The sequence below is a fragment of the Periplaneta americana genome, chromosome 4, assembly GCF_040183065.1.
Source record: "Periplaneta americana isolate PAMFEO1 chromosome 4, P.americana_PAMFEO1_priV1, whole genome shotgun sequence".
NCBI lineage: Eukaryota > Metazoa > Arthropoda > Insecta > Blattodea > Blattidae > Periplaneta > Periplaneta americana.
Window position 1 is genome coordinate 38,329,373 of NC_091120.1, and position 72,089 is coordinate 38,401,461.

Sequence of the window (72,089 nt, forward strand, 5' to 3'; positions counted from 1 at the left end):
AAATTTATTCTTTTGATCTGAAAATAGGAATAAAGTGCCAATTTGCAGGATGAAAAATTGCATAAGCGCCAAAAACCATATTGCAAAAGCGCCAATTACCGTATTAAAAAGCGCTAACATCAGCATACTTAAAATATCACAGTGAAACACTTGGAAAATATATAGAACTGTAAATTTGACAACACAATTGCGGAAATAAGCTAATTCTATTTATACATTGACGAGTATGATAAATGTGATCTGAAATGAAAACGATTGTACTCACACAGACTGGATATTACTATAGATGTATCATCTACTAAAATATCGATTTGCTCATTGGATGAAAATTGTAAATTAGTTAGAGTTGTTAACATAATGACTTCACTATCAATATTAACATACAGAAATTGCTCGCTTTTATTAGTCAGAACTCAGGCTATATGTTTTTCAATAGTAATAACTTCTAATTTCTGGGAGCAACAGAAAGTGATTTCCTTCTTTTTCTGTATATAGTCAGTCATTCGAACTTTTAAATGGCTATCGAATTCACCGGAGTTTTTTCTATAGCACTTAACTTCTCTCGTATTATCTTGCTAAGTTTCTCGCTTAATTGATCCTCTGCTTTACGCTTAAAACTATTTCGTAAGACATGGCTGTCCAGTACCTGAACGCTCAATCCTTCGTGCCCACCGCTGTGGAGTAACAACACGTCTGACCGTGAAACGATCGGACTCTGGTTCAGATCCTGGTCGGGAGAACTTACCTTGTTGGGTTTTTTTTACCAAGGTTTTCCTTCAACTAATTGAAGCAGAATTGCTGGGTAACCTTCGGCGTTGGACCTCGAATTCATTTCGGCACCATAATTACACTTCTCATTCATCATCATCATCATCATCATTATCATCATCATCATCATCATCATCATCATCATCAGCAGCAGCAGCAGCAGCAGCAGCAGCATCATCTCCTATGTAAAATCGGGTACGGGCCGCCGTACAACTTGGACCCCGTGGATAAGTGGTCATTCGTCGTTGGTGGTAGCGCTAGGCACCATGGGGTCTCAACTGGGATCATAGTAACGCGTGGCACGGCGGTTAAGGATCGCGGTGAGGCATACGCGGAAAGGTAAAGGGATTATTTAGGCTACAGGGAAGTTCGGAGGTGGCGCGCAGCGGAATCTGTAATGCGGGGAGCCTTAGAGCATACACACCATTCCATCCTAGGTAGTACAATGGGCCTACTCGAGCGGCCTGCGTGCGAGGACAGTCCCAGTCCGTGCCCTACCCTAAAAGGAGAATAATAGGTAGGTAGGTAAGTAAGTAGGTAGATGTGCATGGTTTCCAGACTCGCTTAAAATATAGCTATGATTTTATCGTTAACTAAAATTTTACTTGAACAAGCTTTATACATTTAAGTACATCTGTATACTATTTAACCACAGTCCATTATAGGCCTACATATTTTTCGGTAATTGTAACTATAAGACAAAGTATATGATTATGTCTCGTGACGAGAATATTGTACGAAATGGAAATATAAAAATTGGAAATTTATCTTTTGAAGAAGTTGAGAAGTTCAAATATCTTGGAGCAACAGTAACAAATATAAATGATACTCGGGAGGAAATTAAACACAGAATAAATATGGGAAATGTCTGTTATTATTCGGTTGAGAAGCTTTTATCATCCAGTCTGCTGTCAAAAAATCTGAAAGTTAGAATTTATAAAACAGTTTTATTACCGGTTGTTCTTAATTGTTGTGAAACTTGGACTCTCACTTTGAGAGAGGAACATAGGTTAAGGGTGTTTGAGAATAAGGTTCTTAGGAAAATATTTGGGGCTAAGAGGGATGAAGTTACAGGAGAATGGAGGAAGTTACACAACGCAGAACTGCACGCATTGTATTCTTCACCTGACATGATTAGGAACATTAAATCCAGACGTTTGAGATGGGCAGGGCATGTAGCACGTATGGGCGAATCCAGAAATGCATATAGAGTGTTAGTTGGGAGGCCGGAGGGAAAAAGACCTTTAGGGAGGCCGAGACGTAGATGGGAAGATAATATTAAAATGGATTTGAGGGAGGTGGGATATGATGATAGAGAATGGATTAATCTTGCTCAGGATAGTGACCAATGGCGGGCTTATGTGAGAGCTGCAATGAACCTCCGGGTTCCTTAAAAGCCAGTAAGTAAGTAAATTGTAACTATCTCGCATTAGGCCTATGCACAGCACAATAAAATTTTGTTTGCAGTGGTGTTGACAGATTTTAGGGGTGATTTCATTTATGTTTATGTTTATGTTGGCGCTTTAGTTATGTCGTCATTGGAGCTTATGACAGCCCTTATAAACAAATGGTTAGCGCAAACGTAATATACTGAAAAATAAGGTTGAAATGAATGCACCAAATCACGAAATAGAATGGTAAATATTATACTCATGTTAGGATTTCACTCGTGTGTTTTTATATTCGGAGTAAGAATGGATAAACTGGAGAAAGTATATAGGCATCGATTATAACGCGATAATAACGTCGCGGTATAACCGAGGTATTCGTATTGTAGCGATAATGTGATTACGGGACGGCATTTTAAAATTATCTATAAATATTCGTCTGTCAATATGCTTCGAGCAAAAAGCTGCGAAAAGCCTATAGTAATTTACAGTCAACAGTAGAGCCTGGACCTCTGCGGTTTTCCTTGCATTCTGTGGACTCTATTCTTCCTTGTTGTGGGTGACAGCGGCCGCGAAAAGGGCGAAGAAGAAGCCGGCCATTCCCGTGCTGCCCGCGAGAAGAACCAGGGCCGCTATGAGCAGGGGGATCAGGGCCATGAACTTGAGCTTGTAGGCCAGAAGAAGCGGCAGCAACATCTTCTTGAAGAACTTCTTCTTCTTCCTCTTCCTTTCTTCCGTGTCGTCATCTGCAACAGGTCACGATTTATTCAGTCACTCTTGTTAGACACGCTCGGGGTATTGAAGAGCAGTTCGTGTATCGTGCAACATTCGTCTGTCCATATAAATCAAAGCTTTCCCACAAATACTGTGGAAGATGCGAATCGGGAAACGATTCAAAGTGCTTTTACCAATTTTATGAGCTTTATGATTAAAAACTATTCATAGAAACCTCACCGGCAGAACCTATGCTGCCTCATGAAACATTAATACAAACCAAATATAGTATGTTTTCGATGAGATATTTTTTATTTTAATAGGTTATTTTACGACGCTTTGTCAACATATTAGGTTATTTAGCGTCTGAATGAGATAATGCCGGTGAAATGAGTCCGGGGTCCAGCACCGAAAGTTACCCAGCATTTGCTCATATTGGGTCGAGAGAAAACCCCGGGAAAACCTCAACCAGGTAACTTGCCCCGACCGGGAATCGAACCCGGGCCACCTGGTTTCGCGGCCAGACGCGCTAACCGTTACTCCAGAGTGTGGACTCGGTGAGATATCCTAAAATATATTACTTCATATCGTCGTGTGAATGCAAGAACTAGGTAACTCGAAATTTGCGTTTTTTAGTTACCTCTTTTAACGCATAGCAAAAATCGCACAAAATGTAATGCAAGAACTTGGTATCTGATCGAACGATACCAGCGACATCTATTTTCCAATATAACAAATAGGTGAATGAAAACGAGACATATTCCTTAGTGCAATAAATAAGTAAATAGACAATGTCACAAAATATGAAAAATCAAGTTACCTAGTTCTTACATTCACACGACGATATATTCGCAATATGCCTATATTTTGTATTAAGACACGAGGAATGAATTAGACATGTAGCCTAAGGAATATAAAGATTCATTCTCCTGGACTAATATTAGCTCTTTTTTGTACACTAATGACCAGTCCATCAATTCATTTTAGGTTAAGTTATTTTTTAGTAAAATATTTGGAAGATCGTCACCCTTTCAACACATTAGACAGTTAAATCTTTTATTTTCATTCTTCAGAATATTAGCGAAAATACCCGTTTTTTGTTTCAATTTTTTAATACGGTTCTAAAAGCTCCTTCATATTTATTCAGCGTTTTTTGCGTACTTTTACATCAGGTATATTCTTTAGAACAGACAGAATTTATACAAAAATAGTCTATTACATTTGTTAGAAAATAATATTACTGTAAACTTATCGTCGATATTGCTTTCTTTTTTGTCATTTCAACATTTATCTATTGTTACGCACGACATAAATTACAATTTTAACAGAAATTTAATCACTTTCGGAGTAGAAAGAATATCAGTCTTCTTTAGCATAGGACAACTACCTACAAATTAATGCTTTAGTATTAAATTTAGTAATTGATAATAATTATGTGTATACTTTACATTTAAATAAACATCTGTAAGTAAGTATGAATTAATTTTATTTTATCTGTAGTTGATCATAATTTCCCGTATTGTTTAGCCTTGCATGATATTAATTTAAATTAGATTTCCGTTTATAAGTCATAACTTCTAATTTTTAAAAATAATTAAATTTATTCATTTTCGTAATATTCCAAACAAAAGTGAAAATATTTTAAACATTAGTATTAACTAACATCAAATGTGTCAGTCACATTCAACTAAATAGCTTGGCCTAATATTTGACGAACTTTTGAATTAGAAATTACATTGTTCACACCTAATTCAGAAAATGAATGTTATCTGTTACTAAATTAGAAATTTGAGATCCTGACTTTGTCATACAACCATTCAGTCCTTCTGTTATGTCGAAGTATAATCGAGATTATCATATTGAATATGCTTCAGGGGTCAAGTCAGAAGATGAGTGATATTTTTATTGCTCAGAAGCATGTTGTGAGATGCATCGTAGGTGTTGATAATCGTACATCATGTAGGGAATATTTTAAGATATATTTTTAAGCTTATGAAATTAATACATTCTAGTAAGAACCATTTTGATCGAAATAGTGATTTTCATTATTACAACACTCGTTCCGAGGATTATTTTAATATTCCAGCACATCATTTAACAAGTTTCAACGAAGCGTAATGTAGTCTATGGCTTTAAAATATATAATGGTTTGCCTGATTAAATGAAAAATATGAATGATTTAAGGTATTTTAAAAGACATGTTAAAAGAATTTTAACAAGCCTCTGTTCCTACAGTTTAAATGGAATACGTGTAAGTTTACATTATTGCTAATTTATTGTAATTTTATCTATTTTAATTATTGTTTTGTTGTCTAATTATTGCTCTTCCTTCCTTTCTTTCTTTGACAAGTCCCATGGTTTTTAACTTTTTATGAACAAATAAATAAATAATTAAATTATCGATTAGATACTTACACAATTCAATTTCGGTTTTATTTGATATTTATGACACTTTTGTATCATTGTATGTTAAATTCTTGGGATACATTTTAAGATTTGAAGAACATTGAAATGACTAATTCATATATCACGATAACCAGGTGGTACATATAGCCTAAGTCTATTATTTATATTTCGTTTTAAAAATTAAATATGGTGTTATTATTTTTGGCCTTGTCAATATCGGAACATCATCATCATCATCATCATCATCATCATCATCATCATCATCATAATCATCTATTTCAACCAACTTTATAAGTACATTTATCTTTCAACTCATGTTAATAATCATAAACATTTCAACAGACAGCAATAATTTGTTCACTAATAGGACTACCTACTTTAGCACTATGTCATTACTCTAATAAAATTATTAAGATATAATATTCTAAATTTTCACTTTTATCTTAATCAACTAAAATCTGAAATGTTTCAGTTATTAGAAATAATTACGATTATACAAATATTAGCTTACCTTTTACATCCAGTGCTTCTGATAATGCGGCATCTATGTCAGAGAAATCTTCTTCGAATTCGTCATACTCCGACGTAAATCTCGCAGTCTCCGAGTCGTTGTGTTTCGAAGTATTTTCATGCTCGTCTTCAACCTTAATTTCTAAACCAACATGACCTGGACCGTTTTTATTCACACCACCTCCTATATCCGCCGAAACGCTACTCCGTCGTATGCCACTAACATTCCTGCGACCTCCCGATTTGTCCACAACTATTTCCCACAAAAGCGAAGTACTTCTATCACGACCTTTAGAGAAATTCTCGCCTCCCCCTTCGTCCTTGTGTTCTTGAACCGCACTAATAGCTTCTTGATGTCTTGGAGTGGACGTAATGGGTGCACGCAATGTTGTGTTGTATTGCACTTTCCAATCTGGATTCCTGTTTTCTGTTTTGAACCAATGGTCACTTCCATATTGTCTGTAGTTACTAATTCTTGTAGCCTGTGTCCGAAATGTACATAGAATTAAAGTAAATAAACAAACAATTATAATTTGTTTGCGCGTGTATTGTAATCGTTTGTAAGTAGAGCAAATGTCTAAGCACATAGTGACTTCTTTCAAAAATAGGCTACGACCTCAAATACGATTCATATTGTCAAACGAGTAGAACTTCAAAATACAACAAGAAATAATAAAATGCTAATGAAGAAATAATTGTCTCGAGCAGCACTTAAGTGTCCTAATCTCTTCAGAGCACACGCATTTGTTCTCTAGGCGATTCGCGGTGGATTCTGTTGAGTTTTGGTAATGCTGTAGATGTATAAGTACGCTTGAGTTGTCCCCACCTCACTGTTTGATCAACTGTGTTGATAATTACCCTTCTTGCTTAACAAAAGAATCTACTCGAAGGTTTGGTTAGTTGTTGCAAACACTCCAGAAGGTAGAGCAGCAGTGACAGAAATCTAGTCGCTTGGATTCGCTCTTAATTTCGCCGGTTTTTTCTTATCCTCATTTGAGTGTGTTGCTGAAAACAAAAAGTAATATTTTCTACTTCAATTCATTTTACAGTGTGAAGCCAACCGCCCGTTATTACACGCTTCTATGACTTTTCCTTCTTTTCTTATTTCGATTACGGTTCCACATCCTCATCATCTCATGTTATTTTACGCACGTAGACCACAGTGGTGAGACAACCGCCATTTAGGACAGATACCGAAATATCTGTACATTCAAAGCAGAAAATTATTGTCTCAGTTCGGCTGACTTAAATCTTTTCTGAGAACGTGATCGTAGAATGAATCACGATATTCCAGGTTTATGAGTGAATTTTATGGTTGCACTGAATCTTTACAAGATTGCTGAGATGACATTTTGATAGTCGTAAAATATAGCGTTCTAGATCCTACATAAGTTGTAAGCCATTTGCTATCAGATGGTAGACAGTTTGTAATATAGAGTATATATTTCTTTTAAATTTGTTGTTTAACGTGGTATCAAGATGTTAGTCTCATAACCTTTCGCCTATATAGAGTACCAATAGTATTACAACGGCTTCCTTACTTCCGTAAAACCCCCTAATAAAAGATGTAGGTCATCCCATATTATTTGCAGATGACACAAGTATATTAATTACAGCCAATAACTCCAAAAAGAGTAATTAGAATAATAATAGGTGCCAAATCTAGGAAATCTGTAAGACTATTTAAAAAAAACTACAAATAAAGCCCATGGTTTGTCAGTATATTTTTTTATTAATAATCTTCCTTGTATGTAATCGTGAACACTTTGTAACTAATTCTACAGTTCTTAGCATAAATACGCGTCGAAAAACGACTTTCATATTCCATCGGCAAGTCTATCGTGCTATCAAAAAGGAGTACGTTATATGGCAGTAAAAATGTTTAATAGCCTCCCTATCGATATAAAATATGAAACTCAAAACATAACATTATTTAGGGCCAAATTAAAGAAGTACCTAATTTCTCACGCCTTCTATTTTGTAGGTGAATTCATGACATTTAACAACGCTTCATGAAATTGACAATAAAACTTTGTGTTTACTAGTAGACTACATTGTTAACCTCTTCTTTATATATTTGAACTAGACTGTGACTATAAATATAGAGTGCTATTCATAGACATTTCACTAGCCCGCGCTACGAGCGTGCTAAAGTAGCCCCGGCTATCGACTGGTTACTCGTACAGGATTCGTATCATATATCATATCATATCATATCATATCATATCATATCATATCATATCATATCATATCATATCATAACATATCATATCATATCATATCATACCATACCATACCATACCATACCATACCATACCATATCATATCATATCATATCATATCATATCATATCATATCATATCATATCATATCATATCATATCATATCATATCATATCATATCATATCATATCATATCATATCATATCATATCATATATCTAACACTGGTTTATGAATACGAAAAACATTAGTTCGCTGATCATCCACCGGAATTCCGCGCTAAGAATATCTAAGAATACGGCCCTAGACTTTATAGTAGTATTAAGTTTTTTTATTTATTCCATATTCTAGCTGTGAAGCAATGTATGAATACGATGGAATTTTAAAAAATACAATATAATACAACCAGAAAATGCCTGTGTACATGGTAGGCCTAATTAAATTTATTAAAAGTTCTATACGAACTTATAGCTGTCGAAAATCAAATGTTTATTGAAACATGGTGTTATAGTGTTATATTCGATTTCCACAGGATGGTAATTCTCTTTATGAACAACGGAAGAACACTGTACAATTTTACTTGAGTTCGTACTAATATAGATAATGTCTCTTATCACTTATCAGTCTCATGTTTCATTTACTTATATTATACAGAGGGCAGCAGATGTGACTGAAAGATGCTTCGGTTTATAGTAAAACACAAGTAAAGTATCTAAAAAAAACTAATTATGACCTTTTTCTATCAACAAATTAGTTCAACTTGCCCACATAAGTAATTATATTTTTATGTTATATTATAAAGAAGCATTTAATCATGTTACAAAGAGCAAACTGTGGAAAATAATGAGAAACAAGAGTAGACCTACCCCAGTTACCTAAAATATGTCATAAACTCCATGTATAAGGAAACAAAAATAGTAGTAAGCAATAGAGATAGTGGAGACAGGAAAGGCGACACCAAAGAACTAATAAATCAAGATGTTAAACAGAGGTGTACCATCTCCTCTACTTTGTTGTATTTCCCCCTTGGTGCTATTCGACAGGAGTAGGCTACGTGCCGGCATATTTTAATTTAAACATTTTATAATATAATTACAAATAACCTGATTAATACAATAATTAAATGAACAATTGTTATGAAGGAGTGTCATTTTCTTTAGATACAATGGATATGGAATTAGAAGATGAAGATGTATATGTGGACGTACGGTTTCGCACTTTATTTAGTACAATGGATTCATGCTCATCTATTTACGGGGAAACAGTTGACGACATTGATTAAACAAAAGAATGGCCATGCGATAAATTGATTGTGATAAATCGAGCTGCAAAAATTATCTGGATGTGTGACTGTGATTGGTTGAAATCCAAAATTTCATTACACTTCATTGGCCGAAAATTAAATGACGTTATATAAACGGAACGAAATAGTCTTTACAATTTCTGTAATACTCTAGTCTACGTTCTTCTTGCTCCTTAGTGGCAGCGGGCAATGCAACCCGCAACATTTCATTATTCAAAAACTAAATGAAGTTGTATACCCATGTATTACATTCAAGATAATACTAATGGCTTGAGCAGCGAATGGTGTAGGCCTATTCATTTTTTGCACTGGTTGCGATATTCATTAAAAGTTCAAGTATTTTGTTTTATGATTATGCTAAGAAGCAAACGTTCTGATGGAGGCAGATAAAAAAGTTTTTTTTCTTCCACCATGTTAATAATGTCAAAAGAACTGCTTATACAAATTTTGGGCACTCGACCGCAATTACGAGGGCTGTAAAAAATAAGTTCGCCAGGGGACGCTAACAGAAAAAAAACACAATTTCATTGGAAAAATTTATTGAAACGGACACAGCAATTGTTGAGCTATTTTTCAACATATTTTCCATCGGAACTGAGACATTTCTCATATCATGGGATCGACAAAGAGAGGTGCAGACTCAGTCAAACGCTGGTTCCGATCTGAGGCGGCCGACTTCTACGACACAAAAATTGATCCTATTGCATGACAAATGTCTCAGTTCCAGTGGGGGATATGGTGACAGATAGCGCAACAATTTCTGTATCTGTTTCAATAAATATTTCTATGCAATTGTGTTTTTTTCTATAAACGGCCCCAGAGAAAATCACTTTCTGGACGGCCTCGTAATTCCGGTCGAGTGGCCAAAATTTGTATAAGCACTTCTTTTGACATTATTAAAATGGTGGAAGAAAAAAAATTAACTTTTTTATCTGTCCCCATCAGAACGTTTGCTTGTAAGATGATTGTCATCAAGTGATGACGTACGATTATTTGAAATCACACAGCCTGAAACTACTTCAAAATTTCACGCAATTATAGGGATCCTAAGAAAAGGTGTCCCGCCATCTTTTTTATTTAAAAATTATTATTTTAGATAATATCACTTTTAAGATGTATGAAATGAGAAACCTGCTCTGAAACTAGATTTTCTAAAAGAATTTTGCTTCATATTGGGTTATTTTCTTCAGAAGCTATACATTATTCTGTGTACTGCCAAATCTTGTATACATTTTGTGCATATTAACTTCTGGTTTAAAATTATGACTATAAGCATCAGATTAAATGTTGCACGAAATTGGTATTCACTCAAATAGCGTAGCTACCAAATAATTCAAATTGTATAGTTCTTATGACAACTAGACTATTTCTATAATACATTCTCTTTCTCTCTAGACTGTACTCTCACTCTGGAAGTATGTTTCTATTATAATTCCTTAATGTGCACTCAAGAGTACAAGAAATGCTGAGGAAAAATATTAATGACTTACATTTTCACCAGTATGTAGAAATCTTCTAAAATAACCGCAGCATGTCAGTGCATTTATAAATGGGAGCACGAGAATATAACAACCACGACTTTTCTTCGTGTCTGTACCAATTTTTTTTTCTAAAATGAAAAAAAAAAATGTCATGGTCACCAATTACGACCGCTTTGCACACGCGAACGACGAACTGCAATTTAATGCAGTTGTCTTCAACATAATAGGGAGGAGCTTGCTTTCCTATAGCAAGAACATTGGAAATGAAGTCATTAAACCGTAGCAAGTCTTCGTTTAGTTTGTTCGGTAGGTGATGAAATGCAGCTATTAAAATAAATTCACTTTTTTATGTTCCTGGTATGCTAGGGGAGCGTTCGTGACTCTTTATAATTTTTTTTTGTATAGAAGTAACTATCAGAATGACACATTTAAATGAACCAAGACGTCTTTCTTCTAAGTTATCAACATAGCATTGTGAACATAAATTTATAGGTTAATTATTCAGTAATAATTTCATAATAATAATAATAATAATAATAATAATAATCTTCATATGTAGTCAATTGAGTCTGGCGCTTTACTGTCTGAATACAGAGGGCTTTCATTACAAAATTTCCCAGTCTAAATAAATATTTGGAATATGTTAGCAGAAATCCACAAACGATTAGGGAAAACACGGGAATTTTACTTGAAGCAAGTAAAGCGATAGGTTTGGAAGTAAATCCCGAAAATACAAAGTATATGATTATGTCTCGTGGCCAGAATATTGTACGAAATGGAAAAATAAAAATTGGAGATTTATCCTTCGAAGAGGTGGAAAAATTCAGATATATTGGAGCAACTGTAACAAATATAAAATGACACTCGGGAGGAAATTAAACGCAGAATAAATATGGGAAATGCCTGTTATTATTCGGTTGAGAAGCTTTTGTCATCTATTCTGCTGTCAAAAAATCTGAACGTTAGAATTTATAAAACAGTTACATTACCGGTTGTTCTGTATGATTGTGAAACTTGGACTTTCACTTTGAGAGAGGAACAGAGATTAAGGGTGTTTGGAAATAAGGTTCTTAAGAAAATATATGGGGCTAAGAGGGATGAAGTTACAGGAGAAAGGAGAAAGTTACACAACGCAGAACTGCACGCATTTTATTCTTCACTTGACATAATTAGGAAAATTAAATCCAGACGTTTGAGATGGACAGTGCACGTAGCACGTATGGGCGAATCCAGAAATGCATATAGAGTGTTAGTTGGGAGACCGGAGAGAAAAAGACTTATGGGGAGGCCGAGACGTAGATGAGAGGATAATATTAAAATGGATGTGAGAGAGGTGGGATATGATGATAGAGAGTGGATTAATCTTGCATAGGATAGGGACCGATGACGGGCTTATGTGAGGACGGAAATGAACCTGCGGGTTCCTTAAAAGCCATTTGTAAGTAAGTAACTATTTGAATTAAATTCATTGTAGACACAATAAAAGTCAATTTAAATAGTGAGGGAAAGTTAAAAAAGCAAGTGTTAATTGCATTTTAGGTTTCACTCCCTCCCAACACTCTAGCAATTTTAAATGTCACCCGTATATTGTAATACTTAATTAATGAGATGTATAAACAATTAAATACTTTTTCAGATTAAGTATTATTATTTAGGGGTACCAATCGAAACTTCAAAGGGGGGAAAAGGGTGTTAGAAGTGAAACCAAAATGTTTAAATTTAATTTAATTGAAGCAAATCGTTATTTAGACTGAGAGGTTCAAGCAAATATAACATTCTCTTGTCCTTTACACGCGTACTAAAACCCCAGCCAGTCGCATTCTCATCCATACCGGTCGACTGTGCTAAGGAGCTCTGTGTATCCAGAATGCATACAGGCAACCCCCACGTCTCTGGCCTGGCGTTCTCCGCACTTCGCCGATCGGTGATTGGGGAAATGCCAATAATTATAATAATAATGGAATGAAGAGATTTTGACGGAATGGTGTCGATGCCTACATTAAGAACTCGGGAAAACCCCGAGGAAACACTAAACTGTCTTACCTGTATTCTCCTTGTGTACCTCTTGTTCTCCTTGTATTCGCTTTGTATTCCTTGTCTTTCCATTTTTTCTCTTTTCTTTCCATTGTTTTTCTTGTCTTCCCCTTATTTTTCACGTCTTCTCGTTATCCTTGTGTTCTCCTTGTTTTCCTTGTACTCTTCTTGTTTCATTCCCACACCACCCACACGTAGTTCTACGTAAAGATACGTGGCATAGTAAAACTATGCTACCCGTCGATTTTTTTAACACTTCAAACCCAATGTAATATTTTCGACAAAAATGCTTTGTTAAATTTTTGAACATTTTTTTGTTGTTAAGAATTAATTTTCCGTGGGCCTAATTCATGGCGAATTTGATTGTTATTAGAAATTTCTTGTTAGAATTATTATTATTATTATTATTATTATTATTATTATTATTATTATTATTATTATTATTTTAGTTTTATTATTAATAGGCCTATTATTATCATTATTATTATTAGGCCTATTATTATTTTAGTTTTATTATTAGGCCTATCATTATCATTATTATTATTACTACTATTATTATTAATAATATTATTAATATTATTATTATTATTATTATTATTATTATTATTATTATTATTATTATTATTATTATTATTATTATTATTAGGACTATTATTATACCTTCAAATGTGACTCAAGTAGTAGCTACTATTTCTCATTAAAGACTCAGCAGTTTCAGTTTCAATTCCCGACAGAAAGTAAAAATGTATGGTACCATCCTTCTATAGGGACGTAATTATGATGTATGACACGGCAGACAGTCGGGACCAGCAAGTAGCTCCTGATTGACTACCGCTTCCACCAACCAGAATGCGCCTGGCGGTCGGGACTAGGAACTAGCTCCTGATTGGCCCGCAGTGGGAAGTCCTACTATTGCACATATACCGGCTAGACATGGTCCCACATCACTTCATTCCCTGAAGAAGATGGCAGAGCTAGCCGTTGAAAGCTTGGAAGCAAATCTCCAACTCACCTGGCTGAGAACCCGAGAAGAGTTATTCTTCGTAATTATGATGGTTTATGTTTACCCTGTAATGGGTAGCCATGTTCCATGCTGACCACATGAACCAAGAAAACGCGATACTTTGCAAAGTCTACTGTTTCTTCATGATTCTCACAAGAATGAGAAAACTGGGGAACCTCAAGGAAAGTATAAATTGCGACTCGGTCCGTTTCAAATGTCACTATGGATATTCAATTTAAAAATCTCAGGTCAAACTAGGAAAAGAAGTCTGTGTATTTGAATTGAATTGAAGTTGTACTGAGTTAACGCTGGAACTGATCGCATTTCCAACTCACACCGGCTGACTACACTAAGGTTCGCTGAGTAGGCCTATCCAGGTTTCGAGCAGGCAACCCCACTTGTCCCTAGGTCAACCCCATCCGTGCGTCGCCAGTCGGTATTCAGGGAATGCTTGGAATGATGACGGAATTATGTGACTAATATGGGGAACGGGAGAATCCTGAGAAAAAACCCGACTACGACCTCGTCTGCCACAAGTGTCGCTGTGGATTTTTCACATGTCAATCCCAGGCCAGACCGGGATTCGAACCCGGACTGCCTGCGTGACAGGACAAAGGTTTGACATTTCAGATACCGCAGGGGTCTGCCTAAGTGTTAGCTAATAATTGACACAACGCATTCATCACAGCACAAAAACTGTATCCTCATTCACAGACGATTTTTGACGTAAAAGTCTGACTTTTAAGTACACATACGAGTACGCAGAGGGGTTACCTCGGAGCTCGCGATGTCATACTTTCGCTTTACCTGCGTTTGTTCACAGTGCTCCGGCGGGGAGTAGGCCTAGTGAGCTCGACCAGTGAACGATACATAGTTTGAAAGCTAATGAATATACGTAAAAAAATAATAGAAAAATAAAAAATCAAAATGGCGACCATGTCAAAATCACTTATGATTTTCACACTTTCACTATATAAAACAATAAAATTTTGTAAACCACTTAACATAAGCTTACACTATGGAACAACTGCTCTTCAGATACAGTCAACTCGGATATAGTGAACCTCTGCGGACTTGCATATTTCGTTCACTATATCCGAAGTGTCTCTCCCCTAACCTTAAATGACAGAAATGAATGAAATTGTGAACAAGAAAATAAAATATTTCATTTTCGTGGAATGGAATGGTACTCACAATTGAGTTACTTAAACTATGCTATCGATCCAAGTTCGCTTGCGAAAGACCACGTTCGATGTCACTTATAATATTCGTCTTATCTTCCAAAGAAAACACTTTACGCTTCGACATTTTTATACAGTACATTTACTGTTGGAACACTACATCAGGTAGAAATGACAAGCGCTGTTATAGTGTGATTGCGTACTCAGCCTTGGAATTTCCCGGGTCACTTAATGGAAACTGAGAGAGGATTGATGGAATTTGAAAGCCATCGGAATCTTACCTTCATTTATGCTCTAGACATAATGTCCGTCTCCTTTTAATAAAAGAAGGCAATTTCATTTTCCGTTGTTTCGATGCTATCCGTCATAATGGAAATGTTTCTGAGAACAAAAGGCAACCATTTGACAATGGAGGATTAGAAATAACAGTAGAGTAGTGTGCCTGATAACAGAGTGGAAACCCTTCGACGGTGGAGTGAGGCAAGGTCGTCACGCGTTGCCTATATTTACAGTGCAGCTCATTGTATAGGAATCATTAATCCTACCTTTGTGCTTTGACTAAAGGAGTAAGAAACTTGGAATGTTGTTCTCAATATATTCTTTCAGTTTTATATAAGAAGATCTGACTTCAAATAAGAATTTGTCAGGATACAAGATTCTCTATAACCGAAGCGAGGGTTCACTATAAACGGAAATATTAATGTACTTTTTAATGTATGTGGGTCGGGACAACGATTTAGGTTCACTATAGCCGAATGTTCACTATAACCGAGTTCACTATATCCAGAGTTGACTGTATCTCTAACGATGCCTAACAACACGTAAAAATTAAATTTGTTAATAAATAGAAAATCAAATGTAAAAAAAAAAATCATAGGCATTGTTTCTTTTTTTGGTTCTATATTAGATTTATTTTGACGAATAATACAAAAAATTAATCTTTTCTTAAACATATGTTTAAATAGTAGGATTATGGAAGGAGTTTTTGTTTAATAAAAGCACTTAATACATTTTAAATTCACAAATACATTGTATTTATTCCCATAATGTATAAAACTGTTACAACACAAAGATACTCTGCAGGTACTGTGAACATTTATAAAGTGTAACTTATGAAATGATTTAATATGTAAGATAATGTTAAATACTTTTTGGTAGAGTCTGCATGTGAGCCGAATATTACTCCTCTGTCTTTGGTAATAATGAGCGTCACGTCTGTTCTAGCACATTTACACGTCCCTGAACGAGTCCTGGGTGGTTTTTATGAGGTTACGTCAAATGTATAATATTACACTTCTTGATGTATTTACATAGTAAGCGTAACTATAACACTATTGCCTTATTTTTAATTGAAAATACTCTTAAATGGACAGATTCGCTAAATTTGTACAGTGTTTGCTTCTGTGTTTTCTGTTATCTTATACTATTGATACAAGTCCTAAGTGCAACGCCTAACGCAGTAGGAGTAAGATAAAATATTACTTTGCATTAATTGAGTATTGAATTCATTTATAAATTAATTTCGAAGCATATAAATGAAGTTATTAAGCTGCTATTATTAAACAGTTCGCAAATATTAGTAGACAAATAATCCAAGCGCAATACAGTGTAAGTATTTGGCTACGAGCAACCAGCATTAAGCTACTTTTAAATATTTTGTAAATTCAGTAATCCTTCCTATCCTATGTAAGATATAATATTCGATAAATATTTCAATAAATATTTTCACAGTATCTTTATTATGTTATCTGAATCACAGCCAAGTGCCAAGTACAGAACTGTCAATTATTTGTTGTGTTGCGATTTTAAAACGTACCGGTAATAGAAGTTGTCACAGGAAATATATTATAATTTTAATAATAGTTTTAAATGTGTTACTAAGCCCACTGTTTTTTCATGCGTCGTGTCAGGTAGTAAAGGTCATTTTTCTACAGTTTAGTGTAAATAGAATTCTCAAATCGTTTACAGTAGTTCATACTGAACAGTCATTTGTCAGATTCGTCTGTGGAGCAGTATAGTGGTTACAAATTACGTGATTATTGTTAGTCAGTTGTTATTAATAAAGACAGTTAATGTTTACAAATATTTCTCAGACATATTCAGATGAACTTACTAGAAAATATTATACTTCAGAAATAGTATATTATACAAGAGCCTATAATAGTAATAATTAAAACGCGAGTATGTTTATGAAACAAACGTAAGCGGGTTTCATAATTTTCATACGAACGTCTTAATTACCATTATAAGCAACATGTATACGGCTGTTTTTGTTCGACCATAATTACATGTCTCAATTTTGAGTTTTCACAAATATCTTACCTGAGTGTCTTTTCTGCGTGTTTCCGAGTAATACAACAGATGGCAGGCACGGAGCACTTTTGCGTGTACGTCGTATTTATTGATTTTTTTTTTCAGTACTTTGGTTTGACGATTTTAACCTCAAAACAACATACATTAAGACACAGGATATTAACTCAATTTATTAGAATATTAAAATTAACACGAATAGAATTTATTTTATTTTAAGCACATGTTGTTGATTGTGCAGTTTGTGCCTGCCATTTTGAATTGCTCCTTTCAAGGCTTGCGAGTTATGCGCGTACGATATTAATCAATATCGCATATGCTTAACTTGAAATCGATAGTTGGAGTAACATAATGAATAGCAGTACTTTAATGTATGTCATTAAGGTATAGTTAGTCACATGTAATGAGCGTATTATATGGTCGAGCAAAAAATAAATTAAGTCTTAATGGATAATTATTTAATTTAGTTTATGATTTTCCACAAATCTTAACAAACGTTAGTTTTAAATTAACTTCTTTATATTCTTTAAAAAACCGGTGTGAAATATATTATTTTATAAAAGTTCCCTTCTGAAGAGAGTTACTGAATTGTCAAAAAAGTATTAAAAATTATCAAAAGCAGATTAAAGTAACTAAAACCCTAGTCCATAACACCCCATAGAAAAAGATTACTTTATTAGCAGTAATACTTAAATACATTCTGGTATTCCGCCTTTTTTATGCCAAGAAAGCGTCCGTTTATAAAATTAAAAGGAAAGAGATGAAGATAAGTGTACAAACTTTAAAAAATGTTATTAATTCACTAATTACGAAATAAAAAAGATGTAGTAGAATAGCTCAGAGATAACTTATAAATTATTTACACGTTCATGGCAGTATAAATAAAAAAAGTCTATCACCAGTGTCAAGATGTTGCGTTTTATTCCAATCTGAAATATAATATTCCTTTATTTTTATAACACTATAAATTGTAAGATATATTGTTTTAAGTGGATAATAGTACTATAAGCTGTGTGAAGGATGATGAGATAGAAATAATCTCAATACACGTAATGAAATGTAGAATAAATTCCTGCGTATACAGGAACTTTTCTCTCCTAATTTTTTGTTCTAATGCTTTGGTTTGTCTTTGAAGTAGGTTGAAAATAAAAATGATCTACTCTGTTCGATTCACTTCATTACGAGAGCCATGTATTTCGTGATGGGTTTAGGAAAGAGAAAATTCTTTCTTTTTATCGTAAATTCACATATTACAAGCAACCATTTTTGTCTACTCTACCACTCAGTAATTGATGTAAGTGCTGAATTATATTTCATCGTCTACTGCAATTATTGTTTCTTCTTTATGTAATTTATAAATTCTATAAAGTAGCGATAATTGTATTAAATGATACTGGCAATGATTAATGTTACCTATTGCTAATATTAATTTGTTAATTTTTTAATATTCTATTTACAGTTACGCAACCAGTCGTTCCTTTATATTTAATTACCCAATTATTACAACTCAATACATCATGACGATTTTAGATAAGAAGATGTATTTCTTATCTGCCTTAAACTTTATGACGAAATGAATTTCAGAACTGGCTGAGTTGGAATTATGATACAGGGATTCTTAACCTCTTTCTAGTGCCAACCCCAATTGTTAAACTAATCTCTGTATTCCCAATTCTATTAAGTAACATAATATATTTCTAAAAAAAAATCCCAATATAAAATAACAATAAAAGAAAGGAAGAAAAGTTTCTACTTCCTCAGATTTCCTTCTAGCCATCTAAGAGCACCATCGATTTATGTTGCTAATCTCAGGTTAAGAACCTCCATTGTGAAAGACAGTTATCCAAGATTTAATTCACTGCTAGCAGCTAGAATGATTTTAAGTAATTTTTCTTCTTAGCTTTCTTTGTAAAATTTTATATTTCCTGACAGACTTTGATATGAAAGCGTGCTGTACTGATGAACAGAAATGTGAATTTTTGGCACGTGTTCAATCTCGCATAGGTTATTCCGACAGGAAAATTTCAGATGTAGTTACAAATATGTATCTAGTTCCCCTCTCCTCTACGTAATGTGATATTCTCCAAAGTGTTCTGTTTTTCTGCGGAATTTAGTATGAAATCGTACTATGCCGAGGTGTAATAATAAAAAAAATAGTCTACTTGTCTTAATCTCTTGCCTTTGGAAGGAAAATTTTTAACAGCTGAAAATATTTTACCTAATCATTTCTTCTATTATTTCATTTTGCTGCCAAAGATCCTGTTGTATCACGTAATTTATTATTCATTAATAATGCCGTATCAATGTATAAAAATAAGTCAAATGTGGCGCGTCTTCAATCTTAATTTCTTCTAAACAGAAAATCTGTGAGACAGCTGAGAATATTTTTTTTTGTAATCTTGTTTTTTAAATTTTCATCTCAAATACTGCAAGAAGTTGTCCCCCAAGAATTATAATATTAAATCATGCTAAATCCTTATGCAAAAATTGTCAGATTGAGCACACCTTAAATCTTATGCTTTCGGAAAGACAACTTTTTTTGAAACAATTAAAAATTTATAAAATTCTTTTTTCTAGTTTTACATTTTACGCAGTGTAAAAGAGTCTGTGCAGTCACATATCTTAAAACGAAATCGTGCTGTATACATGTGTAAAAATAAGGCCTAGGAAAGAAAAGCGACACACTTTCAGGCTTAGGCCTCTCTTCGGATAGCAAGTATTTATTATACACCTGAATTTTTAATATTACATATTAAAAAAAAAGATTTCTGTTTCCTCACGTAATTTAATATTAAATCATGCTGTCTCGATGTGTGACTATGTGAAATGTAGCACGTCGTCAACCTTATGTCTCCGGGAAAGAAAATTTTTGATACACCTAGAGCCTATTTCACGAAACTAAAAATTACGAATTTACAAATTTACAGGAAGTAGATCGTGCAGCTATAAACTACAGGTAAATTATGTTTCATAAAACATTAGAAAATAGACCTGTAATTGTAACAGTGATTTATAAAATGTAGACCATGAGTGACTTTGGTTTTACAAAAGCTGTGGTTGAAGTTATATCAATAACACAAGAAAATTAATAATCTTGTATGCAATACTGAATCGAATTCATATTAAAACACTACAACTAAATATGATGATACCTAGTAATAAGAATAGATGAAGATTATTTTTGTAAGTCACTGATAATCTCCTACCGTCTTAAAATCTACCAGTGTGTTAATATGTAATGTGAATTGATCTTTTTACCTTGTATAATCTTATGTATCTTAATACTTTGACATATCCTTCAACAGTATAATAACTGATCCACAGTATGAATAATAAATGCAAGACCTATATGATTTAGTATCAATTCAAGTTTCTCATGGCTGATTTTGAAACGCTGACTAAACTCCACTAAACTTTTATATTCAACATTAATTCTTCCTTGAAATGTTATTCTGTAATGATTATGTTGATAAATCTCAAGTTCTTCTTCACCAGAAGAAGAATAGGCTACATGTATATTAACCTGTAATTCAGCTGTTTACCCATATCAATAGTAGGGTAAGAATTTGTTACAATATTTGTAAATTATTTGTAGTACAAAATTTGCAAAATTGTAAACAAATGACAATTTAATGTTTAGGATCATGACCTGGAACCTGTTATTTTATACTTTACTTACAAATTTACAAGAGTATTTTTGTGAAAGAAAAAAATTTGTAAATTTGTAATTTTTTTCTCCTGTAAATTCTAATACATACTTTCGTGAAACCAGGCTCTGGAAATCTTTACCTAATTCTTTCTTCTAGGATTTAATCTTATGTTCTGCGAAAGATTGTTTCCTCGCATAAGTCATTACAAAACCGTGCTGTCTTTGAGTAATAAATCATTAAATCTGGCACGTATTCAATCTCACGTTCTGGCGTAAGTGAGTTTTAAATAAATATAATGCGACATTCACGCAAATAAATTATGTTAATAAATAGAGGCTGTCTGTTTGCGTCACTGCTGCGCGGGCGCCTGTGCTCTGTACGCCAGCTGATGTGCGGCGGTGCCGTCTTTCAGGGAGCGCCTGTCCCAGCCGCCGCCGCCGCCACCGCCGCTGGACTGCCATCCGTGGTGCATTTCGTGATGGCCGCCTCCGCTGTTCTTCTGGCTCAGCAGCTTTTTGAGCGCGATGATGAGGGACAGCACGAGAGCGATCTTGCTGATGATGAGCGCCTTGCCGGCCAGCAGGAACAGACCGCCGAGCGCGATCGGTACGATGGCGGCCGCCTTCATCGCCAGCCCCATCATCATCATGCCCATCATCTTCTTCATCTTGCCACGCCCTGAAACCACAACCGCAAGCCGCAATTAGGCCTTGTGCGAAAGTGGAGAAATGGTTTTGTTGCTTTCATTGTTCTCAATAAAGTCTAGTTGCGGGCCTATATTTTCGAGTATTTAACTGCGTGGCTATAAACAATAGCTGGAATTGCTGAAAGCGAAACGAGTTCGAGATTTTGCCATGGGATTGCCACATCTTACATTCTCAAAACTGTGTAGGGCCACCGATGTAGCTCAGTCGGCTGAGGCGTTTGCCTGCCGATCCGGAGTTGCGCTACGTCGTGGGTCCCGGGCTAGGTAATCTGTTAGCTTACTCTCATATAGATAGAATGGATTGGGGGAAGATGCCTGACTCTTTCATATTGAAATATCAAAGTCTAGAAGGTATTTTGAAACTATATTTTTGGTACGAAACAGAAAACATTAATTGCCTTGTTTATAGATACAGATTTTCTTCTTACCTACACTGTAGGCATCTTTCCCCGATAGTCGGGTAAGATGGCAAATGCAATTAACACATTTACTGATATAGGCTATGTATTTTACCTGAACTTGGTGTGATACATGCATTTAACAAAAAATGACTTAATAAAAAGCTCATGGGCACTTTCTCGCTCGTTTATCACTACTTTTTTTAAATAGGTTATTTTACGACGCTTTATCAATATCTTAGGTTATTTAGCGCCTGAATGATATGAAGGTGATAATGCCGGTGAAATGAGTCCGGCGTCCAGCACCGAAAGTTACCCAGCATTTGCTCATATTGGGTTGAGGGAAAACCCGGAAAAACCTCAACCAGGTAACTTGCCCCGACCGTGAATCGAACCCGGGCCACCTGGTTTTTCGGCCAGACGCGCTAACCGTTACTCCACAGGTGTGGACTTTATCACTTCTTAGCAACACAGTCAATGCACATATTTTATTGCCGTGTGCAAGACTCGTAAAACCACTTTTTGCATACAATGAATTCAATCTAGTACATTTTTTGTCATCATTCTTTTTAGGCGGCGCTTAAGAGTACGGTAAGGAATCCCATAAGCTTGCGATTCTCTAAAACACTTCATATCTCCCGTTCTAACTTGTTCCAACGCAAGTTGAAGACTGTCCTCAATTCACTGACTTCTATCAGAGGACCTTACGTAATGTTTACGCATTCCCTGCAATAAAACAAAAAATAAAACTCTTGCAACAAGTTGCCATCTTACCCCGAAAAGAAATGAGCATCTTCCCCAAGTATCGGGGTAAGATGCCTAGTGCTGTGACGCAACCTAAGATGACGGAACAAGGTCGTTAGTTGTTAACAATACAAACTGTAGAACCTTTACTACAATACCATTACAAAGGTTTGACAGTTATTACGAAATCAAGGATGTATTAAAATGTTAACCTTTGCAATTATTTTATAGCAGAAAAATGAGCTGTTTTCATTGCTTTCCTTCTTTTCACAACAAGAACACGTGGCAAAATGAGTTAGCTTCCACTCTATAGAGATTCAACTGTCTCAGTGATCATGAAGATATGCGCGTGGCGTGCACGTGTGTATAATGCGTGCGTCTGTGACATTTGCAGTATTCGTAAGTATGATCATGTTTCCCTGTCTTTCCAAAGTCTGTCTTGGCTAAGGCTAAGCGATCGACGAGCCCTGCATTCTCTTATTTCAAATTCTGCGCACCGCTACCGCAATCTATTTGACTTCTCGTTTTCAAAATTTATTCGAATATCATCAGCTAAGTACCAGGTCTCATCATAACAATTTACTCATTATACCTTACCACAAGACATATCTAGCAGGGGGCATTTGGCAACATACGATATATTAAATAACGCTAAATTCTGTGAGTGTGTGGGAAAATTTGTGGCAAAAGTTCGACAGCTGAGTGTGGGGGCCGAGGAAATAAGGGGAAGATTTATTTATTAGTGTTGTAATGAGTAATATTAACACTGAGCGAATAAAATAATTAGAGACTAATGTTCTTTTTTTATTTATTGTGTTTTGTTTGTTTCTATTTGTGTTTTTATTGCGTGTATATATATATATATGTATATATATATATATATATATATATATATATATATATGTGTGTGTGTGTGTGTGTGTGTGTGTGTGTGTGTTTCACTGTTTTTTTCCTTCATAACTACCATTTATTTTATTTTATTAGTTTTGTGAAAATTGGTATGAAGTTAGATTAGTTGTAATTGTGATAATTAATGATAACGGTAGAAATAGTAACAATTAGTGTTGTTTTATTATTTCATTACTAGTAGTATTATTTTTGTTTCTTTTGAAGATTCAAATTGTGCATAGTTACAGCACGAATGGCCGTACGGGCTCGTGCGAAGGATCTTGTGTACATGAGTTTGTATAATTTATTATGCATCGATAAATGCACTTCATTCATTCATCTTTATGTTCTTCATCCTACACAGTTTAAGTTGCTAGAAATTGGAACTCGCTTCCGAGTGATGTAAGGGGTTGTTGGACAATAACTTCATTTAGGTCAAAATTACATAAATTCTTACTTAACAGATTAATTACTGATTAATATTTGTTATTTATAATGAAGCTAATATCTGTCCATTTTTATTATTACCATTAATTTCTCTAAATAGAATATAAAACCTCTAATGTCAAATTTTCATTACATTAATATTCTCATTATATAAATATGTTTTTGACTAGCCGTACCCGTGCGCTCCGCTGCACCTGTTAGAAATGAATATAAAGTAATTTCATAATTAAAATAGGACGTTTGATCCAGGGAACATTCGTGTTTGATAGAAGGATAAATTGTTTAATATGTTAATTAATTTAAATTGTATTTAAATAATTAAAATGCGGTCATTTTAGTCCAGAGAGCAATCATTTGGTGCAATGACAATTCCTTTGACATGTTTCTTAATTGTTATTACATGTAACCATAGTTTAATGAAGATTGACATATCATTTAGTTTTAATGTGTATACTTTATATTACTTGCTATATGTTTCAGAAGTGACTGTAATAACATTGTAGAATTATGTCCATCTAGAGAAACCACACTTTCCAATGGTGAAATAACAATTAAACAATTAATTAGCTTCCGATATTACTTCATACAAACACAGAAACATTCTCTAAGGCTATGTTTAATAGCTTTCGATTGTTGTTGTCCAAGGCCACCTTATATACGAAGCCATTTGTTTTTATTTCAGTACAGCGCCTTAGATGGCGTTGTTATTGTAATTTTAAAACTCATTTATCTCATTAAATATCAGTCCTATCAAAATTTTGTCTAGAATAAAACTTAACGGAAATAAGGTTTAAAGAAACGTTTGTTATGTAATATTTTTCATGAAAATCAATAATAAGCGAGATATTTCGATTTATTTAATTCAGGCCCCCTTATAACCCTCCTTTTAAATAAAGTATTTTGAATGCCATATAAGCCTAAAATCTAATTTATATTCCAATTTTCATATAAATCGGTTCAGCCATTATCGCGTGAAAAGGTAACAAACATCCAGACAGACAGACAGACAGACAGGCCGACATACAAACAAAAATTAAAAAAAAAAAGCGATTTTCGGTTTCAGAAAGGTTAATTATACATGTTAACACCAATTATTTTTGGAAAATCGAAAATTACCAGAAAAATTTTGGCTACAGATTTATTATTAGTATAGATTTATATTTTTTTCTCCCTACAACATAGTTCTAGTAAACTTATATTAAATTAATTCTCGTCATTTTAACCAACTAGCTATCTCAACTTAATTAATTGTAATTCTTTAGATATTGCATATTGATTGAATTGAATTAGCTCATAAATTAAGTTATTACTTTATCTTATAGGTTTATCTCAATTTAAATAAACATGAGGAATATTGCTGAGAATCTTTTAAGTGTATTGTAAATATTCATAATTTAAATATGTATGTGACTGTTTTATTGACTAAGGCTGGTTGAGTGGAAGAGAAGGCCTTATGGCCTTAACTCTGCCAATGAAAATAAAACATTCTATACATTCTATTCTTTTCATGCAATTTGTTAGCAACTATTTATACCTGTATGCTTGCCGACACATTGGGCGACCATTCTCCAAACACAGTCTCAGCTGTGTTAATTACTTCTACATATTTGTTGCCGTCATAAAATTTAAGAGCTTCCTCGCGTTCGTGATAGTGTTCTGTCTTCTCATACTGAGAGAGGTTTTACAAGCATAGGTCTGTTTGTTTTCTAGTGAAATTTGTAGCATGTAATGTTCGTGATGCTTATATCTCGTATGGGTTGGAATCTGTGGCATTAGTTAATATTACCTACATGTTAAATTTTATGGTTGGTAAGAGGCAGATGTTACCATAACAACAAACATTGTCTATCTCAAGTAAATCATATCTTATGCAATGTGACACCTGGTACGCCTCGAGTATAGAATTATGGATTCCTAATGAGCAAAAATATTGTTTGGCTAAAGAGTGACAGGGAATTCAACGAATTTCTATAATTGAATAAGTCAACAGCAGTCGCGGCTCGTGTTTTTAAAATTGAGGAAGGCTCTAGGCTGAAATGGCAAATTTTCAACGCCTCGAGCATGAGTATTTGTTTATTTATTTCTATTTGTTTATTCGTGTATTTCCGTAACTGGGAATTTGTAACAATTTCATTTGCTTGTAGACGAAATCGGCCCTGCTCTCTTTCGATATATTACACTCACAATTCATTGTTATAAAATAAACACGGTTCTCACAAACACAAGTTCACAACCGCATATAATACCGATCTCCTATTACGAAGGACAAGCCAAAACTAATTCGCGCGTTAGAATTTTCGTTGTATTGTTTTCCAGTCCTTGACAGAGGTTTGAAAAACTTTCACGGTACGGGATACTAGAGATACCAATTTGTCAACGAATAACTAAACGACTCATTCATCTTATCATCGCAATATTATCCTAAAATGCCAATTAGGCCTTTGACCTACCGTAAAATGAATGAGAGAGCAGATACGTAACCTCAAGAATGGAGTGTCAGACACTGTTTCTTTTCTCTTCTCCAAGAGAGTTTTTTTTTTAACTCAGAGCTAGAAAATGTTGGCAACGACTCAAGGCGTAGATCTCTACGCATTAGCTGTACCCTTATTAGCCAGACTCCACTAGGAAACCAGCCCGTCCTGTTTCTATTGTGCGGAAGAGACAGTAAAAGGTTGAGCCTCTGTTATTACTAGGCTTATAACCTATCTCAAAAACATATCGGTATCAACAGTTCCAAACATATTGACGGCGATCCTGCCCTGTTGCTGTTCTGTCATTCTTCGTCCTCCCCTCATCTAGTAGCTATCAAGTTACGTCCATTTTCGGCTTTTCCCTTGAAAATTCTCTAACCTTCTTTCAAATTCAACGGCGAAAATAGGAGTGAGACAAGTGTCCAACAGACTTGGAGCTCACACAGACATTTCCTCTTAGCTCCAATTTCTCTTGCAAGGACGCGTTTTCGCGTATATTTTTGTTTCTCCTTCCATTAATTAATTAATTCATTTATTCGTGTACTGATCCTTCTCTGATAGTATTTATTTAATCCTTAAAACCATTCTCATATAACCTTAAAACTACACAACAAGATTAAAGACGATGAAAGAGTAATGGAACGGAGAAAAATTCTCTCCGGCGCCGGGATTTGAACCCGGGTTTTCATCTCTACGTGCTGATGCCTCATCCACTAAGCCACACCGGATACAACTCCGACGCCGGTTAGAATCGTCTCAGATTAAGCTCCAATTCTTGGGTTCCCTCTAGTGGCCGCCCTCTGCACTACGTCATAGATGTCTATGAACGCAGGACCGAAGTCCATTTTTCTCCGTTCCATTACTCTTTCATCGTATGATGACGCAGAATATCTGCATGGAAATATCATATGCACTTCGGTACATTAAAATAATATATAAGATTAAAGACGTTTCCCATAATCAATACGGTGTCACTTTTTTTAATTGTAAGCTCTACTGTATATAGACAAGAAATAATATTTTATCAGCGAGCTAGCCTACATGGATTGTTTTAACACAATTACTTATTGTTTGGATGAACATTATTGGATGGGGTGGGGCAATGAAGTCTTCACTCATGCCATTAATATTATTACAGTGGGAAATAATAAAAATAGGTATTAAGAAAAAATGAATTATCATACACGCCTCATAATATACTAGGATTTTAATGTACTGAATATTAAACAAATATACATATATACCCTATTAAAATACTACCACACTCTAGTATATACAGTCACGAAGCTAATATGCATCCATAGATAGTTGCTAACCACTAGGATCGCTAATATCGCCTCATTAGAGACAATGAGAAATAGCACCGGCACAGTCTACTGTTGCTAGCACCCTCACAACTCAAGCTTCGTGACTGTATATATACTAAACTGTGATACTACCATAAAAATAATAACTATTATGACCATGGTTACAATACAAGAAGACACATTATATCATGTCCTTTGTTTGAACCCAAATGAAATTCTGAAGCAGGACTAAGACATGGCTCAAATTTAGGCCCGAGATTGTATAATAACTTCGTGAAAAACATTCAAAATTAACATCTTCCAATAATAAATTATTTAAAATGCAAGAACTTTAACTGATTCTAAATATGTACTGATTAGTATTCTAATTATTTTTTTATATATAGCATATATTTTGATTTTTGATATTTTTCTTTTTTTTATATATTTCTCTGTTACATTAAATTAAAAGAATTATGTTGTGAATCTTTCAAAATTCAATAAAATAAAATAGAACTAAAATATCATTTATGTAAATAATATATTACTCTGTTATATTATTGCATAATATTTTGTATTTATTTTAAAATCGTATTATTTAATACTTTTCATTTCACTTGATTATTGCTTCAAGAGGCCATCGCCCCTTATACTTTCTAGTTAACCAACTCTTCTTTGTTTTATCTGATATAATTTCATTGCATTTTTTGTATTATTATCTCTTGATTATTATTCTTATAGTTTTCACTTTTCTTTTTGCTTACTTATATCTGATTAATTAAATTAAACAATTAAATAATTATTTTAGTGTACGCTTAAGCATGTAATATTACTTTTTAATTATTAAATGCAAACTCCACTCCCGGTAACAAGCTTTTGCTTCATCGGAAGTGCCAACCAAATGTATACCATTATTATCGTTCAAATAAAATTATTATTATTATTATTATTATTATTATTATTATTATTATTATTATTATTATTATTATTATTATTATTATTACATTAAATTTGGTACCCTTGCCCTGTTCATAAATATTAGTGTTATGCTTTACAGTATGTTTGTGTTATTATTTAAATTGAAGTAAATCATATTGCATGATTCATAGGTTGATATCAAAGTACATAAGTAATAAAAAGTTTTAAATCTTTCACTATTTGTCAGTGCAATATTTACTCTCTTACTTTCTTTAGTTACATTTGTCATTACACCTCTGTTAAAGCAAAACTTGTTCTGCTGGTTTCTCAGTTTGTGTAGGAACTTCCCGGTATAATATTAAGTGTAAGTGGTAACACGCCTATATACTGCTGTACGCAAATAAACATTTTTCTCAAGACTTGGCAATGATTTATTTCAGTAGACGTAATCTTCCTATATATTTACCGTTTTATTTTGTCGTTATTTGTATTGATTTTTATAACATGAATAAGAATAACAACCTAACTGAACTACAAGACATTATTTTCTTAATGCTAACAAGAAAGTATGCTGTAATAGGCAACATATATAAAACCAAGCATTGTAATGTGTAATGTTAAATTGTTTCTGTTGTAATGGTGTTCTTCATTACGACTACAATCAAGCATCACAGCCTGTTTTTGATGTATTCTTTGTAAGCAGAATAAACATTATTTTCAAACGAGGTGTCTCAGTGGTAAGATACCGGACTCGCATTTTGGAAGCCCCAGTTTGAAATTCTGTTATCAAGTATCAAGCCAATCTGAATTGAGTTTTTAGTGGTTTCTTCGATTATAAAATAATTAGGAAACTTAGAGTCGACGGCAATTCGGAAGGCGGTAGTCTGCTAGCGTTTGCGTCGAGAGAGACAGAGAGAGAAAGGCAGCGTACAACATTGCCACATCGTACTTCACGCGCACGTGCGATGCAAATAGCGCAGGAGAGAATTTAAATTATCAAAAGACAATAATGACCTTAGTCGTTGATTACTGTAAGCATAACACCAAAGAAACCCTCTTTCCTTCACTAACAATATTCTTTGCATGGTTCTCAATCCCACACCACATGCTTCTGCAGTCGTTTCTTGTACGTTGGCAACGTTTCAGCCAGCATCAACAATATTTTCCGCACCTGTCTGTGCAATACTAGTTTTTTTACAGTCTCGTCTTCCATTTATTTATCTTACACACACAGTAAATATTAGTTTTACTTATTCAATGTATTGAAACACTCACACGTGAACAAACGAACTTGGGAAGTATTTGTTACAGACTGATTCCGATTGGTTCTGCTGTAAAAGCTTGTGACGTCACATGCCAGAAATGCTACGGCGCATATAGCAGCCGCCGCCTTCCGAACTGCCGTCTAGTCTAGGTATTTAAATGACAATGCCGGACTGGTTCGACTTCCACTTTAAATATATAGACAGGCCCTTAGATACTGTTCTGCGAGACGTGACGTGTCTGCGGATTTGCCGGTAGAAGACAACAAAATAGAAATTCCAACAATCGCGATGTGACCTGGTAGTTAAGACGAATATAAAATAAACTTATGATAAAAATAAATATTATTTCTATATTTTATTATTTTGTCAGATATATACTGCATATATATATATAGTAGTTAATTTGGATTAATGAAATTCTATTAAAATATCTTTTAAGTTCAGAAATAATTATCTATTACAATGTGGTCATTATTGGAGATTCAAATTCATTTATTGTTGAGTTTTCGTTTGAGCATCTCATGGCCTCAGTCCCCAAAACTTCCGAGTTCGCCAGTTAGCAATCTAAGTACGAGTAGTTTTGAAGTCTGTGAAGCAAACGTGCCTATTTTCCGAGCTATGACATTGGCTCTATATGGTCTACAATCTTTGTTTTTGCAGTAGACTAGTTGCAGGTATCGAGTATTATATTTTAATATTCATTTTGTAGTTCTAATAAGTTACGGTTACGAATGGCTTATTTCCAAAACCTGCTATGTTGCTCAAAAACTGATTTTGACCCAATAATATAATAGACTTATCTATTACAATTTGAATCCAATGCTAAAGTTATTTTTTGCAATTCCTGCTATTTGTCACTGAAAAATGGTATTTAAAATTTTGATTTATTTTCCAAACCCTTCAATTTTTTTCTGCCAAAACTTATTATCTTATATTTTAATTTAGAAATTGTTGGAAAACTGTGAAGTATTCTAATACATTTAGTACGTAAAATGGTATAAAATAGCTGTAATATAAGAAGATAGGCCTACACGCTTATTTAAAATTGGTTGGTATATTTCAAAGTCAGTAATTTTTCTCCTATCTGTAAAAATAAGTGAATGTGATATAGGAAGTTTTGGAAATAAACCATATATGTACAAATTCTATCTAATAACGTAATAACTTACAAATTGCATAAGACGTGTTATGGAAAGTGAAGTGAAATAGTATGTTACGATAAAAGGTTGGGACGTCCTTTCTTTACAAAATCGAGGAAAAGTTTGAAAAAACGAGCAGAGCGAGTTTTTCAATTTTCGAGATTTTGTAATGCACTTCACAAACCTGTATTTTACAACATTTTTTTTGCACGATCATATTTTTAAAATTGCAAATACAATATGTTTTGCATTGGAAATATAGAGCAATATTATTCCAAAGCCTTCGCAAAACTGCACTGCAATGGGTACTAAGTAACAATAAGTGCACTATAATGGATCTATTTCAGTATAGCTTTATGTTACGAATAATGATTTTTTAGCAACAGGTGTGTGTGTGGAAATTCTAACTTTTAAGGCCTAACAGCAATAGCTGTAGGCCCTAAATACAGCAAAAACACGATCATGCAAAGATGTATTACAACAAAGCTAAAAAAATAAGGTTATGATAGCATGAATGAATGAATAATGGAGAGGGAAATGGGAGAAGAAACTATAAAGGTATGTGAAAACAAGTCCTTGCAAAGGAGTTGGGGCTGTGAAAAACTCAATATGTGAGCCCCAAGTCTGTTGATTACTTGTCTCACTTCGGATTTTACTGCTCTACTGAAGGAACTCTAGAAAAATTCGAGGGGGAAAAGCCGAAAATGGACGTAACTTATTAGCTACAACATACGGGGGGGAAAAGGGGGAAGAAGCACAGTTAGCTGACCAAGAAGGGATAGAAATGCAATGAATTGACTAAGAGGTGACGTGATCGTGGTCTAGGCACGAAACGGTAATAGCCAATTTGGCTGTTTGTTGATTCAAACGCGTAGGATTTAATCATCAGAACGGCAATAGCCAATTGGCTCTTTGATGATTTTGCTCACATCAGGAGGCCAGTGAATTGGCTCTTGATGACTTCATCGATCTGTAAAAGAGGACAATTAGATTCTATTATAGCCCGAGGTAGATGTGAATAATTATTATGTGGCACGAAGCTATTTCATAAGAATGAAAGAGTCTTGAAATGTTGCTAATACTCTTAATAATAGTATAATATTTTATGAGATTAACCGACATTCTTAACACGAATTTGGAAACTCATTATTTTTATAGCCCAGTTTCAATTAAATTGGACGTTTACTTTATGTTCATCGTTTCAAGAAAGTACCGTATATTTTAATATTAACTATCCCAGTACTTAATAAAATTATTTCATGATCTTGTTAAGAGTGCTTTAAAGTCGTGAGCGATGCTATGGAGATCAGTGGGCTAAAAGATGAAAGATGATGGATACTATATCTTAAATTTGGGTCAAACTGAAGAAACAGGTGGGTAAAACAATATGGATAACGGTATTTCCAAGGATGACATAGAATAAAGTGTAAGTGGACGACTCGGAAGTGGGGCACGTCAGAAACGATTGTATAATTTATGTATCCTAGGAACTGGGGCTATATGGATGTTCGAAATAAGCATGACTTGCGTTAAATCAGCGAACACCATGTGGTTCTATATCAAAGTTCTCACCCTATAAGGGAAGTACTATTATATTATGAAGACGAAGACAGGCTGGTACTGATCCATGTGCATGTAAAGAACACTAATACCTAGATATTAATGAGGATGTTTTCTATTCGATCTGTCCCAGAACTACATATTTTGTGCCATTAAGCATTGAATGTTATCATTTATCAAAAACGTATTTCGTATACACAAGGTAATGACAGCAATTTGGAACGATTTTCAGTAAAAATTAATGGGTACTTATTTAAAAATAAAAAGAGGATGTATATCCACTTACATTTCCAACGTCGGCTCTACTTTTCATTCATATATACCAGCCATTTTAAACCGGTGTGTCGCGAGAAAATTAAAATAGCAAAGGTTGTAACAAAAATTGGAAAATGAAAATGTAATTGAGGTAATATATATTTTATTAATAACAGTTTTACCTCTGATTAAGGTTCTGGCTGATAGGTTCATCTATTATCAGGCAGTACATCTTATTTGACGATATGTGTCAGAGGAAGAACAATTGTTTGTATACATCTGAAGTCTGATTAGTATAATGTATTACTAGTCAACGATGTATGCAATGGAAGAGAAAAGGAACTACTACCTTATCCCATTATCTCCTGGCGTAGTTGCCTCATAAGTGATGCCATGTTGGCATCATTTGTGAGGTTCAGACCTGTCTTTGGACAGTAGACTAAACAACAACAACAGTTTAATAAGATAATCCATAATGCGTGAATGAAATATCTCTCAGTTTTATAATAATTTTACATTGTTTACACATTTAAATAATAAACTATATAGATTACATATGCTAATTATGCCGAACTTCGATTTTATCAAGATATGACATGACACAAAAATAATTATTATTAGTACAAATATAATTATAACCATATCTTTGAACTCAATGTACATATAGGTTTAAGGAAGAAGTAATGGAATTTTTATATTAATTTTTCTAATTTATTATTATTATTATTATTATTATTACTATTATTATTATTATTATTATTATTATTATTATTATTATTCTTTAGTAATTAAAGTTAACAAATACTAAGTAGTTGTACTTTGTTTTTCTGATTTTTTTTATTCTTTACTAATAAATTGTAACTAAATCGACGGCCCAGTTCTAAAGGAAAAGAACTCGAAATTTAAAATTTTAAGAAACCTGCATTTTAAACTTCTTGTTGCTGTGAAAAATCGAAGGATCGTTGAAATTCCGTTAATAATATTTTATATAAATTATACCATAAGTTTGTCAGAATGTGTTAATAGGATTTTTCACACAACATGAGGCTTCAAAATTCATGTTTCTCAAAACTTTAAATTTTGGCCAGAAAAAGAATTGTATATCTGAAAAATGCAGGTAGTAGGCTATTGATGGTGTGAACGAAAAGAGTACGGCTGGCACCGTGGCTCGTGTCTTGGCATAGCTCAGTTGGAAAGAGAGGTCAGCGCGCATAGCTGTGAAATCTCGGGTTCGATTGCCGGTAACGAAACGAATTTTTCACAAATTTAATAGGTAGGCCTATTACAATTTTTAGTTGTTTTCCTTTTGAACTGAGCCGTCGTTATGGTTCTATATTTTATTTTCATTACGTTTGTTTTCTGTTCTTCACTAATTATAATTAAGAACTACAAAATATTCCATATTTTCTTTTTGCTCGTTTCTTTTATTACAGTTATTCTTTACTAATAAAATTCTGATTAATTATTGCTAAATGGTTCTACATCGTATCTTTACTACATTTCGTTTTTGTTTTTAAGACAAAATTGTTCATTTTTGTAGCATTTTTAAATGTTTGTATCTATTGAACTGTCTCCCGAATACGAGCAATATTATTTCGAAAACCACTGTATTTCAAAATGCGTTTTTGTATTTCAATAAATCATTGATATTATTATTATTATTATTATTATTATTATTATTATTATTATTATTATTATTATTATTATTATTATTATTATTATTATTATAGCCTATATTTCCTAGAACATGTCTTTATTTCATATTTGTAATGCAGGTATAATACTCTTTTCTTTCTGTGAGACTTTACATTTTGGAAACAAGCCAGCGGTGAAGACTAATGATACGAGAGAGCTGTGTGTTCCAACATTCAGTATAGCGTTTAATTATTGCCAGCAGGATGCCTGACATTCGTGTTGTAAAATTTTTATGGCAATGAAACTTAATGTAATCATCGTGGAATATTCAAGTATATAAAACAATGCAATAAAGAATATAAATGTGTTGTTTAACGGGAGTCTTCTTTCACAGGAGCAAGAATTAGCCTATGTAGATATAGAGAGAAAATGAGGAAAGCGCAAAGGAAAGATGGATGCGTGGGCAGGAAAAAAAAGTGTACTTTTTTATTTTAGGGAACATTTCTTCACTTTATAGAATGGAGTGCAATAAAATGCACAGTAAATATTATCGAACGAATGGTAGTGAATAATGGAGAGATTATAATTTAAGTTACTAGTCCCAGAACGAATGAAGGGATAGATAGACGGGAAAGCGAGCGAGCGAGCGAGCGAGTGAGTGAGCGAGTGAGTGAGTGAGTGGAATGTTCCGAACATTTTTTAAAAACAGCGTAGAAATGCAGGAAAGAAAATTCTAGAATTTTAATGAAATAAAAGAAACACTTAGTTGTCCATCCATTTTATACTTTCTCGTCCAGAAATTCTATTCAGTTACGAGAAATCTTGATTAAATCTTCTTGTATATTTATTCTGTAAATGATATCGAGTTTAAAATATAGATCGACTCTTAGGATAAAAATCCATTTTTATCTTAATGTCTTTCAAACTTTGGCGACATGATTCTTGGGTTAAACTAAGCAATATATATAATTAAAAATTGATAGACTAATTTGGGAGCCCATAGAAAAAAAAATTTTCTCCTACGAATGGAGAAATGTTACAAACTAAAATTAGGCTATTTATTTATCTTTAATCAATCTAAAGATATGCCACATTATATAAGCACTTTAGAATACATATATATATAGGCCTACATTGGTATGTTTTTGATATAAAATAAATATAATCGATTGGAAATAATAACTTTAGTTTACAATATAGCCACATGTTTAAGCTTCAATTTGGTACCTTAATGAAGTCTTTTGCCCAACTGGAAGTCTACGTTTTGTCCGTCGGAAGGATAATAAATGTCGGAAAATGTGAAATAGGAGAAAACAGACACTGAAGATGGCGTAAGTATAGAAAGTAGGCCTATAGTGCGCTTAAATTTTAAATGCCCATTTAATATTTACATTTTGAGATAATTGATACAAGTTATATATTTTTGAAAACTAGGAGACATGAGCTTCCAGATGAGGCAAAAACATTATTTACCAAAATTTTGAAGAAATCTGACATTTCTAGAGTCGATGTACCGGTATACCTTAAAGAGTATTTTATTCTTGTGGGGAATCGTATTTTAAATTATGTAGTAGCGTCGTTGGTTGCAGTTAAAAATTATATTTTCTCATTGCACTATGAAAGTTTAAATATTCTAAGAGATACATATATATATATATTTTGTATTTTGATATTTATTTTATAACAGTTGAAGTTTCATTAATCATTACATTTCAATTAAGTGGAGTTGCTTCTTATCGCTTGCAAAATAATTGTAAAAATATCCTATCTACAGGTAGTCATAAATATAACACCATCAGAGCTCTTTCATTTTTTAGTGATGTGTATATACACCCTACACATTAAGTTTTAGACTGCAGAAAGAATGGTTACCCTAGGATAAATACTTTTCCCCTTAAAATAATTTTTTAATTTAAACATAAATTTCTATATAAATTCACTACATGCCCGTGATTAGGTACACTCTATTCACTTATTATAGAACACATTGAATTACAATTTTACAAACTTACTGTTAATAATAAATTTGTATCAACAAAGGCCGCCCTAAATTAGGGTTCATAGATCGGCCTACTAATCCATTCACAGTGAACAATGATTAAAAGCATTATTAATATATCTGCAATGTTATGTGCATAGGGCTTATACCAATCTTCGCCTTAATTTTTTTTTGACAGTGATGATTGTTATAAGCCCCAAGCCCATAATATGACAGATATATTAATAATTTTGATAGGGTGTGTTTTAGTATCTATTAGCAGTAAATGGCTAAAATTTCAAATCAATGTGTGCTGGAAGTAAATCCGGAAAAGACAACGTATATGATTATGTCTCGTGACGAGAATATTGTACGAAATGGAAATATAAAAATTGGAAATTTATCTTTTGAAGAGGTGGAAAAATGCAAATACCTGGGAGCAACAGTAACAAATATAAATGATACTCGGGAGGAATTTAAACACAGAATAAATATGGGAAATGCCTGTTATTATTCGGTTGAGAAACTTTTATCATCCAGTCTGCTGTCAAAAAATCTGAAAGTTAGAATTTATAAAACAGTTATATTACCGCTTGTTCTTTATGGTTGTGAAACTTGGACTCTCACTTTGAGAGAGGAACATAGGTTAAGGGTGTTTGAGAATAAGGTGCTTAGGAAAATATTTGAGGCTAAGAGGGATGAAGTTACAGGAGAATGGAGAAAGTTACACAACACAGAACTGCACAATTGTATTCTTCACCTGACATAATTAGGAACATCAAATCCAGACGTTTGAGATGGGCAGAGCATGTAGCACGAATAGGCGAATCCAGAAATGCATATAGAATGTTAGTTGGGAGGCCGGAGAGAAAAAGACCTTTAGGGAGGCTGAGACGTATATGGGAAGATAAAATTAAAATGGATTTGAGGGAGGTGGGTATGATGATAGAGATTGGATTAATCTTGCTCAGGATAGGGACCAATGGCGGGCTTATGTGAGGGCGGCAATGAACCTCCGGGTTCCTTAAAAGCCAGTAAGTAAGTAAGCAAGCAAGTAAGTAAATAAGTAAGTAAGTGTGCTATAATAAGTGAATAGAGTGCATCTTAATCACAGGCATGTAGTGAATTTATAAGGAAAATGTTAATATTAAAAAATTAATTTAAGGGGAAAGATTTACTCTAGAGTAACCATTTCTTTCTATATTTTAAATCTTAATATGTATACTCACCTCACTAAAAATTGTAAGAGCTCTGATGAATAGTGTCATATTTATAACTACTTGAATGTAGACTTTTTTTACCATTATTTTGCATACGTTAAGAAGGAACTCCCCTTAACACGAGCCTGAAATGTCACAAGATTTAGTAGAATAGAATTATTCCTTCCAGTTCGTTAAGAAGCTGCCAGTTAACGGGTGTGCCCACACTACTATTGTAAGAGAGCACATTATAAGGTAATTGAAGTGAGTGTGCTATTGTATGGGACCTACTACTGTGAGAACTACGTGTGAATGGATCATTCGGAGAGTTGAGTCCGTTATATTATGGTGCTCAAGAATGTTGCTTCCATGTTTTATTCCAGCACGTACACGACGGACGAGAAGACATACACTAACCCCGGAAGCTACCAAATTTATTCTACGTAGTGTGCCCATTCCCAGAATCTTTTAAACAGTTCACAGAAATTATAAACCGTTTAAATGCTGCCGTTGTTACAGAAGCGGTTATCGACACGAATGAGAGACCCTGGTTTGTTTGTTAATTGAGCCCTAGACAAAGTATTTGGTACTAACTCTTTACTTTGCGCACGTAAATTGAACTCAAACTTTTAAAATTCAAAATTATAACTTAATTTTATTTACTAAGTCCAATGACTACACTACCTATGAAGAAATCCATGGAATAGCGGATACTGGAAGTCATCGCCGTATTGATATTATAACATTTAAACCTGGTGAGACAAAAGGTTATATTCTGGATCCGACCATCAGATTCGAGACGCATCAGAATCAACCTGAGAACGTTAATATAGAGAAAAGGAGAATTTATGAACCCTCCATCCCTTATTACAAAACATCATATAAACTCATGGATATAGAAGTCATCGGATTAATGGTGGGCGCTAGAGGGACCATAACAAAGCAATTTGTGTCATTCTGTCATAAATTTGGAGTCCCAACAACAACAATTAAGGAAATTTCTATTATAGCTTTGAAGGGTTCTCTGCAGATTTTACGGCGACATTTGTACTTCAATTCAAATTACAGTTGGATTTTCTCAGTCTATTTTTTTATCTGTATTTTTTTTATCAATTTTCATTATGTGAAATATTATCTACTGCAAATTTTAGTTTCTTGTAAACAAATTTCTTGTAAGACATTTTAATGTCATTTTAAATGTTACTGTTTAACATTCTTTATCTTTGATAACCTCACCAAGTTGAGGAGGATTGAATTATTTATTTATTTATTTATTTACAAATGGAGTGTAAGAATCCGCTGATTTTCAACCAATCATAACGTCTAGACAGCAATATTATGTTTTAAGTTATTTATGTTTTATTGCTAATACTTGAAATTATTTTTCTTGCGCATATAATTTAGAAGGCTCTGAGTGATTGTACGAAAAATTGATATTTTCACAACAGCCGAAGTTTCGAAGAGATTCGCTTGAAGCTTCCAGCAAGATATTTACAAAATGACTAAACGCAAAATGTATTAAAATACAGTAGATAATAAAGTATAACAAGACATATCAACTCATCACTTCTAAAACCCTGCTTACAGATTAATGAGAAGCATCATAACCTACCTAAAACTAAAATAAGAAATAATCAATAAAAATTCTTAAAATTTTTCAGTGTTATGTGTATTTAATGTTCTTTTTAGTACCTAGGCTAGTAAATTTAATTAATTTTCTGGCTTTAATTTTAATAATCACGTTATCTTCAATTCTTGTGCATTAAATTATGTTTTTAATTATTTAATTGTGTTTATCATAGAAATCAGTATTTTAGTTATTCACCCCTTTGATTCTGTTGATCAGCTGTAGTTGGGGCAGTTTATCTATAGACGGTAAATGTAAAGTGAACCCCATTACAGGAAAAAATCGGCCCAGAGGATTGCGGAAGATTAAGACTCCTACCTTTACAGACAATTGGCATTAATGGAAGTAGGGATGTCAGTCCTAAGTGCCCGTAGCCTTTGCCTCCAAGTAAATGCTCCTGGTACTCATTTCTATTAGAGGCTGAGTAAATCCAGGGTCATAGCGCGGCTGGAAGGATTAAACCAATGGAGAAAATCCATGACGTCATCGCGAATCAAGCCCGTGACCTTCCGGATTTGCAGCATCACGCCTTAACCACGACGCTACCGCGATTACCCTAACACTAGACGTCTCTGGTGGTATTTGTAAATAATTATATTCACTTTTTCTTTAATCATTATTTATTTTAATTTTTCTGTTTTCGAAATACTCTTAATAAATAACACTCGAGATTTTTATTTTCCCTAGATCAATTTAGTACGAACTGGAGTTGCTCGTAAATGCATTAGCAAAATCAAAACCTCTATGATTATTTGTCTTGTCATGAAGTTTTTCCTTTTAAAAAAGGATACAAGTGGAGAATGCCACGCGTTTTCGCTTATCTTTTAAACATTTCTCCTCGTCATTCATTCATTAATTCATTGATTTATTAAAGAGTCCACACTTGTGGAGTAACGGTCAGCGCGTCTGGCTGCGAAACCAGGTGGCCTTGGTTCGAATCCCGGTCGGGGCAAGTTATCTGGTTGAGGTTTTTTCCGGGTGTTTTCCCTCAACCCAATACGAGTAAATGCTGGGTAACTTTTGGTGCTGGACCCCGGACTCATTTCACCGGCATTATCACCTTCATTTCATTCAGACGCTAAATAACCTAGATGTCGATACAGCGTCGTAAAATAACCCAATAAAATAAAAATAAAATTCATTGAAGATTATTGTTCGAAATTCAGATTTCAACGAACTTAGTCATTGGTGTAATCGGCCACCCGTTTTCTTTAATTATTCTTAAAAACTTTGAAAATTTTGAAGTTGAATTTAATAGCCCGCAACGGGGTTGACCGAATGGATAACATGACAAACTAATGTATGAGATTTTAGAATGCAATGGTTTCTATTTCCACATGTTTCATTTGTGTTATAATTTAGTTTGAAATTCAACACCTAACGGGGACTAGATCGGTGTATTACTTTCTTTACTTGACTCCCTCAGTAATAATTTGAAGGACAACTATTTTGTAGATTTTATGCGCTCAGCACACAAATATCCCAACCCACAAAATTTGCATATTGATTATATTGCTTTAAAGAGCTCCTCATTTATTGTTCTCTTCAAAGTGTAAATCGGCCTAATCATCATTACCAGATTTAGTATGAGATTTCAGCATAAGTTTAGTTTGTGTATCGCATTTCGCGCACAGTTACAAAGAGGTAAAAAGGAAACACAATTTTGTGGATTGGGCCATTTGTGCACTGAGCGCCTCATTTCATCTCCTGCACTAGAAGTATAGATCTGAAGGTGAATGTAATTTAAATATGGTCTGAGATTGAAATGAGCAGCTAGGGATTGTGTTTTTTTTTACACTTGAAAGACTGTCACGTCAAACGAACCTCTTTTATTGAAAACACCTTATCATCTTATTCTTTAATACTTAGTTTAGTTTGATTGATTTCCTTATAATCATATCTGCTGACATCAAAGATAAAAAGCGGGAACTGTCATACACAACGTCAATCAATTTCATTTATACCGGCAATTGCATTTGTGCTTCTGTTAGGAAATGTCAGGTATATATACAGTATTACCCAGTTTTTTGCTGTTAGATAAGTTAGTAGTATTTTTATTGACTGATAATAATTACATTTATTTTCAAGACGGTAAATAGCAAGGGAGATGGGATCACATAATCTTTTTTGTGTAGGTCCGCAATTACGTAAGTGAATAGTACTGAGTAATTCAGCTTTTGTGAACTTTAATGCTGTCGGTGGAAGTGATCAATTGAAATATTTTGTTGTAAAATATTAAATATTTTTTCGTTACTTTTAATGTTTTAGTCGACAAAGAAAACTTCTAATTTAAGTTTGTCAGTTTTAAAGTAAGTACGAGGTGAGTTAAAAGTAACAATCACTTTCAACAACAGATGAACACTTGAAAGGAGCCACCGAAAATATTTTTAAACAGATTTCGGGTCAAATAATGTGTCCTTTTGTGTCCCAGATTGTCTTCAGCGATGTATCTGAGGAGAAGAAAAATTACCATCTTCTCAGAAACTATTTTTCAAAACATAATGAACATTTTTATATAGGCCTATAATGTATATCACTATTTTTACATTGCAGGAGTAAGCTTTTATGACATAAGTCTAAGTTATTTTAACTTATTAACTAACCTAATCAAAATTATGACAGACTATTAATTAATAAATTAAAAGAAGATAACTATAACTTCATGTCAAAAAACTTCTACCTTCAATGTCAAACTGCTAATAAACAATATGTATTAAAATGTTCATTAATTACTGACATGACAGACAGAATAAGAAACGAAGCTGTGTTGAAAAGAGTGGGTGAAGATAGAATGACGCTGAAACTGAAAAGAAAGAGGAAAAGGAATTCGCTGGGTCACTGGTTGAGAAGAAACTGCCAACTGAAAGATGCATTGGAAGGAATTGTAAACGGGGCAGAAGAAGATATCAGATGATAGATGACATTAAGATATATGGATCACATGAGGAGACAAAGAGGAGGGCAGAAAATAGGAAAGACTAGAGAATGCTAGGTTTGCAGTGAAAGACCTGCCCTTGGGCAGGACACTATGAATGAATGAATGAAGTACTGAGAAAATGGTACCAGACGAAAAAATAAATCCTAGTTACTCATTGTGGGTATCATATTAGTTAACATAGCACGGTATGTTTTAGATTGGTAAAAGTTTTGTTTGTCTGTTTGGTACAACTCGACTGCCATTGTCTTATTCAACAGATTACCGCAGGAGTCTCTCAGTGTTTTCAAAATTTTAACCAGGCAACACATAAATGGCTTATCGACAATCCACTTTATTCTTTAAATAAAATTTAACAGCTGGAATATGTTAATATGTTTTAATTCATGCTACGAATAACTAATTTATTTTATTTTGTATTTTATTGTGTTTTGTTGTATTTTGTTGTTAACCGTGTCTACAGTGACCTATTTTTTGCTTACAAGACTGTATAATAATAGCCATAATAACCAAATTGCTGTAGTTATGAATAAAATGCAGTTTATTTTGAGATAAGGCAAAGTATAAGTAACAGATGAAAACCCCTATCAAATGTCTTTAAAATATCTCTCCTTAATTTCGACAATTTTTTAAAAATGTGTTAGTGTGTCTTAATTCAAGCTACGAATAATTAATTTATTTTATTTTGTATTTTATTGTGTTTCGTTGTATTTTGTTGTTAACCGTGTCTACAGTAACCTATTTTTTTGCTTACAAGACTGTATATTAATAACCATAATAACGAAATTGCTGTAGTTATGAATAAAATTCAGTTTCTTTTGACGTAAAGTAAAGTATAAGGAACAGATCAAAACCCCTATCAAATATCTTTAAAATATCTCTCCTTAATTTCGACAATTTTTTTTAAATGTGTTAGTGTGTCTTAATTCAAGCTACGAATAATTAATTTATTTTATTTTGTATTTTATTGTTTCGTTGTATTTTGTTGTTAACCGTGTCTACAGTGACCTATTTTGTGCTTACAAGACTGTATAATAATAGCCATAATAACCAAATTGCTGTAGTTATGAATAAAATGCAGTTTCTTTTGAGGTAAGGTAAAGTATAAGTAACAGATAAAAACCCCTATCAAATGTCTTTAAAATATCTCTCCTTAATTTCGACAATTTGTTAAAAAGGAACAGCACAATGAAATAGTAAATAAATTTTGCTTTTCAATGACACAGCAGCTCTAAAATTCTGCAATATAACTCGCAATAAAGAAAGAATTTAGGGCGACACGGACACGCTCTTGTGTTATTATACACAATAGTCTCGATTAGCTCTGGACAGACGACTAAATAGCACTATTATTGTAATGTCTCCATCTGGAACCTGTTTGTAGCGAGCAGATGTCTGCCCGCAGCAACTATTACGGTGGTGCGTGAAGATATGGGGTCACGGGTAATATGAGACGTCTCCGGTTCCATTTTCTTTTTCTTCTTAATATTCTAGTGCCCCTCTTAAATGACATTCATAATTCTGTATGGCCATCGGTGACAGATGAAATATCCAGGTTAAGAGTTAGGAATCTTAAAGACAAGGCACTTACGTGTCATGAGATCTCTTGGAAGAAACAAACTTCTTAACTTAATGTAGGTTAGCAGCCTCGGGGATGATGTAACCCGAATGTAGATATGAGATCAGGTTTGTTATGAGTACTGGCACGAGTCTACGCATTGACCTCTGGGAAGGGTCAGACAAATTCCGAGCGAAACAACTAAGCTCATATATAGCGTTAAACTGACGTTAATAAGACGTCACATCATTCTGTTGTAAGTATTTTCATTGTTTCATTGTAAACTTCTATAAATGTATTTGTTTTCTGGTTCCTTGTAGTCACCCTTACTGAAGAGTAGATGGTTTTATTTTAGAAATCCATTATGCCTATTTATCCAATCATTCTGATAGATGTCATGGCTAAGAGGGTAGTGGATAAGGGTTAATTCTTTTACTTGATTCTTTGATATTATGGTAACATGGTTGTCACGTTTTCACAACATTATTTAAATGTATTTAAACTCCAATATTATCATGATTATATAGTAGTACAATCGCTGTTTACGTTAATGATAACAAAAAACTTTCCGAAACACCAGGTAGAAACACGCTTTGAAAATTTTCACATTGACAGAAAGATACTCTTATCAAAAACTGATCTATGAAAATGTAGTTGAAAATATGAATTGTGAGACAAAAATTTTAGCTTAGTGTTATTTGTAGGTGAATATTATTTTAATTCATAAACGAAGACAAACACTATAGTGAAGATAAATGGTTAACAGCAATTTAACAACTTTAAAATCTGATTTTAACTGTATAATACTATTGTTTAACCCTTGAATTAATTTCTCAGCCAAAATAAATACAGTTTGAGCAAGAATATTAAAGGAGACAGTAGTTTAAGTCGCGTCTGTCTTGAGGAAGTGAAGGTTTTCTCAGAATATTTCTGCAGCCCCATATTACTCTCTATCCAGAAGTGTTACGTTGTTATAATTTTGCTATATAACTTGAGTTGTTTATGGTAACATTCTAAGTCGAAAGTGTTATAAAATAAATCAATAATATTGCATTAAAAGTTTAGAAAATACCGAAGTCACGTGAGACATTTGACTGTTACTATGTTTTTTTAGTTGGTTATTTAACGACGCTGTATCAACTACTAGGTTATTTAGCGTCGATTAGATTGGTAATAGCGAGATGGTATTTGGCGAGATGAGGCCGAGGATTCGCCATAGATTCCCTGTCATTCACCTTACGGTTGGGGGAAACTTCGGAAAAAAATCCAACCAGGTAATCAGCCCAAGCGGAAATCGAACCCGCGCCCGAGCGCAACTTCAGACCGGCAGAAAAGCGCCTTAACCGACTGAGCCACGCCGATGGCTGTTGCTATGGTAATTATCTGTTCTATTAAATGTAAGTGTAAAATATTAGCATACACTATGACTAAATTTGACTTAAATTCTGCACGTATTAAAATAAATAGTCTTCATTCAATTTTGTTCTATTTTAAGTTGCAAGCATGAAATGGACGTTTACTTTTCTGTTGTGACACATTCAGGAAAATGATGTTATGACATCATTTGGATTATGTAATATGTTCTGCATAATTGCATCGTTTTTGTTATGCACATTTCTTTGTCATAAATCAATGTCCCTGGTTCAAATATGTGAGTTATATTACAAAACCAAAGAAGGAGTCGAATAAAATTTCACTGAAATTTCTCCCCAATCTTCGATTATTAGTTCTTTAATTGAGAGCTTACCGAAAAATTATTCATATCCTATCATATAATATAAATTTTATACTTCTTATAAATTTACACATGGCTATAAAGTAGAAAATGGTTCTTTTGACACGTCTATACTCAGTCAGCTCATGGGTTTTTGCTAAAGAAACAAGTTCTATCGCCGGCAGATCCTGTAATATTTGTTTGGTACTAACAAGCTAAGTTTTTTTTTCTCAGCACGATTTCCCCCGCCTCTTATATTATCCCATTACCTTTTAACACCGTATGATTACATCACTGACTTCGAATGCATCGGTAGGTAAGTGCACGTTAAATGAAGACATTAATTTATAATTGGATGTCATTTTTCAAAAAGAAGCTAACTGACAAAGACATAAAATCATAATAGCTTCATTGCGTTTGTTCCTCTATAAGTTACTTATTATATATTTTGACTTATTATTATTTCCATAGAGTTCAGCTGATTTTATAATAGTGTGCATTGTGGAGACTGAACAAAATTACAAATAATGGCCATGGCTTGTCAGTATATCTTTTCATTAATAATCTTCCTCGTATGCAATCGTGAAAACTTTGTAACTAATTCAACAGTTCATAGCATAAATACACGTCAAAAAATGACTTTCATACTCCATCGGCAAGTCTATCATGCTATCAAAAAGGAGTGCTTTATATGGCAGTAAAAAATTTTTAATAGCCTCCCTATCGATATAAAAAATGAAACTCAAAACATAAAACTATTTAAGAAGTACCTAATTTCTCATGCCTTCTATTCTGTAGGTGAATTCATGACATTCAATAACACTTCATGAAATTGATACTAAAACTTTGTGTTGTACTAGTAGACTATATTGTAAACCTCTTCTGTATATATTTAATCTAGACTGTGACTATAAATTAAGATTTTATAATAGTATTAAGTTTTTTGACTTGTTCCATATTCTAGCTGTGAAGCAATGTATGAATACCATGGAATGTTAATAAATACAATACAATACAATGGTTTACTTTCTTCAGTGAGATTCAAACTTATTTTTTTCCCAGCTGCATCTTTATGCGAACGATTCCTTTTACGTATAATTTCACTACTGTTTTTATATAAAAAGTAGCTACTTTTACATTTTGAAAGTGAATGATAATTCCGCTCACAGATTTAATACCCTCTTTGATTATGTGTATGATATTTGCACCTTGAATTACTGTGATATTTTGTTTAGTATGAATTATTTTCAATGTTATATTTGTAAAAGTAACTGTGTATCTTATAGAAACATTTTAAACCTATCCATTACTGTTTCTATACACACCTTCCTCCAGATTCCTTTTCAATTCAGTTGTTTCCAATTTCGGTAAGGCAATTTGCACCTTATACGAATTGAAAAATCGAGCTATTCTGTCCAGAAGCAGCTCATTGAGCTGCATGTCTTTGGCCTCGTAATTTCCCCTCGGAAGTGTTGCTTCGAGCTCTGCCTCCGTCAAGGACCTACCAACAGGCATTTGCTGTTGGTCCTGAGGACCAGAACTCGTCTCTGCAGGAGAACCATTCTTCACGAGAATAAGAGAGTCCGTTAGCGGAATTTCCGGAGTTCTCATAGCACGGTCGAAAAACGTGATAGCCTTCATTTTTAAACATGGCGACAGTCCGTCCTTCTTGCTGCAGTCGTCGTATAATCGTACGAAGAACCTGAGCCCTGTAGCGACGGCGTCATCACCATTAATGTTTATTTTGACGTCTTCTTCCGCCTTGGCGTTGGCCACGACGATGACGAATAGCGTCGCCAGTAACACATAAATCCTTCCCGACATGGTTCAAACCGGCACTAACACAAACACTAACACAATTTCTTCCGAGGGAGATGAAATCTACAGAACTACTGTTCCCCTGCCGAAACACCTGAGCACATTTATAGAGAATTGTCCCTCGATATGTAGTAGCACGGAGGAGGATCTTGAAGCCGGTGCTCGACGCCTCTCCTCCCCCCTCCTCCTACTCCGTACCCCATATTCTTTCCCCCTGACGATGATCCATCTCGCACTCGGTGTTTTACCTTCTTTGCCGTGTGACCTTTAATTCCGTCTCTCTCCCATTCTGCTTTTCCGTACCAGTCTGTTAAATTATGGCTCGGGCTTGACCTTCCCTCTTGACCTTCCCTCCGCGATTCCCAAGCTACCGCGACTCCCCCGGTCAGGCACCGCGCGCTGTGTTTTCGTGCTGTTCGACACTACTTCGGAAGAAGGGGCCTACTTCTGCCTCTAACAGCGTACTTAAAGCACACTTACCATCAAGTTTTACGAGTGAACATACACGACTTCGCTGCAAATCGATACAAGTCGCGTTCCCGTTCAGGGCCATTATTTACAAACATTCGCTTTAAGAAATGTCAGGAATCTGTTAACAATGTGAACAGGTGCACCGCTCCAATCCAGCGATATTTCATGTTCTGTCGTTTTAATGCAGATTCACCCCAGAGTATTTAGACCTCCATCACACTACGAACTTAAAACGTAAATGTAACCTCGATATGGAAGACAGGAGACATGATATTATATGCGACCTAGCTATCTAGGTATTTATATGGATAAAAGTTTAAATTGGAACATTCAAGTTGCAGAAACCTGCAAAAAAGTATTCTCATTAATCCACTCGTTTAGACGATTGAAGAATTTTCTACCCTTTTCCATGGAAAAAAAAAATGTTAGTGCAAACACTCATAATGCCCCACTTCGATTACTGTGATATTCTGTTTACTGACCTAAGCGTTACTTCGGCGCAGAGACTATGACGTGTTCATAATATGTGCGTCCGTTTCGTCTGCAATATTCGCCGGGCTGACCACGTAACACCATCCCTCGAAATGTTGTCCTGGCTCCATCTAGAAGATCGTAGGAAAATCCACTGTCTTTCCCTTCTCTTTCACATATTGCATTTCTCCACTCCTGTCTATCTTGCGTCTCGTTTTCAAAATTTATCCACCCATCATAACCTGGACACACGATCACAACACTCCTCAATATTATCCATTCCCTCCCACCGAACATCCTCATATTCATCTTCTTTCAATGTGGCTGTTCCTCGACTTTGGAATTCCCTACCGAGTAATGTCAGGGACTGTCAGACATCAAACCAATTTCAGAATAGACTAACGAGATACTTTTCTAACAATTCTTGTGAACAATAATAGCTGTTTCAAGTTTCTCAATGTTTAATTGTTATATATATCACAGATAAATATCTAAATTATCTCATTATTATTATTATTACTATTATTATTATTACTATTATTATTATTATTATTATTATTATTATTATTATTATTATTATTATAACTATTTCTTACCAATGTTTATTATTGTCACACTAACATTAGTTATCCAATTTTCATTATTTACTTTCATGTTGTTTTATGATCTAGATATTAATGTAATAACTATGTAAGCAAATGTATTTAATTAGAATTAGAGTCTGGCTGGGCGGAAGAGAAGGCCTACTGGCCTTAGCTCTGCCAGATTAAATAAATAAATTATCATTAATTATCTCCAGAACGTTGGTTATTTTTAAATTCATAATATATACTTACTTACTGGCTTTTAAGGAACCCGGAGGTTCATTGCCGCCCTCACATAAGCACGCCATTGGTCCCTATCCTAAGCAAGATTAATCCATTCTCTATCATCATATCCCACCTCCCTCAAATCCATTTTAATATTATCTTCCCATCTACGTCTCGGCCCCCCTAAAAGTCTTTTTCCCTCCGGCCTCCCAACTAACACTCTATATGCATTTCTGGATTCGCCCATACGTGCTACATGTCCTGCCCATCTCAAACGTCTAGATTTAATGTTCCTAATTATGTCAGGTGAAGAATACAATGCGTGCAGTTCTGTGTTGTGTAACTTTCTCCATTCTCCTGTAACTTCATCCCTCTTAGCCCCAAATATTTACTAAGAATCTTATTCTCAAACACCCTTAACCTATGTTCCTCTCTCAAAGTGAGAGTCCAAGTTTCACAACCATGCAGAACAACCGGTATCATAACTGTTTTATAAATCCTAACTTTCAGATTTTTCGACAGCAGACTGGATGGTAAAAGTTTCTCAACCGAATAATAATAGGCATTTCCCATATTTATTCTGTGTTTAATTTCCTCCCGAGTATCATTTATATTTGTTACTGTTGCTCCCAGATATTTGAACTTCTCCACCTCTTCAAAAGATAAATTTCCAATTGTTATATTTCCATTTCGTACGATATTCTGGTCACGAGACATAATCATAGACTTTGTCTTTTCGGGATTTACTTCCAAACCTATCCCTTTACTTGCTTCAACTAGAATTTCCGCGTTTCCCCTAATCGTTTGTGGATTTTCTCCTAACATATTCACGTCATCCGCATAGACAAGCAGCTGATGTAACCCGTTCAATTCCAAACCCTCTCTGTTATCCTGGACTTTCCTAATGGCATACTCTAGAGCAAAGTTAAAAAGTAAAGGTGATAGTACGTCTCCTTGCTTTAGCCCACAGTGAATTGGAAACGCATCTGACAGAAACTGACCTATACGAACTCTGCTGTACGTTTCACTGAGACACATTTTAATTAATCGAACTAGTTTCTTAGGAATACCAAATTCAATAAGAATATCATATAAAACTTCTCTCTTAACAGAGTCATATGCCTTTTTGAAATCTATGAATAACTGATGCACTGTACCCTTATACTCCCATTGTTTCTCCATTATCTGTCGAATACAAAATATCTGGTGAATAGTTGATCTATTACGCCTAAAACCACACTGATGATCCCCAATAATTTCATCTACATATGGAGTTAATCTTCTCAAAAGAATATTGGACAAAATTTTGTACGACGTGAACAAAAGTGATATTCCTCGAAAGTTACTACAGTTAGTCTTGTCCCCCTTCTTAAAGATAGGTACGATTATGGACTCCTTCCATTGTTCTGGTACAATTTTCTTTTCCCAAATAGCAAGTACAAGTTTATAAATTTCGTTAGATAATGCGCTTCCACCCTCTTGTATTAATTCTGCTGGAATTTGATCAATACCTGGAGACTTATAATTTTTCGGATTTTCTATCGCAATTTCAACTTCAGAAAGTGTGGGTTCGGGTATAAATGGCTCGGCAGTTTGTATTTCAATTTCGTCCCGATCATTTCTATTTGGCCTATGTATATTTAGTAGTTGTCCAAAATAGTTTTTCCATGTGTTCAGGATTGAATGAGCGTCTGCAAGCAAGTCACCATTCTCATCCTTGATCATGTTTATCCTTGCCTGATATCCATACTTGAAGTCCTTTATGCCCTTATATAAATCTGTAATGTTTTTATTTTGTATATTGTGTATTTTTTCTCTGTTTTTCTATATTATTGTATTTGTATTCCTGGTGTTGTGGAAGAGAAAGTCTGATGGCCTTAACTACACCAGAATAAATAAATAAATAAATAAATAAATAAATAAATAAATAAATAAATAAATAAATAAATAAATAAATAAATAAATAAATAAATAAATAAATAAATAAATGAATAAATAAATAAATAAATAAATAACTAAATAAATAAATAAAACCCAACAATTTCACGTCAATTTGACATCATTTGAATCAAATCTGCGATCGTAAATTCCTGTGAAATGTCTGCTTTGTCCACTGCAAATTCTATCACGACCTGGTCGACGATCGAAGCCGGGTCCGTCTGGATGTAAGCCAGAGAGATAGCACTTGAGCTACAGACGCGACTAAACAGTTTGGATCATATTTTGAAGAAAGGAACCAATCCTCATTATACCTAAACTGAGAAAAATGAACTTTTATTTAAATGTAAATAAAAAATTCATAAATAAATATAACGACATTATTATTGCTTTAACCCAACCATGGGGAAAAATGGCTCCGAAGGGCACTGCACTCAAAGCCTCCTTGCCTCACTCCATCGACCATCCCCTCCACCGACCATCTCCTCCGCCTGGTGCTTCGTAAAGACACGCTTCATTCAGTGGAGGGTATGGCTTCGATCTCGGGACGTCAATTTCAGGAAGAGGGGCAGAAAGAATTTTTTGTTACTTACAAAAAGAAGAAAGTCTGTTGCTTAATATGTAGGTTTAAAATTGCGCATATAAAACGCTTCAATATTAAACGCCACTTTGATCGGAAGCATAAAGAGGACTTTGATGATCTTACAGGTATTTATTTACAATTTTAAAAGCTATTTTTTGTAATATTTGTGAAAAGATACAAAACAAGATGTGTTTATGGTATTTTCGGGGTTCAGTTACTTATTATTTTATTAAGTATCTGGAACTGAACTTACTTATTTAAAACTTTGAGTGCATCTTAGGTCTACTTGATGCGATTTCATCAGTTCTGTAATACATTTTTAAATCTACAGGGACATCATTTTATTTTTACTAACATTTCTAATATTAACCTGGCTATACCTTTGGATCAACAATTAAGAAGAGGAAACACCGTTTGCTACCTCCTTCCACGACTGGAGTTCGATGATACTGGCGTAATGTACAAACAAATCACTTTACTAGGTATAGGAGGGAAGAAAAGTAGTTCATCCAATTACGTAAACTAGGAAATATCGCGATTTTGAGTTTGATCATTTTCATTATGTTTTTGTTTAATTAAAATACAGTACAGTATTAACAATAAGCGTTTTTACTCACGAACTGAGCTATCCATGCGGACGTATTCATTATGCAGTGTATATTATACTGTCTACAACACATTAGCGTACACTATAGAGAATGAAGTTAAATTGAAAAATAATCATAATATGGATATTTACTTAAACACATTTTTGAAAATGGTGGCCGTTCATTTCGATACAGGCTTCAGTTCTAATGTGCATATTATCGCACTATAGACTATTGTACGTAATTACAATTACCAGGTTCGTACTTCCTATCACTAACTCATGTTGAAATAATTCTGTACCTACTCTATAAAAGAGATCTTACGTACTGTAAATTCAATCTTCACTTCTGCCCGATTCGAAAAGATAAAATTACTCAGACATGCTATCTACTGTCCGTCCAAGTGGTTACGTCGCAGCGTCGTAGAAAGGGAGGAAATCACGTGACAATTACAGTAATTACTTAACGAGGCCCTTTTATTTAAGTGATTTTAAACAATTTTATGGGTATAATATAACGCAGACTTCCAATTCCTAACAGAAGTTGATGTTCCCAGAAAAGAGCTAAGACAGCCCAGCCACTAGCATTTACAGAGAAGCGAATAGAAGCAGGTGGGGGAAACTGGGATGCGACGTAGACAAATGGAAAATGATGCAATATTGAAAGCTCTTTCGTCACTGGAAAACGCGAACATATTTTTGGAACGTACTGTTTACTATGACCGTAAGGCTACTATGACTGTATATGCGGGCTTGGATCTGTGTGGAGGACGGTTGAACTTCATCAGTAGAAGGGGTCGGAGTGAAGTACATTCAAAAACTCAGGTACAATAAAAATTGAAGTAAAAATAAAATGTTGACTCTGTATTTCTCTTAGGGTTGGATAGAGTACGTAGACTTAATAAACTGAAATCGAAGTCAAATTCACCTCAGAATGAAACCTCCAGACAGAAAATATTACGCGCAAGTTATCGAATATCATGGCTTATAGCTAAAAGAATCCGCTGTTTTTCAGATGGGGGATTCTTAAAGATTGCTTAGTGACTGATGCCGAGGAGGTTTCTCCAAATTCAATGACTGCTATAAACTCACTTTCTCTGTCTCGTCGGACGGTCACCAACAGGATTACAGAAATGGTAAATGACATACTGGAGCAGTTAGAAAAAAAATCTGAAGCACCTACTTTTCTATTCTTTCTCTCTAGATGAGTGCATAGATAAAAAAGATAGAGGACAAGTCGCTATGTTTATAAGGGGTGTGGACCAGAACTTCAATATTTTAGAAGAGTTACTGGATCTGGTTCCCTTGCGTGACAGTGCCCGTGGTGAAGACATGGTTGAAGCTGTGCTGAATGTTGTTTCTAAACTTAATTTACGAGTAGATTGGAGAAAACTGGTGTCAATTGCTACAGATGGGTCACTCACAATAACTGGAAGGTGAAATGGTTTTGTGGAAACGCCACTAAAGTGTTTAGGAAAAAAATGAATTAGATCTCTTTCAATACCTGCCAGAGGAGCAATTCCCTAATCTGCGCACATTTGCAATGCGTATTGTATATATGTTTGGCTCAACTTACTGTTGTGAGCAGTTTTTTTTCTTCCAAAATGAATTATGACCAAAAGTATCTCCAGGTCTAGGATCACAGACATGCATTTAGTTTTAGTATTACGGCTGAGTTGTTCTAATTTAGAGTCAAATATATTCTTTTTAGTTAATAACAAGAAACTCCGAGGGCAGTCAACAACAAAAAAAAAATGAAAACTAGCAGTGTAGGTCTACAGTAGTATTTCGTTTAATTCATATTTTGTTTAATATGTTTTAAAGTTAAATGACAATGAAGCTTAGTTACTTTAGTGTTTTTACAAAGAAACAATTTATTATGTTGATCATTATATTGTGTTTAATATGTTTTCAAGTTAAATGACAATGGAGCTTAGTTACTTTCTTTATTGGTTTTAAAACGAAACAATTTATTATGTTGATCATTATATTTTTTAATATGCTGTACAGTTAAATGACAATGGGGCTTTGATTTTTTCTTTATTGTTTTTAAAAAGAAACAATTATTATGTCGATCACAAGGCAGTTCAAGAATTTTTCGTGCACATGATAAAGGAATGGTTATACAATTGAAGAGCATATAATTTGCGTAATCACAGTAGGTGGCTGTAATAATTATTGTATGACGCATGTACTTATATAAATAAACGACTGTAAAGATTTGGAAACAAGAAATAACATCAGAGAAATTACTGACGCGCAAGATGTGTCGAATCCACCACTGCACTTGACTTAGCAAAACAACTACGTTACCCCTCGCCTGCCAATCAAACGAATGTGGGGTGAGTAGGACACGTTACTTCCCTACTTTGCTGATAGTCCCCATAACCAAAAGTATATTTTAAGGCATATCTTATTCCAATTATAAATCATTGGAATTATTCAATTCTTGAGATATTACTTTTTTATATGGTTTGGTTCCTTTCTGCAGAATGCAGTCCGTGTATTTTAAAGCATTATCTGTCGTAAGAAAATTGGCCATTCTGTCCCTCTTTCTGTTATTAATCTAAACCACCAGTATACAATAGATGTATTATATTCTTGGGATATACTGTATCTATAGTTTTAGATCAGCGGTGACCAAAATGTGTCGTGATTACTTCGAGTAATCACAGACATTCAAACGGGTACGAGGAGTTTCCTGTACATTGCTGTGTGTTTCATTCACGTACTGAAGGCAAGCAGTGGCAGTATCATGTCGCTCTACAAGCTCTGTCTCTACAAGCAGTAAGAGGTGGTTTCGTAAAGAATGAAGAAAACTTTTTTGTTGTTCTGTCGGAGAAAATGTAATATGTTTACTTTGCTCAACGGTTCAATTAGGAGTATATAGAAACATTAATTGCCACGCTGAATAATGTATTATTATTATTATTATTATTATTATTATTATTATTATTATTATTATTATTATTATTGACCGCTAAGTATGTGTTTCTATAATTCTTCTGTATGTGCATGAATATTGATATTTTTAGATCTTTTCCCTAGAAGGATAAAATTATTAGGTTTTATCTCAATTTTAATCTTCTTAATCTTTGAATGAGGGTAACTATTTAGTAGTTATTCATTTAATAATAATATTGTAGAAAAACTGATTCAATATTATGTACCAACGAACTGTTAAACGCCAGGAATTGACATGTCTTAAATCATAGCCAGGGAGAGAAAGATGAGATAAATAAATGTAAGGAAGTCAGCTACCTAATGGGTTTGAAATATCTCATGCTCTAAAGCTTTTGAATAGGGTAGAATTTCTCAAAAGAGTAATGATTAAAATAGCTTAAATAACTTGTTCATAAGAAGTTTTATAATTTTGAAAAACTACGAATTTCTCGACCAAGTATCGAGAGAAGAATTCAGAAAATTCCTAATCATATTCAAGAGGAAGTTAAAAAGAGAAGTAAGAAAATTCGTATATTATTCACTGGCTCTTGATGACAACAGTGACATTACTGATACAGCAAAGGTTGAGATTTTTATCCGCGGGATTGATCAAAATGTTAGTACAGGAACCACCACTGGTTGTAGTTTTCATGCCAAGTACCTTTCCTCCGTCTCCTTACTTCATAGGCTGTGTGTCGCATGTAATCACTGCAGTTTTTGGTCACCGCTGCCTTAAACTCAACATTCTGTTGTCTGAATATTAACCCATTATCATAAATAAACTTGGAATCCACTTTTTAACAGCGGAATCCCCTTAAACTCAACATTCGGTTGTCTGAATATTAACACGCATAATTCTGTACATATAAACAAACTTGGCTATGACTTTTAAATCAATTAACTCATTGCCACAAATAACCAGTTGTTAAAGATTAATTAAGGTAAAAAGAGACCTGCTATTATATTATTACATCAGAAAATGATATGTAAATCACGAAAACTTTTCTCTTTATAAAAAGCGAAATAATAGTTACATAGATGCCTATTACGAACTGATTATAACAATTGGCGTAAATATGTTGTTTATTACGGACTATGTAATTGTGTTGAGAGTAATCATTATGTTTCTTAACACAATGCATGTGGTTCGAGGCTTTAATTTAAAATCTTTTTTCACTTGTTACCTGTTATTTCACTGACTTAACTTCAAATATACATACAGAAATGAAACGCTATTCAGTTTATGTCACCGTATGTATAAAACAAAAATTAATTTTCACAGTAGATAAATATTCTTAAAATGGAAGATACAACTTTAATGAAATTACTATATATTTTGTTAGTCTTCAGGGATTTCCAGAAGTAACCTCTAATTGCAATTAAAATTACGGTAAATGATAATTTGGACAAAAAGCCTAAGCACGTCAGAACTTGTATTTAGAAGAGAATGTTTTATGGGAAGAAAATATTTTTGGGACTATTTTTGCACGAATTTTGATGTCATCGATAACATTTTCAAATTACACCTGTAATTTTTGTAATATCATCTGAAAGAGCATTGTATTTCTTTTTGCATCGCTATACTTCATTTGTTCCTACTATGGTCACTATAGTAATAATGTAATACATATTTACAGTATATGTATATATAATATACTGGCATATTATATGTACAATGGAAAACGTAGGTAAGAAATAAGCAGAGAATAGTCCAGGAGAATAACTGACTTCACCGTTAAGTGTTGACAATATTTTAAGTATTATTAAATGCTAGAAATTTCAAGTCAGTAATACCTGTTTTAATGTCATTGCTGTAGTCTAAAATCTGCGAGCAAACTATTCTCCGCAGCTGCGCTTGGTCGTTGGTTCAGATCCTGCTTTGTTTGATTTGCTGGTTTTCCCAAACTGTAAACCGAATATCAGACAATATCATGTCGATTTCTCGAAATCATCTTGAAAAATTACCATTTTATATTACCAATTCCATCGGCGTTAAATAACAGCACAGCCGCACAAACAATAACATCGTTAGAGCCACCGGGATAGCTCAGGCGGTAGCGCTTTTGCCTGCTGTGATTGGGAGTGGATTTCCTTCCCGCCTGGGTTCATAATCTGATTGGATTTTTCCGAGCTTTTCCGCAATTGTAATTTAAATGTCGGGTAATCTATGGTGAATCCTCGGCCTCATATAGCCAAATACCATCTCATTTTCACCATTTCACCCAGTAGTTCATACAGCTTCGTTAAATAACGGACTAAAAATTTTGTATTACAGGTTTTAAATGTTATCTGTTTTCAAAAGCATTTTAATGCTTCTGACAATGAATATGCAATTTGTCGCAAATAATTTTTTGTTTGTTCGACAACAAATAAATAAATAAATGAATACATGAATAAATAAATAACTAAATAAATAAATAAATCTTAAATAACTAACTAAATAACTAAATAAATAACTAAATAAGTAACTAAATAAATAAATGAATAAATAAATGAATAAATCAATGAGTAAATAAATAAATAAATAAGTAAATGAATAAATAAATGAATAAATAAATAACAAAATAAATAAATAACTGAATAAATAAATCAATAAATAAATGAATGAATGAATGAATGAATGAATGAATGCCAGTTGTTCCGGGCTCTTTAGCACATGTTATTGGTCTCCCCATCGTTTCTTAGATCTGCCCAAGGAATTGTTTCCTAGGACTTCTAAAGTAAGATTTGTTTAACTATGTTGCGTGCAGTTTGCCATTCTGAAAGGCCATGTTAACAGGAAACCACAACTTAAATCACACAGTATAGTGTGCACTTTATTTTTAGTCTTCGACGTCTTTTCCACCCACTTGAGTTATGTGGCTATAAAGGGAATAATTGAGCCGAAATCTAGTATGGTTTCTGAGTAGCTCAGTCGGTAGAGCGTTGGCGCGCTCAGCCAAAGGTTCCGGGTTCGATACCCGGCCCCGGAACAATTATACCTTCTTCCTTGTTACTAACATTACAAAATATTGCTAAAAAGCCATCGGCGTAGCTCAGGCGCTAGCGCGTTTGTCTGCTGATCTGGAGTTGCGCTCGGGCGTGAGTTCGATTCCCACTTGAGCTGATTACCTGGTTCGGTTTCTTTCAAGGTTTTCCCCAAATGTAAGACGGACGTCAGGTAAGCTATGGCGAATCATCATCTCGCCAAATATCATCTCGCTATCACCAATTCCACCGACGCTAAATAACCCATTAGTTGATACAGCGTCCTTAAATAATAAAAAACTTTATTAAAAATTTAATTTAATTTAATTTAATTTAATTTTATTTTATTTATTTATTTAACACTTTACACTTGAGCTACATTAGGCATTGCAGCCCGAAAGAGCAGAAGCTCGTGCTCGGACGCAGTTCAGATCAGTTATACAAAATATATCACAAAATCAAGAGAGTTCATTGACCACAATAACATTAATAAATGGTAAAATACATACAGCATGTAATAATAGGGTCTATATACAAATAGAAAATGCAAAAGTACATAAATATTAGAGCATCAATTTTTAACTCAATTAGCTTAAACAATTAAATAATTAATCTGATTTGTTTCTTAAATCTATGTGTGTTAAGTGTATTTAGCTCAGGATAAGTTCTAATTAATGCATTATATATTTTGGGTCCAAAATTTGTGCTGGTGTGTCACTAGTGCAAATTTATGTCCAAAGTCCAAATCGTGGCACAGAAAGCTAAAGCTTATTTTCATTAAAAGAATTGATCAACCTACTTATAAAACGTAAGACATACGACTAATAATACGCACGTACGACGCTTTTCCTTAAAGCATCTGCGCAAACTGGAGGGAGAAGAGGAAGAGAAAAGAATTGTGACGAGGAGAATATTGAAACGGTCAATTGCAGATGAGACAGTCTTTGTTCAGAAGATTTTTTTATAGGACCTATATATTTTTATTTTACGTTTGGCACGACATGCGATTAGTGCATAACCTTACGTTCCTCCCACCCCCCCACCCACCTACAACTTGTCTCCGTTCATGCCCATGAATATGGATGGGAGAGGGAAATGATTGTGCAATGTATTTTTTGTTGTTGCCCGGAAGGCAGAAGTCATCGGTCTGTTCTTTATGAGTGATTCAAAGAACACACATTCTCCCGACTAGAGATCCCGCGCAAGTGGGTTACCGGCGCGCATATGGTTTCGGGTACGAATCGCGCGTTGATAGCCTGATGCTGCTGGCGGGATCGTCAAGTGGGGAATCGCATTCCTCGTATCCGGAACTCGCCTAGCTCTTAGTGACTGCGCAACACTCCAAATCTCCATCGCATTCTTCAGATTCCTCTGAAATTACCGCCCTTAGTTTCCACTTCTATGCCAACAACGATAACACTGAAAGTGAACTTGTACGATATAATCCTAAATTCACAACTTTTATATGAGTTAAGAGACACTATGACTGACTTTTTACAAAAATTGGCCAAAATATTTTTTTTTTCTGTTTTTTTTTTGTGCGAAAATATTCCTTGGGGACTTAGGAAATTGGAAGTAAGCACTTGTTTTCCTTTACGTCTTCTTTGAACTAGAAGAGTGATTTTGACTGCCTCCGTGGTCTGTTGGTCAGCATGCTGGCTTCCAGATCAAGAGGTCCCGGCTTCGGTTCCCGGGCTCGGCTCTCGGTGAATTTTTCTTGAAGAAGAGGAATTCTCTGGGTGTCTAGAGTCTGGAAATTTGTATGATTGTGAGTGTGCCGGGTTAATATCACAAAAACAAAAATACATCAGGACTGTCGCTGGGCAGTAACCTGAACACACGTTTCAGCGTCACATTGTTGACAAGTAACTCCATCTGTCAGCACAACCATAAAGCATCTAATAGATGCTATAGAGTTACCAACAACGAAAAAAGAAAAAAAAAGTGTTTTTCATATAAGCCTGCTCCATATGTCAGTACTGTATCTCTTTTCACAAATTTACGTTTTTCGAGGAAAAATTGTTCCGTGGCTGGGTATCCGGGGTTAACCTTTGGTTAAAAGTACCAACGCTCTACCAACTGAGCTACCCGGGAACTCTACCAGACACTGATCCATTTTTTCCTCTATATCCACAGACCTCAAAGTGGGCTGACAAACATCAAGCAACTAATAATGAGTGCACACTAACTCTGTGTGACTTAAATTGTGGTTTTCTGTTAACGAACACTGTTCAGGGAGTTTGCATAATACACGTCACTGTGCACTCAATGTTGGTTGCTTGACCGTTGTCAGCCCACTTTGATTTTATTTATTTATATTTTTTTTATTGGGTTATTTTACGACGCTGTATAAACATCTCAGGTTATTTAGCTTCTGAATGAAATGAAGGTGATCATGCCGGTGAAATGAGTCCGGGGTCCAGCACCGAAAGTTACCCAGCATTTGCTCATATTGGGTTGAGGGAAAACCCCGGAAAAAACCTCAACCAGGTAACTTGCCCCAGCCGGGATTCGAACCCGGTCCACCTTGTTTCGCGGCCAGACGCGCTGACCGTTACTCTACAGGTGTGGACTCCCACTTTGAAGTCTGTGGATATAGAGGAAAAATTGGATTGGTGTCTGGTAGAGTTCCCAGGTAGCTCGGTTGGTAGAGAGTTGGTACGTTTAAACAAAGGTCCCGGGTTCGATACCCGGCTCCGGAACAATTTTTACTCGAAATTATTCAAATCAACATTACAGAGAGTTACACCTGAAAGCTTGATTTACAATTTTTATGTTCAAAATGCTCCATGCGCATGGAGTTTTCACCAAAGTCAATGAAAATATTCGTACGTGTCCATGTATATATTACCTGAGATCTAACGTTGAGATATTTGAAGTACTAGGTGTCTAGAAAATTGGCATATAAAATTTATGTAAATAAAAAATACGAATAAATAAATGTCTGTTTTTCAAAACTGTATTGTGCCCAAACTAAACTAGATACCATGAACTTCACAACGTTAAAATATTGCCCGTGAATCTCGGTCCATACGAAAAATAAATATATATGCATTTTGCTGTATTTGAATGTAATGCGCATGGAGCATTTTGATTATGTCACTAATTTGCATAATTAAAATGAAATTAACTTCGAAATTATCAGTCCGATTGAGCTCAAAATTTGCAAACACTTTGTTCTTAATATATCTAACAAAATGTTGAAAAATGAAGTAAATCGGATTACAATTTTGAAAATTTCAAAACTCAGTCCTAATGTCCCTTACCTACTACGTACCGAATATAATCGATAAAGAATCTGTTACATTATACGTATTATCAATTGCAAATAGTGACACGGAAACAGAGCTTATGGCATTTAAAGTAGAGAACTGGTTGGAATAAAAATGATGAAGAACCCGCGGTTACCAGTTACTTTTGTTCAAGAACCAAATACGCGTAGAAATTTGAGTTGTCAGGCGTGAGCCAAAGAACAGAAACAATAGTTTAATACTCAAATGTTAGAGAAAATATTGTTTAAAATTTGAGTTAATTACAGTGTTGAAAATAATTCTTATGATGTCTAATATTTACTATATACCTTTTCATGCGACTTGGTTGATGAATGTCGAGGTTTTTCAGCCGCCCAGGACAATACGAGCCGTACACAGTTGTGGAGTAACGGTTAGCACAACTGATAGTGAAACGAGCGGGTCCGGGTTAAATTCTGGTTGGATCAAGTTACCTGGTTGAGGTTTTTTTTCTGGGGTTTTACCTCAACCCACTAAGAACATCATTCTGTCAACATTTCTTCCTTTCTTCATCATCTTATAGCATTTACCGAACGACACACGGAGGGAACTGTTTTCAGGACGAGTGGGTGGAAATATTTTCAGGACGAGTGGGTTTGCCTGCTCGAAACCTGGGTACGCAGTGAACCTTAGTGTAGTCAGCCGGTGTGGGTTTGGGAATGTGCCTAGCTTCAGGGTTAGCACAATAGATCTTGAAAGGTCGCAGTGCTGGGTCGTAGTGACCCCCTGCTCCATTCCATTCCAACCTATGTTTAACCATATATGTCAAGCGTAACTTCAAGATAGTAGTAGAGACCTTCGATATTGTGATGTTATACTCATTCATATCGTTGGCTTACTTTTAAAATCTCGTAACTACATTTAAGGAAATTGCCCAAAAGAACAAAATAACTTCTTATTCTTTTTATATTCCAGCTAACAACTTTTATTAATTTCTTATATACAACATATGGAAACATTTGCATACTTATGAGATGTTATCAGTGGACACATTTTTAAAATATACACAGATTTCGACATTCCGGAAATATTGGACTTACGACGGTTTTTTAGAAATAAGACGACGACGGGTTCTTTTAGACTTACAAGACGACGATATATATTAAACCACTGCTACCTCCTTTCTTCGTAAAAGATTTATATATCTTCTCACCATTCGTGAGCTGCCACAAGGGACAAAGAGTACTTAACCATAGAAATTTTTACAAGTTCATGAAAAACCATTAATTTTGTTTTAACAATGAAATTCTTACAAGTACAGAGCTGCAAATAATTTTTTTTGAGATTAGTGGAAATATACCTATTTTTAGAAAGGTAAGTGTTACAAGAAAGTAGAGAATGCTACTGAACTTAGTTTGATTTCGAATATAGGTGATTTTTCAGGAGAGCAATTGATCCTTTCAATGCAGCTAAGGTTACAATCGGAATAATAGATGTAGGTATTCCAAGCCTCTTAAACACATCTTTCATGAAGAGAGTAGCGGTACCTCTTGCTCCAACCAGAAGTCCGATTACTTCAAGCTCTTTTAGCTGGTATTTTTTTTTGAGGTAATAGGGAATGGTAGGATTGTAGATATTCTTTTTTTCATTATCCACTTCTGCTGGCTGTTCCTCATCCGTTTCGAAACGCACAGTGGGATCAATTATGTATCCAGATCTTGTAGATTCCTTTAAAGCTATTATATCTATGCGCCGTGTACTGCCAATGACGGAGAGACCATGTACTTCTTCAAAGGTGTTGTAATCGGCATCTTTAAGGGCAGTGGCTATAATTGATCGTACTTGATAGTGTCTAGCGTTTCGCAGAGCTTCGCCGTGCGGACAGGATCCCAGGATGTGTGCAAGAGTTTCAACCTCGTTGTGGCAATCAGCGTATTCCGAATCTCACCGGTCCGGTGGCATCAATGACGTCACGTTGCACGAAAATAAGGAACAAAACTGCTGGAAGAATCGATGCTGTCATGGCGACTGTGTAAGTGGTTATCTGTGCTACGCTAGCAAAATTTTGCGAAATTTCCGTACTTCCATCTCGTTCAAATAAAAGAGATCATAAACAACTTATTTCTTGAACCGGTAATAATAACTGGTCCATTGACATATTCGCTCATAAGCCATTAACATATTGTTTTTACGTTCTGCTCATTACAAACAATACAGCAGAACTAAAGCAGAACACACCTGCCATGACACAACAGTGCACGATGTCATTCGTCTGCTAATTCCCGCCCTATACAAGAACCAATCAGATTCACTGATGGCGGCTGATGGAGCCTTCCACCACCTCTGCAAGTTGATGGCACCGGTGCGACACCGGTGGAGCATCAATGACGTCATCGGTGGAATTCGGAACACCGTGATGCCATCGGACTGCTCACCGGTGAGATTCGGAATACGCTCAATGCCTACAACGGTTGCCCTGAGATCTTCCCGGCACAGCACGTACTGCAGCAACATTTCCAACCATTTTAATGCCATCGCGGCATTCACTGTTGGAGAGTCCTTCGTGTTTACAAATCCATTTGTTGGCACCAGGATACTGTTTAAATAAAACTACGCCTATCCCTTTCTGTGGATGATGACACCAAATATCAAATTATCTGTTCCTCAGAAGGTTACGAATCTTTGTAACATTTAAGAAATATTCATTCTTATGAAATAAGGCATCTTCTGGAACAATGTTCAGAGATTGGGCACATCTAATGCTCTCCTCATGAACCTGACGTGTTTGTATGATGTATGGGTTTTGAGATTTGTGTAAACATCGAAGGGCATTAATTTGTTGTAGTAGTGCTTCCCATTTTGTTCGAAAAATTCCTAGTCCTTTGTACTTCCTGGGACTATATATCATTGGATCAGGAATGTCTGTAGGCAGATTCAGTACCCCTTTCAGTGCACTTTTTATTAATTTGACGGCGTCGTCCAAGAACTTTTTTGGTATAAGTTCAGAAGGGATGGTTTGAAATTGATATATTAAGGAAGGACAGATGGAGGTATTTAGAACACAATATTTCTGGTCTGCATGAAGAAAAGGTGACGAGGTAGAAGTTTCAAGTTTATTATTTAGATCTTTCAATGTTGACTGGGGATTGAAAACTATTGAGTCAGAGAAGTTTACTCCCAGATAGCGAATAGAGTCGTTTGTACCAATAGATTTAATTTCAAAATCAGGATATATACTGAGATTGTGTCCGACAAGCTTACCTTTGGAGATATTTATAATTACGGATTTATTAGGATTTAATTTTAGCCCAATGTCTGTAAATCTTTGATAAGCCATGCTTGTCAGTTCAATAGCGGAAACTTCGTCTTTACCAATAATTACGGTATCGTCGGCAAAGCCGAGAACAGTTAAAGGAGGCATGACTCCTTTCTTTAGAACAATTGGTTTAGTTTTTGTGTGACCTAATTCAATTCGTGTAGTGTTTCCATCCTGTAGAACTATCACAAGTTGGGTAAGTTGTGTTGGGGCAGGAGAACTTTCCAAAGTAACTCTTATGTGGTCATGGCCAACACTATCAAAAGCTTTCGTGATGTCCAGAAAGACAATTGTTACCAGTTTGGTAGTCATTAAATGGTATGAAATTTCGCAATCTCTTGTCCAAAATGCGATCGATTACTGTACATCGATGTGGTATACCTTTTTTTCCAATGTTATGAGGTCTTTCTTAAAATAAAGAGTGCGTCAATTCTCAATATCTCTACGCATAACGTAACATAATGCTCGCTACGACAAAATTTAAATGTTCTTAATTTACAAAATTTTTTATTTATTTAGTATTTATTTACATAACCTGATAGAAATAAGGCCATCAGGCCTTCTCTTCCTGTCTACTAGTGAATTAGAACTACAATAATTATGAATACAGTTATAACAATTATTTATTTTAAAATCTAGATAATTTGAGACAAATTATCTGTTATCTAAAATATCTATTCACGAAGAGATATTTAATTTTTTTTAAATAAAAAACGTGTATGGGAATATAATGACATTCTTTACTGAAAGGGAACACAAGCGAAGTATGTTGAAAGCACTAAAATATGCAAGGATTTATACCTCGAGAGAGAAATGAGACAGGCCAGCGGCAAATCTCGACTGAATTCTGAACAGGTTTGTAGCGCAGTTCTGGTTTATAATAAGCACTTCGGCTCGGAGCTGCGTTAGAACCCACATTATAGTCATTACTCCGTCTGCTGTAGATTCAATTACATTTAATGACTTTTTTATTGCGTTCCTAGGCGCAAAAGTATGAATGTGGCTTTCGCATCCCTATAAATATATAAACAGTGTTCAACGGTTCTGAGATTAGAAGAGGTAGATGGAGATTATAAACAGGAAATTTTCCTGTAAAATGATAACTCAAAATTACAATTAGTAACGTGGTATACGAAGGAACTATTTAGTAAATAAGAATTCCTACTTGTAAATTTTAATGGTAGAGGTAAGTTAGGGACTTTATGGTTTTGGCTTCGTAAAAAAAGAATTCCCCTTAGACATAAGAATTGATACAACCCAACCATATTTTCAAACCATATACTGTAATAAATTTTACTGTTTTGTTTCTCTTCAAATTTGTACAATCAGTTACTTAGATTTCTCTAGATATTTAGTTCCTTACTTAATCACTAAATATATCAGACAGTTAATACACAATTACATTTTCTGTTTCATTCATTCATTCATTCATTCATTCATTCATTCATTCATTCATTCATTCATTCATTCATTCATTCATTCATTTATTTTATTCCATAGATCTTACATGAGCAATGAAGCTTTAAGATGTGGAACATGTCAACATTTTACAATATTACAATTACAATTTTTACAAATTTTTATAGTTTTACAATTTAGTAATTTTCTACAATTTTTACAATTTTGTACAATTTTTTTACATTTTGGCGAGATGTAGTGAGATGAGATGGGGTCCGAGGATTCGCCAAAATATTACCCGGCATTTGCCTTTTCGGTGGGGGAAACCTCGGAAAAACCCAACCAGGTAATCAAATCAAAGGGGGTAATCAAATCAAAGGGGTTGATGCCAAGGACTCGCCATAGACCATCCGGCTTCAGTCCCACGGCTGGGGAAAACCTCCGAAGAAACCAAAGTCCAAAGGGGGATCCAACCCAAGCCCGAACGCAGCTCCGGATCAGCGGCCCGGCGAGTCTGCCGACTGAGCTACATCGATGGCTCTACTAAAAGTATACAATACATATCCAATCAGATTATTAAATTTACAAACGCAAACGATCATTCATAAGTTGAGCTATATTATAATACAAAACAATTTAATTAAATTTAAGGCATAAACAATTCAACCAGTTGTGATATACAGAAATTGATAATACATATCATGCAAACTACTTCAAATTACAAACACAAACAATTTATCAGTAGAGCTATATAGATTACTATTCAATTTAAAGCATATACAATTCATCGGCCAAAACTATACAAATATATGTACCTATTATGATTTTCTCTCTCTACATCACTGAATGAATGAATGAATAAATAAATAAATAAATAAATAAATAAATAAATAAATAAATAAATAAATAAATAAATAAATAAATAAATAAATAAATAAATAAATAAGTAAATAAATAAATAAATCAATAAATCAATAAATCAACCGATCAAGTAAATAATATTAATTTAATTTAAATTTAAAAGAGAATTTCTACATTAACATAATCATTTTGAAGTAGTCATGTTAGCAACGATTTATTCTACATCAAAACTGTTGTATTCTATACACGTTCAACATTTCAGGATTCGTTTTCTACAAATTTGTACAATTAGTTACTTACTTTTCTGTAGATGTTTAGTTCCTTACTCATCATCATCATAATCATCATCATCATCATCATCTTTCAGGTTTAGGCCTTCAGGCCTGTTCCGTCCTCAGGGAATATCGTCAGTCCATCTTGTTCTTGGGCGCCCAACATCTACGTCCTTTGGGCTTAAAATTTAGCATTATTTTGGGAAGTCGCGTTTCATCCATTCTAATTATGTGGTCATGCCAATTTCTCTTGTATTGTTCATGTTAAATATATTCAGCTCTGTTCTGATATCAATGTTCTCTCTGTGGTCTAGGAGGGTAGTCCCTGCAACTGCTCTTAGGAATTTCGTTTCTGAAGTCTCTATTTTCCTCTTATCTTTCCTATTTAAGGTCCAATTTTCGCAACTGCTCTTAGGAATTTCATTTGTGAAGTCTCTATTTTCCTCTTATCTTTCCTATTTAAGGTCCAATTTTCGCATCCATACATTAGGGCTGGTGTGGCTACTACTTTATAAAGTTTCAGTTGCGTTTCTTTTGTAGTTTTCTGTCGTATCTCCTGATGGTTCCGCATATTCTCCCAAATTTCTGAACTTTCATATTTATATCTTCGTTTTGGTTATATGTCACATTAGACCCTAAATATTGGAAGTTGGATACTTGTTCGATTATTTTATTATTTATAATAATTTTGCATCTAAGTAGATTTTTCCCTAAAAAGGCCATTGATTTTGTCTTCGTAGTAGATATATTCAAGTTATATTCTGTCATTATGTTCTGTAATTTGAAGGATGCCATTTGTAGTCCATCTTCTGTTTCTTCTATGATAGCCTGATCATCAGCGAATAAAATTGTGTTTAAAAACTTAATCACTAAATATATCAGACAATTAATACACGATTACATTTTCTGTTTGTACCTATTATGATTTTCTCTCTGCAATGAATGAATGAATAAATAAATAAATAAATAAATAAATAAATAAATAAATAAATAAATAAATAAATAAATAAATAAATAAATAAATAAATAAATGAATACATACTTACATAAATAAATAAATAAACAAACAAACAAAGAAACAAACAAATAAATGCATACATATTTACATACATAAATAAATAAATACATAAATAAATAAACCAATTAATCAATGTAGGCCTACTTAATAATATTAATTTAATTTAAATTTAAAAGAGAATTTCTACATTAACATAATCCTTTTGAAGTAGTCATGTTAGCAACGACTTCTTCTACGTCAAAACTAACGACTTCTTCTACGTCAAAACTGTTGTATTCTATACACGTTAAACATTTCAGGATCCGTTTTAGCACTGTTTGCTTTAACACATCACCCGTACATTAGCGCAAGAGACTAAGTCAGTAGTGCAGGACAAGCACCTCTCAACTCGTTACTCATTACAGGAGGGTCAAGTGCATGCACACTTTTACGCAGTCTACAGCAAGTAATTCTCACTATTTTAGCCTACTTTCTTCAAAAATAAGGAAAGTGAGATGAAAGTTCTTGATGTGTATACTGTGCACAGCACAACAATTTTCCTAGATGTTATTACTCAGAAGCAATTTTTACTACATTTGTATATTTTTTCAACGGTTTTCAATACACCGTCACTTGTAACATCTCTAATCTTAAAAGATTCAAAAACATTGTTTCAGTACATGTAAAACATTCAATAATACAATTCCTGAAAGTTCAATTTACTAAATGAAATAAAAGCTGTGGAAAGATTCTTTTGTGTGGGAAAACTGAACTTATGGAAAATGAGCGTTAAAAAAAAAAGACATATACATATTACATGTATACTATATATCAGTCATGTCAATTGAAGCCACAGGAGCAAGCACGCGCTTTAGAGCTCAGGAGAGCCTGAGTACTTTACAGCGGAAAGGAAAGAGACAGACGAAAGAGGTAGTATATGCCGCTTGGTCGAGCTATATTCAGGGATGGCCAGCACTGATTCAATGGATAAAGGGAAGAGAACTTATTAAAACTGTTTCCATGTTAATTTTGAGATTTGTCTGAGAAGTATAAGTGCATTATAAGAATGTAAGTTTTAATTTTAATGCTAATTTTTCCCAAGTTTGATTTTTTTATTCAAGATAAATATTTTCTCAACTTTTTTTTTATAGAGAAGTGAAAATTTCAGGTATATGCCTAGTTATTTAGTAGCCTTACAGAATGTTTTCGTGAATCTAATATACCGTAAATATGTATTACTGAAGATAGTGTATTGAAAATTTTGAAAATATTCTAATGGGAATTGTTTGTAAGGAAATGAATTAACGAAGCAACTGCTGTTACATCATAAGCAAAAGATACGTGCGCATGCGTTGTAAAAATGTCAGCTCTATAGCTTCAGCACATTTCGAGAAAATAATTTAATATTCTGATGATTGGAAGTTGCTCACCAATATCACTTTAAAAGCATATGCGATAAGAATTTTATTATGGAATATTAGTTACACCTCAAACTATACAGCACCTAGGTAACTTTGCTTTGTACTGTAATATTGTTTTGATTGGTTTATTTATTACTTTTATAAGGCTAAAGATAACATCAATATCAATTCCAACTTATCATGTCATACTTAATCTCTTTTTTTTGGGGGGGGGGATATCGCTTTCTTTATGAATGATGTGTTTCATCTATTTAGTACAGTATAGTGGTACTACTATGGAATTTATGTGAATATGCCTCCTTAACTCTTTATTATATTATTAACATTTAATACACAACTGCAATATTAAGAAATTGGTATTAGTACTTTTGTTTCACAGACAATATAGATAATATCAAACAGAAAGAAGGCATATAAAAATAACGACATAAAATTTCATGTTCCGTCTGAAGTTTGTGCACCACTGTTTTCTTAATCCAACAGGCTGCTTATTCATATCACAACCCTTCCTCTTTCCATACTTAGCGCTTGATGCCCGCGCACGACGTCAGGATCAGAAAAATGTGCTTGCTTTGACGTCACTAGTATATATACTACGCTCTCAGCTCAGAAAAACGAAAAGTTAACATGAGTATAATATTAGTATTGTCATATGTTACATACCATTTTTAAGAAGGAAAATAAAAATATTAATTTAAAGATAAATATAATTTTCCGCCCAAAGTCCGTAATTTGTGAAGAATAAGGATTAAAATCAAAACTTGTACACCCCTTCTCTCAAAATCGAGTGATTAAACTTGATACAATAGTCATGTATGATATACCATTTTAAATATTGAAAACCTAACAAAATATATTGGAAAAAAAATGAATAACATATTTACCCAAAATTCAATTTCGTTCTCTGTTAAAATCCATCGTACTCGGCAGATTAGAACCCGCAAACTTATGATCCAGCGACCAGCGTGAAGACCACCAATGACGAGTGGGTATTATGGCAATACACAAAGATGAGTGAGATATCATGGTAAAAGTATTCATTCGCCAGAGAACAAAGAAGCTGGAATCAACATCTATTTAAGTCGGAAGCATTGTGCGTGTTCGCGACTAATACAGGAAGCTCCCATATAGTTTCTTCAACTAGTTTACTATATTTCACTACGGACATTATCATATTATTGAATGTAAATATATTGTTTGTGAAATAAACCTCACATTAAAACTAAAGATATGACTTTCCCATGATACTAAATTATTGTGCACAGGGGATTGTAAATTATTGAAGCATTGTTGACGACAGACCGCAGTCGTGCGTGTATTCCATGGGTGGTCCGGATGTATAGGTACTTGATAGCCAGCAGCAACCAGAGAATGGAATTAGATTCGGTACCATTTCAGAGCTTTGTAAGACGTCGCAGGCCTCCGTATTTCATTTCCGGAGGGTGTTTTCTGTGGGGTATCCAGCTAACGTTCAGAAGCTGTAGACGTGTGCTACAGTACCCCGAGGATGCTATTTTGTTATGATCCTTTACTGACTGACTGTCTGACTGACTCACTCACTCACTGACTCACTAACTTAATGGAGCTGCATAACTTGAAGAGTTTGGCTTCTCATTTTTGGGTATGCTTTAATCTGGTGTTTGGAAGAAATAATGTACAACTCTTAGGACGTAGGGTCAGAACATTGCTAATCCTTCACAAATGACAACACCGAACATCACATTAACAACAAACAAAAATCCATACCCTAAACGGGATTCAAGCCTCTGGTCTTAACGTTCCCATAGCTTTAAGGCTATGAGTCTTAACCGTTGCTGATACCTACCACTTTCGGAAATAAATATCTATTACGTTGTTATATTTAAAAATATATCACCACCATCATCAAATGATTTCAAGCTGACTAGGAAACACTGCTGGATCGACTTTGTAAATTATGCAGATTGTATGATGAAACGTACTTGATTTTTACTGAAATTCTTAATATGATAATTTATAAAGTAAAATATTATAGGAGTGTTTCTGTGATTAGTTACTTTGAAAAAAAATATTTGAACAATAAAACAACTCTAATTAAAAATTAATAATTTCTGTAGAAATACTTCGCATTTTCATATTCTTGACTTATAGGAATATCATAATGTTGGTCTACTTTTAACATAGGCTGCTTGACTTTCGAAAGTCTATTCAAAATTTCAACTTTGTAACGTAATTTATTATTAAAAGGTGTGCATTTTATAATAACATTAAAAATATTTTATTCGTAAAATATATTCTGTAATACTGAGTAAAGAAAGAACTATTGGCATAAAAATT

General features: G+C 34.2%; 1 protein-coding gene across 1 annotated transcript; it reads right to left on the reverse strand.

Annotated features, from left to right (window-relative positions):
• Positions 1–16,015: 16,015 nt before the first annotated feature.
• Osi12 (DUF1676 domain-containing protein Osi12) lies at positions 16,016–47,591 on the reverse strand. The gene is made up of 2 exons (XM_069823200.1): positions 47,018–47,591; positions 16,016–21,647 (listed from the first exon to the last, which is right to left on the reverse strand). Exons 1-2 carry the CDS (start codon positions 47,514–47,516, stop codon positions 21,319–21,321), a joined length of 828 nt encoding a protein of 275 aa, XP_069679301.1. The 5' UTR covers positions 47,517–47,591; the 3' UTR covers positions 16,016–21,318.
• Positions 47,592–72,089: the final 24,498 nt, after the last annotated feature.

What these genes read in the sequence shown, in the direction of transcription:
- Osi12 (XM_069823200.1), bottom strand. Translation starts at nt 47,516, where the DNA reads ATGTCGGGAAGGATTTATGTGTTACTGGCGACGCTATTCGTCATCGTC. An exon ending in GAAAAGGAATCTGGAGGAAG is followed by an intron (nt 21,648 to 47,017) that starts GTGTGTATAGAA and finishes TTGTGGTTTCAG; the next exon opens with GGCGTGGCAAGATGAAGAAG.